This window comes from Balaenoptera physalus, assembly GCF_965194825.1.
Source record: "Balaenoptera physalus genome assembly, chromosome: 4".
Lineage (NCBI taxonomy): Eukaryota > Metazoa > Chordata > Mammalia > Artiodactyla > Balaenopteridae > Balaenoptera > Balaenoptera physalus.
Genome location: NC_138891.1, coordinates 72,390,971 through 72,462,676, shown reverse-complemented (window position 1 = coordinate 72,462,676; position 71,706 = coordinate 72,390,971). Strand labels below are relative to the sequence as shown.

General features: G+C 44.5%; 2 protein-coding genes across 2 annotated transcripts; one reads left to right on the top strand and one right to left on the bottom strand.

Moving 5' to 3' along the window:
• Window positions 1-22,451: 22,451 nt before the first annotated feature.
• Window positions 22,452-30,997, bottom strand: FAM43A (family with sequence similarity 43 member A). The gene has a single exon (XM_082461025.1). It carries the CDS (start codon window positions 26,224-26,226, stop codon window positions 24,949-24,951), a length of 1,278 nt encoding a protein of 425 aa, XP_082317151.1. The 5' UTR covers window positions 26,227-30,997; the 3' UTR covers window positions 22,452-24,948.
• Window positions 30,998-42,778: 11,781 nt separating this feature from the next.
• Window positions 42,779-67,908, top strand: LSG1 (large 60S subunit nuclear export GTPase 1). The gene is made up of 14 exons (XM_082460938.1): window positions 42,779-42,951; window positions 44,604-44,730; window positions 48,579-48,699; window positions 48,879-48,965; window positions 49,497-49,583; window positions 54,634-54,694; window positions 56,316-56,492; window positions 60,144-60,542; window positions 60,971-61,072; window positions 61,219-61,362; window positions 61,804-61,927; window positions 64,330-64,409; window positions 65,758-65,931; window positions 67,426-67,908. Exons 1-14 carry the CDS (start codon window positions 42,853-42,855, stop codon window positions 67,603-67,605), a joined length of 1,962 nt encoding a protein of 653 aa, XP_082317064.1. The 5' UTR covers window positions 42,779-42,852; the 3' UTR covers window positions 67,606-67,908.
• The last annotated feature ends 3,798 nt before the right edge of the window (window positions 67,909-71,706 follow it).

Below are 71,706 nucleotides of genomic sequence, written 5' to 3'. Positions count from 1 at the left end.
CTCCAGATTCCAAGACCAGATGAGGAGGCCCAGACTGGATTTTCTTGGAATGTTGGCACTGACCAGGACTCAACCCATTTTTATGAAGAATAAAGAAGATGAGGTAGACAGATTAATAAGTGCCTGAAACCAGGACATCGGAGACCCATGCACTATGTGAGCACCTGGGAAAGCCTGAGGGAGATAAAACAATCAGGATCTCCAAGCCTCCAAGATTCCCCTGTCCTGTGGCAGGAGGTGGGTGTGAACTTGTGCTCTTCTTACACAGCCCCAGGAGTACAAAGGCTGGAGCTACCCAAGGAGGCACACGCGGGCAGGCAGTTCACCAGTGCAAAAGTAGTCAGGGGCTTAACCTTGGTGCTGAGACGTGTGATTCCCAGCAGACAGCAGATCAGAGAGGAGCCACCAGATCAGACATGAAAACAGGAAGGGGAAAGAGGCACCGCAAGTGTTGGTGGGCAGAGCCGAGACTGCACCATGCATGGCGGCATCCGGGGCCCTCGAGCCTGGTGTTGCCACATCCAGACTTGCATCCCAAGTGCATGCCAGCCCATCTCTCCCCTGGTCATCTCCACCTGTCTCATGCTCAGAACATCCTGGTTGGTGCCCTACTTTCTTTTTGTTACTATATATTTTTGTATTATGAAATACTTCCAAAAGGAAAGAGTATAGAAAATGATATAATTTGTGCACATCACCAGGCTTTGTCAAATTCTAACATTCTTCTCCATATTTGTTTCAGATATATATTTTTAAAGACAAAACTTCACAGATACCTTTGAAGCCTCCGTAGGCTGATTTCTTTTTCTTTTTCTATTCCCAGAAGAAACCACTGTCTGGAATTTGATGTTTACTATTCCGATGCATGACTTTACTTTCGCTACGAGTGGACATCCATAAATAATGTTGTTTTCACATATTTTAACTTAATGGAATCATAAATGTAAACAATATAAATTAATATAGTATTAATAAATTATATTTTATATAATATAATAAATAATATATGAAATATGATAATAAATAAATATGATATTAATATAGTTGGAATCAAACTGCTACTTGCTCTGTTTTTTGCTGATATTCTTGATCAGGGATTCATCTATGTTATTGCTAACTCATTTAATTTGATGCTGAATAGTATCTCATTGTATGAAAATTTATGATTTATATATTCATTCTCCTTTTGATGGAAGGCGATGTGTCCACTTTTTTCCCAGTGTTCCAATTTTTTACTATTGCAAACAATGGCATAATGAGTTTTCGTGAATGTGCGTGGGTTTGTCCAGGCTGTGTACCCAGGAGTGGAGCTGCTGGGCTGGGGGAATGCATATCCTTCATCTATGCCTCAGTCTCTTTTAAGCCTCTTTGCCCATACCTTGCTATCATGGGTATTTCAGAGGCACTCCTGGCACCAAGGGTAAGATCAGGAAGTGTTAACCATGCAAACAGAAACCGCTGGACATATGCTCTCAGTACATGCATGAGTGCCCGCTCTAAGCTGGGCTGAGTGTGCTTGTCAGTGAATCGGGGCCTCTGGTCCAGATGTTCTCCAGGAGCTAAGAAAATCAACCTGAGCGACTGAGACCTGAAGCCTGCAATGACCTCACTAGCTATATTTTGGAGCCCAACCTCAAACACACAGCTGCCCTGTCTTTATCTTTTCTTTATAAATATTTAACTTTATTTCCCCTGACTATCAAAGTAATATGTACTCTTTTTTTTAATTTTATTGAAGTATAGTTGATTTACAATCCGTAATATGTATTCTTAACATGAATTTTAGACAAATATGTTTTATGTTAAACATTTAAAATATCACTCCTGGGACTTCCCTGGTGACACAATGGTTAGAATTCCGCTGCCAATGAAGCGGACACGCGTTTGAGCCCTGGTCCGGGAAGATCCCACATGCCACGGAGCAACTAAGCCCGTGCGCCACATCTACTGAGCCTGCGCTCCAGAGCCTGCGAGCCACAACTACTGAAGCCCGTGCACCTAGAGTCCGTGCTCCGCAACAAGAAAAGCCACCACAATGAGAAGCCTGCACACCGCAGTGAGGAGTAGCCGCCGCTCGCCACAACTAGAGAAAGCCCGCGCGCAGCAACGAAGACCCAACGCAGCCAAAAATAAATAAATAAATAAAAAATTTTAAAAACATAAGATAAAATATCACTCCTCAGAAACAGTCACTATTAGCATTTTAGCCTAAATATCTTGTCTTTTTTCTTAGCATTTTCCCCTTACATATATATTCTATTGTATTCTGATTTTTAACCTAACATTATATAATTTTCCATATTGTTAGAAACTCTGTAAACATAATTTTAATGGATTCAGATTATTCTTTTACTCATTTTCTATTACCTACTTAATTAGATACTCAGTTATCTACTTAATCCCCCTCAGTATCCATGAGGGATTGGTTCCAGGAGCCCCTTCATATACCAAAAATCCTGGGATGCTCAAGTCCCTTATATAAAATGGTGGAGTACAATGATTACAGCTGGCCCTCCATATCTGCAGATGCAAAGCCCATGAATAAGGAGATCCAACTGCATATTTATTGAAAAAAAATCCAATCCACAGGTTTGGACCCTGTGTTCAAACCTGTGTTGTTCAAGGGTCAACTGTATATTGGATATTTAGTTTATTCCTGATTTCTATTTTTACAATTAAAATGCAGTGGCCGTCTTTGGGGATAAATCTTTGATGATCTTTCAGATCCTTAAGAGAGGATCTTAGAAGTATAATTCTCAGAAGGGGAAAGAGCATTTTTAAAACTTTAGATATTATAAAACTGATATTATAAAAGACACCCATATTACGAGCCCGCCAACAAAGTGTTCAGAATGGCCAGCGGGCCTACCTTCACTGAAGCTAATTGGGAGAGCTTGTTACACTGGGGCTCAGATGTGGAAGGAAAGGGAACCTATAAATGCCATCGTGCTCAGCCACAGACTGTCTGGTTTGGTGGAGTAGAATGTTTGGCGTCCTCCCAAGCAGTATGTACTAACCTGCTTTCCCTCCATGAGAACTAACAAGACAGCAGAATGGATGAATCATGCTGTGGGAAAGTCAGACTCCAGAACCAGGTCTCTTATATATAGTAGACATTTGAAATAGGCCACTGGGACAGTAGAAGATGTATTATTTAAATTTCCTTAGGTTGAAAGTGACAACAGCAAAAAGACTCTGGCTAATTAAAGCAAAACAAAAAGGAATTTGTTGGAAGGATACTGGGATCAAAGCACTGTGTCAGCTGTTGGGCCAGTTGTACACTGTACAACTCAGGCAGGGTGGAGTCATTCACGTTGCCACCTATATGAACTGCACTTCCTAGAGTTGTGCAGTGCACTACCTATACAACCCTATATAGCAGCCCGGCTGGAATATCTCATAAGCCAGTGTTTCTCAAACTATCTGTGCTGAAGGCCCAGGGGTTTTTTTTTTGGTTTTTTTCTTTATTTTATTTATTTATTTTTGGCTGCGTTGGGTCTTCATTGCTGCACGTGGGCTTTCTCTAATTGCTGCAAGTGGGGGCTACTCTTCATTGCAGTGCACTGGCTTCTCATTGCAGCGGCTTCTCTTGTTGCAGAGCACAGGCTCTAGGCGCGTGGGTTTCAGTAGTTGTGGCACGCGGGCTCAGTAGTTGTGGCGCACGGGCTTAGTTGCTCCACAGCATGTGGAATCTTCCCGGACCAGGGCTCGAACCCACATCCCCTGCATTGGCAGGCAGGTTCCTAACCACTGCGCCACCAGGGAGGCCCCAAGGCCCAGGTTTTATTATTATTATTATCCATTGTAGATCAATACTTTGGTAAATTACATCAATATGAATTACTAGAAAAATAAAATGCCTCTTAATTTACTAAACACTCACTTTCTGAATTTACCTCACTACAGACAAATAATGCACAGTTTGGGAAACAGCACTGGTCCACAAACACACCTGAGTACACTTTGAATAGTACCAACATAGATTATCCAAACTGCACAAAAGTGGGAATGGAATGAGAAGTCCAGAGCCAGAACCAAGGAGTCAAATACATCTTGTCTCTCCGTCTCCCATGTTTTCCCCTCTGCCTGTTAGTACTATTAAACACCATCACAGAACAGCTTTCTCTGGATACGAGAAAACATAACAACTAACAGTTCTTCACATTTTATGTCTTACAGGCTCAGCCACCAGGGAAAGAATCATTGGTCCCAAATCCAAAGATTTCAGAAAAGGGACTGAGTGGCCCAGCCCAGGTCTGGTGCTCACTCCTATGGCTTCGAGGTGTGTTGCTTGTGGTCAAGAAAATGCCAGCTCCCTTGGGGACTACATGAATGGGGCTGGGAGCAGTTCTCAAGAGAGGGGTATGGTGTTACCAGAAATAATCGAATGTGGATGTGGCACACAGATGAAACGGTAGGTTTGCAATTATTAGGTCTATGTTTTCCTATATCTATTTTCCGCTGAATACTTTTTCTGAAATACACCCCCCCTCCCAAAACGGTTTATGATCAAATAAATGTGGGAAAAACTTTAGATTGTATCACCCTCATAGAGATTCATAAGGAATATTAGTATATTAAATGCTCTGAGAAGTCCTGTAAAAAGGAAGCTTGTTTAACTATGTTTAATCCAGTGTTTCCTGACCTCATTTGATCACTGAAACTTTTTTAATGTAACGTCCAGTAACACCCCATGGGACTAGTGTTCCAAGAACACGTTTTGGGAAAACCTAGGTGATAGATGTTCTCCAGAAAGATGTGCCTCAAATCCTTTAAAAAAGAAAATAAAAAATGTTTAAACAAACCAGAGAGCTGGGTATTTACAGAAACTGGTAAATTATTTGCAAAGAGTCGTTTTATAGCATAAGTTATAACATCATCAAAACTACCAGTTTCTAGGCTCAGAGTTTTGTATGTTCGATATTATTAACATGAGGTACATCTCTGCAACTCCAAACCTTCCTGCTCTGGAACATTCCTTTCCTAGGGCAATTTTACAGGTTGTTCGGAACCCTTTTCATGTGATGTCTGGTACCCTGCCCCCTTCGAGGTGAAGTGTATCTTTATGCCATTAGGTAGTTGGCCACCGCGGTTTGCAAAACCAACTTAATAGCACGGGGCATCTTCTCTGCCCTGTGTGCTCATGTAATAAAGAGGCCCACTGGGGTGAGCAACACCCTGGAGAGCAGTGCTAGTAGCACCCACATCTGGGGAAGCTTGGAGGTGGGGTCAACGTTAATAAGTATAATGAGGGCCTTCTCCTCTCTAATGAGAGATTAGGATCTTATACCAGATCAGCCAACTGGATCACAGGCACAACTAAAGGACAGAGTAAACTGCCTGGGCAATCAGGATCAGAGGGCATAGTAGAGGTTGGCCACCAAGTCTGGCAACACAGGCCAATATATAATAAATGGTTTATGGATATCACATTATAACACGTGATAAAATAACATCTCTGTTTCCAGACTTTGTGGCCACTCTGGAGCCAAAGCTAGGATTTATATCAAGCAGTCACTAAATGTCAGGAGGCACTGTTCTTAATGTTTCACCTGAATTAGCTAACTTAATTTTCATAACATCCCTATGAAGCAGGTAGTGTCATCATTTCCACGGAAATAGGTGCGGAGACTGTGGCACAAAGGAATTGAGTATCTGGCCCCGGGTCACACCGTTGGTGAGTGGTGGAGCTGAGTTGTGAGCCCAGGAAGCCTCACTCTAGAGCCCATCCTTGTACCCACCGTACTGCAGCTGCCTCCCCTGGAGGCCTGAATCCCCATGCTTTGCTGAATAGCCATCAATAAGCAAGGATGTAGGGTTCTCTCTCTTGCATTTTTTTTTAAACAAAGGTGGCTTAGGAATAATCACCGGAACTAACATCTGTACTGTTCTGTGCAGTTTGGTCCTCATCACAACTCATTATGGCAAACCAGGCAGGACCAATTGTCCCACTTTAGAGGTAAAGGAAGTTGAGTCTTTAACGGGATCCCTGCCTACCAAATGGCAGGATCATGTCCTCTGACTTCAAGAGTCTCCCGGTTTTAACTCACTTCCTGTATTGGGTTCTGTGGTAACCAACACCCAAGCCGGTCCCCAGTGATCCCTGACTCTTGTATTATCCCTTCCCACACTGAATAAGACTCACTCGTGTGACCACTAGGATATCGTGGAAATGATGATGATGACTTCTGAAGCTAAGTCATAAAAGATTTTGGAGCTTCTGCCTTGATCTCTCTGGATTTCTCACTCAGGAGGAACCAGCTGCCCTGCTGTGAGGATGCCAGCAGCCCTACAGAGGCCCCCGGTGAGGACCTGCAGCCTCCTGCCCACACCAGCACGAATATGCCAGCCACGTGAGCGAGCCCCCGTGAAAGCTGATCCTCTAACCCATCAGATGATGGCAGCCCCCGCCGACGTCTCTACTGCAATTTCACGAGACACCCCATGATGGTTAATTTCCTGTGTCCATTTGACTGGCCATGGGGTGTCCAGATTAAACATGATTTCTGGGTGTGTCTGTGTGGGTGTTTCTGGATGAGAAACAGTAAGGTTGATGGCCCTCCGCAGTGTGAATGGGCATCATACAATCCGAGGGGCCTGAATAGGACAAATGGTGGAGGAGGGAGGAATTCATCCCTCTTCTTCCTGCTTCACTGCGTCAGCTGGGACGTCTCATCTCACATTCTCCTGCCCTCAGACTTGGATTTACACCATTGGCTCCCCCGATTCTCAGGCCTTCAGACTCAGACTGAATTCCAACGCCAGTTTTCCTGGGCATCAGGTTGTAGACAACACATAATGGGGCTTCGTAACATCCACATTGTGTGAGCCAATTTCTCATAATAAATTATATATACATATATATATAGGTTATATATAGCTATAGTTATATCGTTTATATATAACATATAAATTTTATATAATATACAATAGTTTATATATTTTATATATATATATGTAAAACTATTGGTTCTCTTTCTCTGGAACACCCTGGCTAATACAGACCTCAAGCCAAATCCACCCAACTACGTCACTCTTGAATTCCTGACTCACAAAAACTCTGAGATAATAAATGTTTTTTGTTGTTTTAAGCCAGTTTTTTAACTGTTTTTTGAAAGTTGGGAGGAATTGTGCTTTGCAGTTATAGATAACTATTACAACTTCCACCTCCAAAGTGTTGATCCTGGGGAAGGTCACTAACTAGCTGTGATCCTGAGAAAGTCTTTGGAACACTCTCTGGCGCTCCCCTGCTAAAAATAACCTAGGAAAATTTGAGTCATTCTTAAGGTAATTAATTAACCATTTCAGCTGGATTCAGGGAATGTTCTGTGTAAAGATGAACTCCTGGCACAAATAGACTAGTTCCTGGTAAACGTGCATCACGTACCTGTAAGTATTTAAAGAACATTTCATTGGTGCATCTGATCTATCAATTCATAAAGATCTACTTGAAGATTCTGCTAGCAGTAGCCAACAAACGGTCACCAAGCATCTCTTAAGTTCCATTCTCTGTGCCGAGATACCCCAGAGGAAGGTAGGCCTTTGCTCACACTGAGCGTTCACTAAAAATGTCTTCCCTTACCCCCTACCGACCACAAACTTATCGCTTGCCCAAGGCTCACCTCAAATGCCTCTGAAATCTCCAGAGGCCACTGCCTCTGATGCCGCCCTCTGCACCACCCACAGCAGGAGAAGCTCAGCAAAGGTGTGTTGGTAAATGTTTAACAACCGGCTCTCTGAGGAGAAAAAGTCCTGATTTGTAGACTATTTTTAATTTCTGTGGTGTTAATACTACTCCCATGGCTGCTTTAAAGCTGCCAACATGATGTTCCTGAGTGCAGAGTTAGGAAAAGATGTACACAGTCCGTCTCCTGAGCCAGTGCCAGCCGGCTCCAGCACACCCCTGCATTTTGGACACCTCACTCTCCCTTACTCTTGTCCTCCTGATGATTTTGAAATGTCCCTGGGACCTGTCCCCCTTCCCCATGCCCAGCATCTCTCCCTCAGCCCAGGTCTTCATCATCTCCTGCCTGGACTATTGCAAGAGCCTCTTCCCTGTTCTCCCTGCCTCCGGGCCCTCCCTCCTCACCCCCACCCCTCCTCCCTCCTCACCCCCACCCCTCCTCCCTCCTCACCCCCACCCCTCCTCCCCACCATCAGGAGTGAGCGCTCCTACACCGGTCGTCTCACGGCACCATGCTGCCCATGCTTCAGATCCTTCAAACCCACGGTTTTCAACGGAAAGGTCAGAGCTGTCGGGTGTGCAAGCTCCTTATGATCTGACCCCCATCCACCAATCCATCTTCACACACACACGCACACTGAGCGCCAAGGCATTTCTCTGAGGAACCGTGATACTCTTCATGTCCCCCCTTGACGTTCCTACAGCCTAAAATGCTCTGTCTCCGGTCACTGCCCCACTCCTCCCTCTGGGCTTACCAGCGTTGTCCTCTTCCTCCAGCCCCTCTTGCCCCACATTCCCACGCGTTTTATGGAGAACTCAGTGGGGGAACTTGCTACGGGGAACCACGGCTGCTTCTGTGTGCCTCCGCCTTTCTCTCCCCCCACCAAAGCCACAAGGTCCTTGAGGGCAGGAGCCTCGAGTGAGTCTCCTACTCTTCCGTGCCCGGCACCGTGTCCTGCGTGATGGGAGAGGCTGTCTGGCTCTGGAGAGGGAGGGTGGTGCTACGAGGTCAATGGGGTGAGGCGGTGGGAATGTGCCCAGCCAAGCACCTCTCCCACCCCAAAGCCTCGGAGCTCCTGCCAGACAGGGGTACAGGTTGCTGAGGGAGGTGGGAGAGTGTGAGGGAGGGGAGTGAGGACCAGGAGCCCTTCCAGAATGCTCTATGGTGGCTGAGGCTCCCAGGATTCCTCCCCCATCTGTTTCCTTCTTCTGGGACTGAACGCCCCACTCTGCAGAGTTAAAACCCGTCTCTTAGGTTCTATGTCTGTTACGTTGCTTTAAATTGGTGATTACGGGCTCAAAACAACCACTGGGCCACATGTTAAAGGCTCTGGTCCAGGCTCTGATCCCGAGGCTGGAGGACAGCCACTCCCCTTTCCCCAAACACATTCAAACTTAAGTCCCAGGTCAAATGGACAATGTCTTGGATTTCAGGTACTTTCCTTAAAATAATTGTGAGAAAACAGCCTTGGCAAGTTATCTCTGCTCCAGTTACTAAGAGACTCGGCAAGTCTCTTCCCTCCAGCTGGTTTTTCCATCTGAAAAAGAAAGTCAGCGACCAGCTGATCACTAATATCTCTGGTGCTACGATTCTAAGCCAGTTCCCCCTCGCCGTGCCTTAATCTCCTCATCTATAAAATGGTCATAATATCTACCCATCTCAGAGGGCTAGTGAAGATCAAAAGCGATAATGGACATAAAAATACTCTTGTAAGCTATAATTATATTAGTATTATTATTTGTGAAATTTAATGAGGGCACTAAAAGTCTTTTATAAACATTCCTGAGTGATTTAAATAGATTTTAACATGATGGTAGTCATCATGGTGACTGTGAATTTAGGAGAAAAGCGAGAGTACATTAAAGGCGAGACTTCCTAAATGGGGACTCTTCACATAATTGGGCAGACTCATAGGTCAGACATCTCCTAGGTGAACGATGGACAGTTACAGGCCAGGCCTGTATCAGCAGTTTTCATTATGGCTTTTTTTATTCCACAAGATCTACACAAAGGACTGGCCATTACAGTCTGTGCATGCCGGTTTATTCTAAGGCTTGTCCTGAATGTTCAGTCAGCCTTGTAACAGATGTGCTGAAGAGAATCAAAGTAACTCATGCCTGTTCGCCTTTCCCAGGTGGAGTGTAGCTAGGTCACTATAGTATTGCAAGACGTCTTCATTCCATCTTTTTTATTATCATTATTATTATTCAGCCCTTCAAAACTAAGGTCAAGATTCAGAAGTAAGCCATGTCTTACTTTGATCTTCAGGATCATGGGCACACTCTGCTCAGCAGCCTACATACCCGTGTCTCCAAGCACAGTAAAAGTCTAATTAGGAAATCTTTATAGTGTCCTTGAGAATTGGGACTCCGGGGGTAACTGAGGCCAGGGACAGCAAGAGGAGTCCATGTCACTCCACAGCTTTTGCTTGAAAATGATGGCTGACCACTCTTCCAAGCCCCCAACCAAAGAATGACCCTCTTCTTTTGCTCGGTAGATTAGTAGAGAAGTACTTGTTGGTAAACACCTGTGAGTGAATAGCCATTGACCCAGGCCTCCCTGCAGTCCTCCTGCTTGTGTCACCCTGGCCACCCTGGCCACCCAGGCTCTCCCTCTGTACCTCGCACCACACACGTGATATTGGGAGTGTAGTTTCTGTTCAGTGGTTCCAACTGATGCTTAGAATAAAAGGTTGACTCCTAAGCAACCCACTTTTTCATCAATATACAGTTACCTGATCTACAAAGGTGGACAGACACAGGTGGCCTACCCACAGGTGACCATCTATCTTGCAACAATGTAAACGTATCTTACTGATGGAAGACACTGAGGAAGAAAGAAAAACTTACCCTCCCCACCACCCCAAAAGCAAGAGTTAACCAAGGCTCCCAGTCCACTGACCAGCCAATCAGAAACATCCTCTTGGGACTTCCCTTGTGGCGCAGTGGATAAGAATCTGCCTGCCAATGCAGGGGACACGGGTTCGAGCCCTGGTCCGGGAAGATCCCACGTGCCGCGGAGCAACTAAGCCCATGCGCCACAACTACTGAGCCTGAGCTCTAGAGCTCGTGAGCCACAAATACTGAGTCGACATGCCACAACTACTGAAGCCCGTGTGCCTAGAGCCCATGCTCTGCCACAAGTGAAGCCACCGCAATGAGAAACCCACGCACCACAACGAAGAATAGCCCCCGCTTATCACAACTAGAGAAAGCCTGCATGCAGCAACGAAGACCCAACACAGCCAAAAATAAATTAATTAATTTTTAAAAAAAAGAAAGTGAAATTCAAACATAATTATTGTTCTTTACAAAAAAAAAAAAAGAAAAGAAAAGAAACGACTTCTTGGTATCTGAAAGGCAGCGCATTAGAAAATAGGCATGAAAGCAAAGTCCAATAGTGCTGTTATGAAGGGACTAAATGTCATCATTTTATTATTAATAAAATATTATTATTATGAAATATTTGATACTCATAAATTACTTTACAGATAAAAAAGTACTTTTCTCATGATTGATATTGTGCTAGTACAGTCATATTGATTGGTGAAACACTGAATTATTTCCATATCTATTGGTAAATAGCCACTGACCCAAGCCTCCCTGCAGTAGTGCTTCTTGGGTCACTCTGACCACCGGGCCCTTCCTCTGGACCCCCTCCCCCCTCCCACACACACACACACACACACACACACACACACGCACACACACACCTGTCCAAGATCCAGCAATCAAACAGTTAGCACCTGGCCAAACAGAGGTCCCTAAGACCCGTGCTAGGCCAGTGCTACAGCCAGTGTCCATTCAGATGGGTAGGTGAACATGCCGCGCTGGTTGTTGACTATTTTAATACCTCCCTGCCTAGCTGCACTGAGGACTTTAGGATGGAACAGCCTACAGGGTTCCTGTACTCTGCACCCCACACTCTGCTCTCTGGCTCTGTGGCAGCCCCATTGTGGGAACATAAGTCAGGTGGCTTCAGAAAGCCACAGGGCAAACGCTGAGTGCCTAGGCGGGCCCTTCCTTAACCGTGAGGGAGGAGTGGGAAATGTCCTCAGTGACTAGCACTTAAATGTGGCCTCCTTCCCTTCGGCTGTACCCCAGAGCCCCAGGTTAGGTGCCTCTTAAAAACCAGAAATAATAACACGTAACAGCCACATGGGCACGTCCCCAACCTGCTATCTGCATCAATTTCTCTCTGTTCAATCCAATGGAGAGAGATAATAACCTATCTTAGGCTTAATTAACATCTGGGCTCTGCTGCTGGGAGAGTCCCAAACCCATGTCTCCCTGTAATTGCAAACCTTTATTTATTTGGGCACTTTGATGACAGCCACGTAATGGGAACTATGGCCCAGACCCCATCCATAGCCTCATACTTGCCAGCAGCTGTCCACCTCCCCTCCGCACCCCGACCTGCCCCTCCCTATTCCTCTCCTGCCTGTCTACCCAGCCATCTCCCAGTATCCTCTGCTCATAATCCCCGTGCCTCATGCCATTCTGTGCTTGTGGAGCACTTGGAATCTGAAGGCCTGGACCGCAGTCCCAGATCTGCCCGTTACTTACTCCACCACCATGAGATGCATGCACTTGAAGTGCCCAGCACTTTGCCTTGCATACAGTAGGTGCTAAACACTTGCGGTGGCCTTCCTTTCTACTCCATTCCATTCTTTAACCCCTAGGCCTCTCACCTGAAAATTGAGTTATTTATGCTGCCCAGCCTGCCTCCCTTGAGTGGTTATGAGCATCAGAAGAGAAAATGGCTAAGAGCATCCTTTGTAAGGTATGCTACACAGAAGGGTGGCCTCCTCAGAAGGAGGGAGGGTTGGAGTGCTGGAGGGATCACTGACCAGAAGAGCCTCCCAGGGGGGAGAGTCCCTTGGACAGACCCCAATCTAGGGTCTAGCCTTTAGTAATGCAGGTCTCTAGGAAATAGGTCTCCATCCTCAAGAAGTTTTGGGGGAAGCGGAACTCCCAGGAAGCAACTAGAGAAGGATAGAGCAGGCTTGGCCACCACATGGCCAGAATCTCTCCGGGGCATGCTTCCCGATCCTCCTGAGACCCAACTGTCAGCAAGGAAAATTCCTCACATTTGTGTCATGCTTTTCCATAAGAAGTGGCTTATATACGTGATTTCCTTTGAATTGCACAATGCCATAAGGAAGCGTAATTACCTTGTTTACAAATTTATCAGACCTAGGAGAAATGCACCTCTTTGTGCAATGTCACACAGGGAGCCTTTTAGAATGGGGTGCAAACCCAGGTCTCTGAGTTGGAATCCTGTGCTTCTCTCCGTGTGGTGGTTATCTCTGGAAGAGACACAGCTTGTTGCCTTTGTTTTCTTTTTTTTCCCTCCCTTCCTTCCTTTCTTCTTTCTTTTTTCTTGATAATGCTGCATTTATTTAAACTATTTGCTAGTTTATCTCTAAACTTATCAAAGAATAATAATGAATAAAGTAATGCCATATTCCATTAACACCCACACCAGTAAATTTCCCAGTTAATCCTGTTAGGTACCCTAAGCCTTTTTAAAAATACTATTTTGAATTAAAATATTTCTAAAATGCACTATACAGTGCTTTTTTAAAATTAGATTAGTTTATTATAAATGTAGCGTGCTAATAAAATAAAAACTCAGCCAGTCTAGTATCATATAAAGTCCCCCTCTCCTGCCCTCCCTTGGGTCAGTATGCAGACTGAGCTGTTTACTAGAGGCATTTCTTTTTATATATATATAAATTTATTTATTTTATTTATTTATATTTGGCTGCGTTGGGTCTTTGTTGCTGTGCACGGGCTTTCTCTAGTTGCAGCGAGCGGGGGCTACTCTTCATTGTGGTACGCTGGCTTCTCATTGCGGTGGCTTCTTTTGTTGCAGAGCACAGGCTCTAGGCGCGCAGGATTCAGTAGTTGTGGCATGAGGGCTCAGTAGTTGTGGCTCATGGGCTTAGTTACTCCATGGCATGTGGGATCTTCCTGGACCAGCGCTCAAGCCCGTGTCCGCTGCATTGGCAGGCAGATTCTTAACCACTGTGCCACCAGGGAAGCCCAGTAGAGGCATTTCTGACGTGGGACAGTGAGACCTCTCTCAGACCTCTGGGGGACAGTGCAATTCACTTAGGGCCTTCCCAGAACTTGCAGTGACCACTCACGCATCTATCCAGGTCTCCCTCTCACTGGAAAAGCAGAGCCGTCCTCTGTTCAGGTGTCTGGGTCCCTGGTGGGAGGAGCTGAGGCCTTTGTAGGAGAGAAGGACCCAGGCATCTCCCTGCAGGCGGCTGGGTCTGACCAAGGAAGAATTCGCTGACTTGTTCTCTGCAGCCTCACAGGGCAGTGTGACAAATCTTAGAAGAACTTTTCAAGAATCAGAGCTGTCATCCAGGGAATGGGTTGTCTCAGGAGAAAGAGAGATCTGCTCCCAAAGGCCGTAGGAGTTCACAGAGCCCCCAGAGAGGGGACAGTTTCCCTCAAAAATCCTTCTAGTGTTGGGCTAATGTTTACAGCAACTGCTTCTGGAAAGTTACTTGAACTCTGGGTCCTGAGCTCTTCAAAGCAGCCCTTAGGACCAAGTGCAGACTGAATGATGACTGTCTTCACAAACTTTTATAAATAACAGTTTTCCTCTGATCCTCCTAAAGTCTCAGCTCATCTAAACCTGGGCCTGTGGTCATAAGATGAAGAGTCTCTGTTGCAGAGACTGTATATCTCTTCCTCAAGTCCATTTCCCTTTCCTTATGAGCACACTGCTGGACTACATTTCCCAGCTGGCCTTGCAGTTACATGTAACCACGAACTGAATTCTGGCCAATGGAACATGGTGAGAAGTTGTGTGTGTCACTTCTAGGCCTGCCCATTAAAACCTCCAAATGATCATGCACACTTTTTCTCTGTCCCCTGGAAGACATTCTCTAGCTGGAAGCAGGTGACCCAGGGAGAATTTTGAGGTACTATGATAGAGGTCAGCGAATTTTTTCTCTAAAGGACCAGATGGCAAATATTTTAGGCTTGTGGGCTATACAGACTGTTGCAACTACTCAAGTCTGCTGCCATAGTGCAAAGCAGTCATAGACAATGTGTGAATGGATGAGCATGACTGTGTTCCAATTAAACTTCATATACAAAAACAGCCAGCCAGTCCAACTTGGCCCACGTCTTCTGCTCTAGAAGATGGTGGAGCCACAATGTAGAAGGAACCTGGGTCCCTAAATGACTGCGTGACAACCACAAGTATTCACACTGAATATTGCATAGGTGAGAAATAAACTCTCCTTATGTTAAGCCAGTAAGATTATGGGATTTGTTAAAGCAGTTAACATTCTTTACCTTATTTAATTATACCCAACATATTCTATTCCTTCTGGTTGCCAAGTTCTTGGATCAGGAAATGGACCAATGAGGAAGAAAACCCAAATATTCTTCTAAAATGGCCTTTAGAATTACAGGGCTGGAGAGAGGTTGCAGGTAGGAAATTTTCAAAAGCATCCTCCAATCTCACCCTTTTAAAAAAAAAAGTTCTGGAGGATTTTACTTCCCCCAGAACCTAGATGAGGCAAAGTTTTAACTCAGAGCGTTTGAGAAGACCATCTTGATGGTTGAAAAGGATAACTATCTCTTTTGTGAAGCCCTCTATGACCATCCTTCCCTCACTTGGCTGGGTAGCGGTGGGTTGGCTGCTTGTCCTGTGTTCCCTCAATACTTTACACACTGACTGACAATACTTCTTTTTAGCTTGTACAGGTATTACATGCTTTGGTCTCTTCCACTGGATTACAAGCTCCATTAGAGCAGGGATGCCTTCTTGTTTCCCTGGGTGCACCCCATCCCCCACCTCAGACTCACCCACCTCACCCCACAGCCAGCACAGTGCTTGGCACACAGTAGGTGCATTATAAATGTTTCTCCAGTGAAGGAGAGAACTGGAATGCATGGATAAAGACATGCACAGATGGACATATATACACTACCAAACGTAAAATAGATAGCTGGTGGGAAGCAACCGCATAGCACAGGGAGATCAGCTCTGTGCTTTGTGACCACCTAGAGGTGTGGGATAGGGAGGGCGGGAGGGAGGGAGATGCAAGAGGGAAGAGATATGTGTATGTGTAGCTGATTTACTTTGTTATAAAGAAGAAACTGGCACACCATTGTAGAGCAATTATACTCCAATAAAGATGTTAAAAAAAAAAAAAGACATGCACAGGTTAAGGTCAAAATTATCTAGGTAATAGGTAGAGAAACATAATTTATCATCCAAACTAGGACACTTTTGAGAGTGAAATGTGGCTCTACTATAATTATGTGAGGACATCAGGCATAAATGGGGACTGTCCTGGGCAAACGAGAATCTGTGGTCATCCTAGCAGAGGCCCCTGTGGATCGTGGTCTCCCACGATACAGAGCATTCCTCAAGGAAATTGGTGATTTCTATTAGTTTAAGGATCCTTTAAGATTAAAAACAAGCCAAAAAGGAGACTCAGAGTACAATGGAAAGGAAAGGGTGACGTGATTTGAAGTTTTTCTTGGCCGAAATCTGGGAGGATCAGCATAGCTCTCTCATTGCGCTGTGAGCTTTCACTGATCATTTCACACTAATGCCAAGCACAACATCTTGAGTTTACAGTACAGCTCAGCTGCGTCCTAGAGCACAGTCCCAGGCATACCCACAGGAACTTGTACATGCGTGCGCACACACACACACACACACACACACACACACACACACACACACACCAGTTCCATCAGAACAGGAGGATCCTAATTATTCCTGTGTGTACTCTATCTACATAGCATGTCTCCAAGGAACACCTCAGAACTCCCACATTTCTAGAAAATAGTCTAAAGAATCACTCTAAGAGAATCGTGTCCATTTCAGGGACATCCATTTGAGAAGTAAATGAAATCATGATTGTGAATATTTGTGAAAAGTTTCAGGAAGTAGTGCGTGTGTGTGTGTGTGTGTGTGTCTGTCAGTCTGAGTGTAGAACAGTAATCACACTAGAAATACTGATCTGGCTGATCATCACATGCTGACAAAATGAATCTAATTACAGAGAACAAATAAAAATCTAGCCAGAGAACACAGGCAGTTGCCACGCTCTCCCGCCACAGCCGATGGAAGAGATTGGGCTGGAGGTGGAGCCACATAGTTCAGGTGGCTATCTAGAGCTTCAGACGGAAAATTGGCCCATAATCTTTCCACATAAAGCATGCCATTTAAACGCCCACCTACTGTTTCCTATTCTTAATAGATTACTTCCTTGTGTTTGCCTGTTTTCCCTCCTTGGGTCCCTGGAACATGTTTCATGGAAAATGTCCCTGCCCAGCTATACATTCCCTCCGTGGAGGAGCCCCACTGAGGCTCAGTCATCCCGACTGTGTTATTTCAATCTGAATATTCCAGCAGCCACCACTCCTTTCCTGGACTGCTCTTTACCGAGAGCACTGACTATCCAACATTTAGATTTTGAGCCTCAAAGCAATCTGAGAGATCGTTTGGTTAGCTATTACTACCTCCATTTCACAAAAAGAAACTGGCCCAAGGTCAAAGAGCTGATATACGGGAAAACCAAGGCTAGAACCAGGTCTCAAGTCCAATTCTCTTTTGGCTCTACCCACAGACTCATCCACAAGAATACTACCCCCCACCCCACCCTAGCCCCCAAGTTATTTCATTTGTCAGTTAATATTGGACATTTGCTAAGACCTGGGTCAAAGAAATGAAGTGGCAGAGATATTACGTAACTAAAACCTCTTTGGACTTCATCAACGTGAACGCCTCCAAAAGGGTCTGACCAGCCATGGGCTCCGTGAGCTTCCTTCATCAGCAACAACTGCTACAGATATGAGAGGAAGGGTCCCACACACCTTGGTATGGCTCCACATCTCCTTCGGGCGAGTAGTGTGGTTTGGTGCGGGCACAAACAGGATCACCTGATCTCATGGTGCTCCTTTAAAGAGATGAGCTCCTCTACTGGAAATCAGGTAGTGTGAGCGTTTTCCCTGGGAATCGAGGACGTGGAGGATGAGTTGGCCTGCAAAGGCTAAGACAGGTTTACCTGCAGAGGAAGCCTTGGTGGAGGACAGACAGCAGCTGTGGACAAGGAACTGCTGATGGTTTTGTAGATCTTTAGATGGTGCCTGGGAATCATTTGCAAGCCCTGATCTGGCACACAGAACTGATAGTAGGACCCAGTGGCCCTACCCACCCTCCCTCCTTGAACCCATGAGACTTTGGAAACATCACTTTCTCTGTGTATGAGTTCAGCTGCAAGAGTGTGACCTTTAGGAACGTGGCTTATGATGCTAGAATATCTGTAATGTTAGGAGAGGTATTCCCTGCACTAAAACATTTTTTCCTGCCTACTGTGGCCTCCTACATCACGGTGCCTGAAATTCTCTTATTATGGGGTTTTATATCTCAAAGGCTTTTAATATCCAAGAATACCCTATTAAAATGTCAGTTCCCTGAAAAGGCCACTTAGGTAAGAGTTTGGGACACACTGTAGGCTTTAGGAACAATTGCTTGAGGATGCAAAACTGCGAACATTACCACTTAGGGAAGGGAGGGAGGCAGGCCCTGTGCTTCACACACACACACTTGGCGCATGTCACCAAGGCAGTGGGGGGAGAAATTAGAAGCCTGAGTTCTAATCGTGGCTCCACTATAAGCTCCCTGCAACACCTGAATGAGTCCTTTCCCTTCTCTGAGCTCGGTGTCCTCATCTAGAAAAGGAAGGGACTGGTCTGGAAGTGCGCTGAGGTTCTGTCTGGCTCTCAGGCTCTCACGGAGAGTAGATGATCTTGGAGTGAGCTGGTGACCTCTTGAGCCATTCATTGTTGGCTAATCCTGGAACAGAGGAGAGGGAGAATCCCCGACAGGCAGCAAAGAATAAATTCCCCTAGGAGAGGGATCCAGGATTGGGATGGGTCCTGGAGTAGGGAGGAGCGAGAGGGTGGGGAAGATGCCCCAGGATGCCTACTCCCTCCTACTCCCAGACTTGTTGCCGGTGGGTCCTGATCACCCTTGTTAGGAAAACAAAACACCGTGCTACCAGGTGCCCTTATGGTCTTTGATCAGATGCCTGGGCTCTGCCAAATTTCCTTGAAGAGTGGCTGGGTTGCTTTCAAACTAACTTATCCCAACCAAAAAAATACAGAGAAAAAGAGGGTAGGACTTGGAGTTAGGAGACCTGACTTCTGGCCCCAACTTGCTGAGTGATCTTAGGGCAAGTTATTTTATGTTTCCTAACCTGGCCCTTAGATACAGTATCAGTCTGCATTTTAGGACACAGCATGGCCTCCAAGTTTTGAGGTAGTGAAAGGGATGTCTAGCAGGCAACTCCTGCTCTGGCTTGGCCAAGAGAACATCACCTCCAAATTAGACTCTGGTGAGGGTCCAGGCCACAATGAGTCCTAAAGATGTCCCCAGAGCCCCAGACAGTTTCTAGCCCACAGTCAGATGTTTCTTCTATTCTCACCCACTAGGGGATGGAGGAAGGCAGAAACATGCTTGACTTTAACCTTTGCTCCTTCTTTAATTCAGAACATTAGTTTTGCTATTATCTAATGCAATCCATCCATTTTACCTATGAGGATCCCAAGGCTAGAGAGGGGAAGTGACTTGACTGGGTCAGTGCAGACAGAGTCTCGATCACTTCAAGGCCTGGATTCAAGGCTCTTCCTTCAGGCTTCTGCCATACCACATTTTACGAGCCTTCATTTGGCTCAAATTACAGGGAGGTATATGGGCAATAACTTTGGTGACTACAATTCCATTAAAGCTAATTCCAAGTAAACCATCCTTCTCCAAACCAGAACCATCCCTTCCCTAAGAAGGTCGGGGAAGTTCCAAGGAAAATCTTGAGAACTGAATCTACCTGATATGGAGTGGAGGAGTCAATTGAATCCCAATCTTCCCTCCCTTCCAAACATAATATCCTTAAAACCTTGGCTCCTCCATCTGGGTGATGACCTTGAACTTTATCAGCCCTATTCTCATAGCATGAAGTGGAATCACCCCCTTTACTCCCTCCTTAGCATTTCCTGAGCACCTACTCGGTGTTGGGCTCTATGCTAAGTTTGGTGAATCAGAGATGCCTAAAGTCACATGCCTGTCCTGGGAGAACTCAGCCAACCAGGAGGGATACAGATGATTAATAAATATGGTGCAAGGGAAAGAGCTCCTCCACCCTCAAACTACACCTGCTCTTCTAGGGCAAGGCCTTGCCAGACCAGACCTCAGGGGTGGAAACAAGAGGAGACCAAGCTCCTCTGGGGGTGGCCACCCCACCCACCAGCAGCATCCTTGCCAGGAAGACAGACACCTGGCCCCTCTACCTTCAGCATCGTGCAGCTAGTAGACACTCATGCGCACTTGTTGGTGAGAGTGGTATGTTAAAGAATGGCACACAAGTTTATCATCCAGCACCTACCATGTGTAAAATGTAGGGGTAGCTAAGAAAGGGGGAAACAAAGAACAATTCAACTGCCAGTTTCTGCCATCCCAAAGCTAAAAATCTAGTCATAAGCCATAAAAACTGGAGGAATGTGAAAAGAGCATGGGTTTAGGAGTTTGAAACCCTGGGTCTTGGTGTCTCCTTGTATAACTTTGGGCAGGACATCACCCCTCTGTACCTCACTTGTTCATTTCTAAGTGGGGGGTGGGCAGGGCCAAAGCATGCCCTGGAGTTGCAGGATTGGTGTTGATGGATGACTGTGTGCTTGGTTTGTTTTTCCTTTAAAGTTTGGGCTTTCTTTTATTCCATGTGATTAAAGTCTGAACTAGGTTTGTGGGAAGAAGGAAAAATGAAGCCAGGATCAGGTGGGAAGCTGGGTAATAGGAGAAGCCCAAGGGGAATGATGTGTCACAGGAGGAAGTGGGGTGGGAGGTAGATGAAGAAGAGAAACAGGAAAGGAGGTGGTCAGAAGGGCTGCTCTCCCTGGGGGTTAGAAACAAGGGCCTTTGCTGGTGTCACTGAACAGCCCTAGAGCGGTCAAGGAATTAGTGCCAAGCTCCAGGGCCACCTAGCCATTCAAACCACCAAAATGATGGTTAGTCAAGGCTGTTCAGATTGGGTCACTCCAGAGCTGGGGGTTGGCGGGGGGGGGAGGGCTGGAAGTGGGGTTGGTCCCAGGCACATTGTGAACATGGATGAGCCAGCAGGAGCAGGAAAGGCCCCAGCTAACCATAAAGCCAGATCCAGATGGGGCCGAGCACATGGAACATTCTCCAGGGTAGATCACATGCTGGGTCACAAAGCAAGCCTCGGTAGATTTCAGGAAACTGAAATCATAACAAGCATCTTTTGCAACCACAACACTATGAGGCTAGAAATCAACTATAAGAAAAAAACTGAAAGAAACACAAACATGTGGAGGCTAAACAATATGCTACTAAACAACCAATGGATCACCGAAGAAATCAAAGAGGGAATCAAAAAATACCTAGAGACAGATGTGGCCAAGTACAGAAAAACCTGGTGCCAAGAGTATAGAGCGCCCTGGCCCTAGGGCCCTCCTGCCCGCCTGGAGCCCTGAGTAGTTTCCCACGTGTCAGGCAAGACTCCTAGCACCAACAAGCCCTGCACATTGCTAGCTCTGTCACGCATCACTTACCAGCAGATGCTAAGGCTACGGTTGCATACCACACAGAGGAAAGAGCTCTTCTTATTACATTACTAAACCCTTTAGAAATGAGGGCAACGAGCTCCTAATAGAATTGTTACGTTTCTCATGGTTCTTGGTGACTCCCATGAGGTTTTCTAATCTCCAGTGTGGTGCCAGGGGTAGATTCTACCAGCCAGTTCCTTCTCCTTTCACAAGCAGAACCCTTAAAAGCAACTCTGTCCCTGGGAGGGCATTGTGCTTTCTCAGTATAACAGAGCCTTTCTAATTTGTTTAAAATCTACTCTTCTGCTGACTGAGGGGCAGTGAGAGGGAAGGTTTTCTTTAGGGGGGGGGCGCATGCGTGTGTGTAGAGTGGGTGTTGTCTGACACTGTAATAGTTGAGAAGCTATGTAATACCACTGTCTATTTTACTGTCCTACTCCTCTCTCCTTCTGCCTCAACACACACAAAAATTGTACAAATGGGATGTTTGTGCCGAGAGAGGTGGAGAAACACCTCCTCTGTGGACGCACGCGGCCACCCCTGCAACCATCTTTCTTTCAGCCGGAAGTCACTCCATGTTTCGTGCAGTCAAGGCTGCATTGTTGGACACCGAGGATTACTTAGGCTGGGGAAGACTGTGGCAAGAGTCTCACTGCATTTAAAGTACCATCAGGTAGTAAAGGAGAAACGTGAGCCTCACCTTGCAAGACGGAAAAGCTAAATTTGATGAATAAACCAGAGCTCAGGTGCTTTCTGGAACGTGTATTTCCTCTGCTTCACTGTGCTTTTGTCACACCACTCTTTTCCCCCTGAGTGTCAAGAGTAAATTGGTTTTCCGGTTTTGTTTTGTTTTGTTTTTTCATTTAAAACATCTCTCCTTACGCTAGTGATGTCATCCCTGGAAGACTGAGATGTAAGAAGAGGTGAATCATGTATCACCTTCGCATCTCTTCTAGAATTACATCAGCCAGAGCCCTGGGGTGCAGTGGGGATAAAAGCCAAAAAGTAGAGGGGAGGAAAGAGGGAAAGGGAGGGCGCCAGTGGGGGAGGGAAAAAGAGAGCTGGTTCTTTTGCAGTCTGCTTATTTTCTTCTTTCTCCTTCCTCACCCCCTAAACACCCCTTCCCTATTTATAAATCAGATAACAGGAAAAATCAGACTTTAAAGAGACAGTTGCCTTATATTTATTGATGGTGTTGGTGAAAATGTCATTTGTTTGAACTTTCTGACCAATCACCATACCCCCATCAGTCACAGACGAATGCCACCTTGGCATTTTCTCTGGACACATCAATTGGATTAAGAAGGAAGACATGAAGACCCTGCCCCACCCCCCAAGTATTCATCAAATGATCTTCACCGTGATTAACGTTCTCATCAGTTTCAAACAGCAAAGGAACTGGCAGTGCGTGGAAATAATTTGAAATATGAAATTACTGAAATGTGAAATCTAATCATGCAAACTAGCGATGACCCGCAGCTGACTTTCCTGCCCTCTCTCTACCTGGGGGTTTGAAAACATCATTCAATAATGTGTAGCTGAGGTATTCAGGGAAAGGGATAGGGACTCTCAACCAAACCAAAATATAATAGAAGAGAAATATAAGATAGGCCTTGTTCTAATGCCCTCAGAAAGTGACTCTGAATATTTTTCAATTTCCCACACACCCACCCTTTGGTTTCTAAAGATCATCTTATGCCTGAACCACTCCTGTTAATTAGGAAGAAAGTCTACCACCCCCCTTCCTCTATGGCTCCAGTGAATTCCAGACTCCTTAGGATCACTGGGTCTAGCTGCTCAGAACGTACTTATGATGAAAACAAAACCAAGGGCCTCAGGACACTACACTAGGGAAGGCCAGGAGAGCGCTCAATTTCTGCAACACAGGAAAAGGGGCCCATAGGGGCAAAGGGAAAAAATAGTTTGCAGAAGGCACAGTTTTGGCAGAATCCTATTACAGCTTCCAGCTGATCGGGTGTAGCCAAACTAGAGACATCTGTTTGGAGTTTACAACAGAAACAAACACACGGAAAGCATGAAAACGTTAAGACACACACACAGACCAAGCTCTAGCAGTCCTTCTCCGCCTTGACCTCCAAACCATCCTCCCACTGGGTCATGCTGGGTTGTAGAAGGGAAGGAAATAGGCTCTTCCACCTGCCCCTGCCCCGACCCCACCCCACGTGCACCATGACTCATTCAAGCCATGACTGGAACCTCTCCACTTTCCTCTCTCCTTGACTTTCCTCCCAGGAAAAACAGAGATGTTCCCACTCCTCAGAGAGCATCATGGGGACATTCCTTAGCTCTCTAATTCACATCTAAAGCTCCTTGAGCTGTTTGGAAAGGAAAAGGTGAACCACAGAAGGAGGTGGTAAAACCTCAGAAGACCTTGAAAGTCACCCCTCCCTAAATAACATCATAGGTCTGGCAATGAGGAACAGAACTCACCTGGCATCTCCAAGAATTGCCTCAAAGAAGCCAGAAAAAGCCCACACTCACATTAACTAATAATAAGTAAAGAATATGGTCCCAGCTGCAGCATCCAGAGTTGCAGAGGACCAGAAAGGCCCCAGGCTACGCATAAAGTGGGTTCCCCTTCCCTAATTACCTCCAAGCCCCGCAAAGGACAAAGACTGTTCTCCCACCCCATCCCAGCCATGGTCACACCTTCTGCCGCCCAGCCCCACGGCCAAGCATTTTCTGAAGCAGGTCTAGACGCTCACCTGTTCTGTTAAATTTTCCTCTTTATTCTCTCCCCACTGGCGGGCAAACAGAACCAGAGCAGTGCTACTCTTTAAAAATAACAAAATGTTTTATACACATTTCTGTATATACAGCTGAACAACATTTTACATGTCCCTTTTGCACAGCAAAAGATATAAACATTGGACTCTGAGAACACAGTTATGTACAAAAAAAAAAAACCAAAAAGATGTCAAAAATACTTCACAACAGTGCAAAAATATTTTACACAGTATCATGGAGTGAGATCTTTTGAGCGGGAGCAAGGTGTGTGTGTTTCTAAAGGAAAACTCCTTTTTTAGATATTAGATGTCTTTAACTGTAAACAAAATGCAACTTTCTTTCTCCCCCCCTCCCTTCCCCACCAGTTATTTGAGGAATTTGGCAGAATTTCAAGGGTCTGAGTCTGAGGTAAACAACCCAAGCTCTCGCACCAAAAAGACTGGGGGCAAGGAGGTGGCACTAAAGCCTCAAACATTGTGAGAGCAAATTCTTTTTTTTTTTTTTTAATGACATGTCAATGACAGCGCCAGGCCGCTCCCAGTTGGGGGCTGGTGGAGGAAGTTAACCCCTCCTCCTCAGGCCCCAGCTGCCCCACAAACAGGAAACTGGCCGGCAGACACCTCACGCCTGTGGGGCTTTGCTAACACCAGCTGCCCTTCCCCTCCCCAGACCCCAGAGGCTGCCTCTCTCCCCTTCCTTGTAGAGTTTCCCTCCCCCATATCTCCACGTGCAATCTGAGCCCTGCTTCAAACAGAGCCAAACGTATGGGGGTGGGGGAGGGTCTGGGCCTCAAGTGTCCCCTTTCCCCTTTCTTTGGGGGGGGGGGTCAGGAAGGTAAGGAAGTGGTGGAGAGACGGGGGGGGGTCACGATGGGGCAACAGGGGAGCGCACAGGACATTGCTGGGAGCTCAGCCCGAGTGGGGCTCGTCTGAGCTGGCGCAGTCGGCGGGGTCGGACTGGTCCCCGGCGGTGGTAGTGGTGGGTTCCGGGCCCCCTCCTTCGATGGAGCTCTCGCTACCCGTGCTCTCACCCGACAGTAGGCGCGTCACCCGCAAGTCGGCCTGCAGGCTGCGTACGTCGTTGCCGAAGCTGAGCTCTCCCAGATCATTAATAAGCTGGGACAGCTCGGCCTTCATGTCGGAGGTGCTGCCCAGCAGCAGAGACGGCGACACAGCCTCAGGACCCGGCGAGACCCCACCGCCCCCCAGCGCCTCTTCGCGGCCACTCTCCAGCGTGTCCAGCAAGTCCCCGCATTCGAAGTGCATGGCCACCACCAGCGCCCGCTGCGCCTCGGCCTCTTGCTCTGCCGGGTCTCCCTCCCCGGCTCGGTCCTCCTCCTCCTCCTCCTCCGGGCAGCCCTCCGTGTGCAACCCTCTCTCTTCCTCCTGCAGCTCCTGCTCCTGCTGTTCGCCGAGCAGATCCTCGGTGATGGAGCCGAGCTTGGGCGCGCTGCGGCTGCGCTCCACCGGCGGCTTGTAGCAGCAGGGTCCGTGCAGGAGCAGCTTGCGCAGAGGCACTAGCGGGATGGTGTGCGCGCCCACCAGCTCCTGCTGTTGGTGACGCGCATCGTCCCGCCGCTTGAGCCGTTTAAATTCCGCCAGAGCGTTGGCTGACGTCTGGTAAAGCAGCAGGGCCATGGCCTGCGCCTTCTCGGGCTTGGACACCAGCACCGCGTGGCAGCGCAGCATTACCGCCTTGTGCTTGAGCTCGTGCCGGTACACCCAGGCGAAGACCTTGGGCAGTCGCGCGTCCGCCACGCAGTAGGTAACGCGGTGCAGCAGGTAGAGGTGGCCCGGGCGGCGCAGCGCACGCTCCTCGGCGTGCACCATGCGGATACCCTGCGCACTCACAGTCAGCTTCATCTTGGTGCCCTGACGGCCCGCCTCGCTCTTGCTCCAGATCTTGCCCACCGCTAGGTCGGTGCAGCCGTCGCCGCGCGCCTGGATGGTGGTGGCATTGCCCAGGTAGAGCACGGTGTAAGTTGGGTCCTCGCTGGTGATGTGCAGCTTCTTGCGCTTGGAGCGGAACATGCTGCCCACCCGGCTGAGCGCGCCTTCGGGGCACGCCCGCGCCAGAGAGCTGAGCGCCGAGTAGTGCAGGCTCACCGCGTAGCCCTTGGGTTTGGACGCCTGCCGTGGCGGCGCCTCGGCCAGCAGCTCGAACTTGTGCTTCTTCCACGGCAGCATCTCCGGAGGGCGCCCCAGCGCAGCTGGGCGGCGGCGGCGGCGGAGCGCCGATTGAGAGCCCGGCTGAGCCACCCGCCCCGGCCGGGCCCGGCCGGGGCAAGACCGAAAAATAAAACTCTGCTGGGAGTGGCCCAGTCGGAGGGAGTGGGGGCGGGGGAGATGTTCGAGAACCCCGCCGAAAGAGGTAGGGGTAGAATTTTTTTTAAAGAGGATTTAACTGCAACGAGTGGGGGGGGGAGGGAGGAGCACACAGATTTACCCCAGCCTGGGCAGGACCAGGGCAAAGAGTCTTGGGCAAGCAAAATGAGAGAAAGCACGAGAGTGGAGCAGAAAATGTCTTTAGAAAAAAGGGATGCGCGCGTGCAGCAAAAGCAGCCGGGATGGTGCGAGAATACGCAGGAACTCCTCGGCGAAGGTGAAAAGGGCCCCCTCTCACACTCACACACACAATCCCCAGGGCTAGGGCCAGAAACCGCGGAAACTCAACCGCTAGTGTGCCCAGGGGTCGGTGCTCCCCACCCGCAAGGGGTGCTGGAGGCAGAGGCCCTCGGCTGAGCGGGTCCCAGAATCAGCTGCTTGCCCCAAGTGCGCTCAGATGGTGGGTCCGGCTGGCCGCGGCGGGCCCAGCGCAGCAGTCCCGCCGTGGCTCACTGCATCTTCTCTCCCGCAGGACGCCGGGGACTCGGGCTTCTCCGGCTCACTGTCCGGGCTGGCTCCGCCAGGGCAGCGCCAGGCTCCGAGGGCGGGGCGTGCGCATGGTCGGCTCCGGGGATGGTTGCTACCTCATTTCTTCCCTCCGGAGGGTGTCCGACTGCGCTCCCGGGATCCCCTGGCTCGGCTGCCCGCCTTTGCTGCGCGCCCCCTCCGGTGTCGCGAGCGGTAGCTGCCTCGCCAGCCTCACATCCTTGCCGTCTGGGAGGAAGATCTCGGGTAAATATAGGCCGGCGCGAACCATTCGCCGCGCGGGGACAGGGGAGGAGCAGAGAAGAGGATCTGTTTCGGGCTTGGAAGCCCGGCGGGTTCCTGGTCTCTTAAAGGAACCTGGTTGCAGCCATTGGTTGAGGGAAAGGGGAGAACGGTCCAACCTGGCAATTAAATCCCAAGTTTACCAGCAGAAATTCTGTAGAATTTATCTACAAAAATCGCCAAGACCTTTGGTTACCCCGCAAGAAAAGCAACTTGAATTCTGACACTCCACCCCCAGCCTGAGTTGCAACTCACTGATGTGTGTCTCCATCGGAACTTCTGGGGGAGGTGGTGGAAGGTGGGATTTGCACTATAAAATACAAAAAGGTTGGGGAAATAGTGATTCTTTCCGTGTGTAATAGCTTTCTGAAATTGACTGGGTGCTGTTTAATTTTTTTTTCCAGAATTTTATTCTATTAAAGAAAATAAATAGGGGCAAAGAAAACGCTGAGACTTATCTTTCACTATCTTGGAGCCCTTTCTCCACAGGCAAAGAGCAGATAGTGAAAAGAGAGATGAGTGGTAATAGGATGATTAGAGTGAACACTATAGTATGTGTTTGGTAAATAAGGTGCTTCCAGCTCCTAACCCCCAGCAGTGCCCCCTCCTTCTGTCAGGCCTCAGAGTAGAGCAGTTTTCTGAGATATATTCAATTTCTAAGTAATGCTTGTGTGTGGTTAGAACTCAGTTTATAATTTGGCAGGCCAGTCATTCAGTTTTATTACATCATGATCACATTATGGATGAGAATTCCTAGTAAAAATTCAAATGACGTTTTTTATTTGTGTCAAATAATGCCCGGCCACCCTCCACAGAGAATGGTTAGCATTAATCATTCTTTTCTCTTGTGCCAGCTGGATAATGTCGCTTTAATCATCTGGCCGGCTTGACCCTTGGCTAGTAACTCATTTCTGGGCCCTCGAAACAACCGGCTTGCCTCTATGGTCTGCTCAATCAAAGCAAAACCACTTCTAGCTGGAATGTGTGATAAATGTCCAGATGACCCTGCATCAAACTCCCAAACTCATCCCAGAGGAGGAGAGTAGGCCCTCCCACTCCCCAGGCCCAGTCTACTGGGAATCTGGATGTCTCTGGCTGCCATGCCAGATTCTGATTTCAGAACAACTGTAGCTCCTCATGGAAATTCTCTGGCCCTCTACCTTTGCTAACTTTTAACCTTTCTTTGAACTCTAACCCAATTTCCTAGAGTCATTGGTGCTGCGTTTCAATTTAACTAACTTTCCTGAGTACCTTTTGGTACCAGGCCCTGAGCTGGGAACACACCTAATTCCTGTCTCCAAGAAGCTCCCAGTCCAATGAAGGATGTAAACTTCACCCACCTCTGGGCTTCTTCTGGAATGTAAGTCCTGTGAGAGCACTCTATCTCCCCCCAGTGCCTGACACTACTTAACTGTTGAATGAATGACTGAAACATGCATGTGAACAAGAAGACAGAGTGAACTAAATGCCCTGAGGAAGACCCAAAGTACTCTGAGAAGCTGGAAGAAAAGGTTCTGTGTGACTAGGAAAATCAGAAAAGGTTCCATGGAGGTGGTGAAGTTTGAAATATGGACAGGATTTTGCCACGGAGGGAAGAATTAAAGGGCTTTCCGGATATAGAGAACGGCAAAATTATAGAACCTAAAAATGCGTGCACATGTGTAGTTGAGGATGGCATTTGACAATTGTGACAATGAAAGAAGAAAATTTCCTGATCAAACAAGGAAGTCTTCTGATCATGCCCTCCTAGTCTCTGAGGGAAGGAATGGCCTCTTCATGGCTGGCTGGTCCCAGAATGTCATTAGACCAAAGCTCTAATGCCTTACTCCTCAGCTGCACTGATGGGTTAATGGAGGTATGGTGTTGGAATGAGCTGGTTAGGACTATAATAGCCCATTTAAACCAAGGTTAATTCCTCTTCTGCTCACATTTCTGGAATATCTTGCAGTGGCAATGAAGCAGGTGGTATGTGCTCCAAACAAAAAATTCCGATAAAAAACCCACCAAATTAACCTGTGCTAAGTGACCTTTAGCTGGTCCATAATCTCAAAGTCTAGACTCTACAAAAGCAGGCATCATGTTCAAGCAGTTAACATTTCCAAATTACTCAGAGGTCCAGGGACCAGAAGTGTTTGAGCAGGAAGAGGAGGGACCAGTGGTGGGAGCTAAGGCTGCTCTCAGCCTCCGCGAGAGGCACCTCTTTGGGCTTCATGCGGTGGCAGGGAAACCAGTGGACCACAGCAGCAGGGAGGACTCCACGGGCGGGCCAGGCTTTCCAGTGGAGCCAGAGTGTCAGACCCAGATGCACAGGCCCACAGAGCCTGCTCCTGACTGTCTTCTTAATAAGCCTGTTTTCAACCTGGGGAGGACAGAGAGATTCTAGACAAATGTCAACACTCTGACATGTGAGTCCTGCTCTGTGCAGATTTGAGACACAGAAGAGACCTCAGCAAAGTCAGCCGGAAACGGCTTAGATACTGCATGGGACCGCAGACTGCACCTGTTTTTTATGACACTGCCCCATCTACTGGTGCCAGGCAGAAGTGACACTTGATGAGATGGTTTCTCATAGAACTGGATAAGCCAGTGGTTGAATCAATACACAGCCAAGTCACAGCTGGAAAGAAACCCAGCCTCTAACGTAACATGTAAGAGTCAGCCTTTTAGCGTGCAGGAAGCTTTCAGGCTGGTTTTCTTCCACCTTATTTCTTGTATAACGCTCCTGCCTCTTGGTCCCCCTCCCCCTACACCCCACTGAATGAATATGGGCTTCAGAGATGACAAATGACGTGTCTGGGATCTTCAGAGTCATTCAACAAATATTTGTGGATGTGATTTGTGGATATACTGTGGATGTGATGTTCTTGCTGGGGATACTGCCCCAAAGCAGACAGACGGGTCTCTGCCCTCATGGGATTTATATCCTATGGGGAGGCAGATAATCAGCAAACAAATAATTAATAAAATATCATTTAGTGATAAGTCTCTGAGGAAAAGAAAACAGTGTTTGTTAGGAGTAGAAAGTAGCTGGCTTAGACAGCAGAGCCAGGGAAGGTATCTCTGGGCAGAGACCTGGATGAGATGGAGCCAGCCAGGCAAAGATATGGAGGGAGAACATTCCAACCCGTGTTGGCCAAAGTGGTAGTCACTGGCCATGTGCAGCTAATGAGCACTTGACACGTACTTGGTCCAAATTGAGATGTGATGCAAACATGAAATACACTCTGGCTTTTAAAGACTTAGTAAGATAAGAAGGATGTAAAATATCTCAATAATTTTATAGTAATTATATATTGAATGATAATATTTTGCTATTTTGAGTTAATAGGATATACTATTAAAATTGATTTTGCCTGTTTCCTTTTACTTCTTTAATGTGGCTGCTAGAACATTTAAAACTATACATATGGACAGCTTTGTGCTAGGCAAAGGACACACCCAATATGAAGTCCCCAAGGTGGGAATGATTCCAGTGGGTTCAAGGACTCTCTGGCTTCAAAATCCCACTGTGTGATCACAGCCTCTTACCCTTCCAGCCCTCTTCATTCCTTACTCTATCACATCAGTTATTTAACCTTCTCAAGACCTCCAGGATCTACATCAGCATTCCTCACAAGTAGACTCACCCACTGGCTGCATCAGAATTCCCTGGGACAAGTCCTGGATCCCACCCTTAAATGGGAATTTCTGGAGTTAGGGGCTGGGAGTATACATGCTTAAACTCCTCCATGATAGAACAGTTACTAAAGTTTAGTGAGCCCTGCCCTAGCCCACTTCATTTGTCCCACTATCAACTCCTTCCTAGCCTCTTATCCTTGCCTTCCTCCCCATCCAGGACCTTCTGGATGAGCATCGGGTCCACAATTTCTGTGCACTGCCTCCACCCCAGCCCTGGACCACTACCACAATCTCTATGCTCTGCTTCTGGAGCTATAATGCTGAGTAGAATCCCTCAGCTGTTCAGGCAGTGCCTCAACCCATTCTGACCCCTCCTATGGTAGGCAGAATAATGACCCCCCCCCAAAGATGTCTATGTCCTAATCTCCAGAACTTGTGCATATGTTACAGTACATGGCAAAGGGGAAGGAAGATTCTACGATAGATGGAATTAAGGTTGCTAACCAGCTGACCTTAAAAAGGGAGAATAATCTGAATTATCCAGATGGGCTCAATGTAATCACCAGGGTCCTTAAAAGTGAAAGTGGAGACCTCAAAAACATTATGCTAAAGTGAAAGAAGACACAAAAGGTCACATACTGTATGAGTGCATTTATATGAGCCATCCAGAATGGGTGAATCCATAATGACAGAATGCAGATTGGTGGTTGCCAAGGGCTGGAGGGATGGAGGAAGGGGGAGCAAGTGCTTAATGGATACAGGGTTTCCTTTTGGGGTGATGAAAATATTTTGGAACTAGATGGAAATGGTAGTTGCACAACATGGTGAACATGCTAAATACCACTTAATTCTTCCCTTTTACAGGGTAATTTTATGTTATATGAATCTCACCTCAATTTTTTTTTTAAATAAAGAAGGAGGGGGCTTCCCTGGTGGCACAGTAGTTGGGAGTCTGCCTGCCAATGCAGGGGACACAGGTTCGAGCCCTGGTCTGGAAAGATCCCACATGCTGCAAAGCAACTAGGCCCGTGAGCCACAACTACTGAGCCTGCGCGTCTGGAGCCTGTGCCCCGCAACAAAAGAGGCCGCGATAGTGAAAGGCCTGCGCACCGCGATGAAGAGTGGCCCCCGCTTGCCGCCACTAGAGAAAGCCCTCGCACGAAACGAAGACCCAACACAGCCAAAAATAAATAAATAAATAAATAATCCTTAAAAAAAAAAAGAAGGACGCAGAAGAGAGGGTCAGAGTAGTGTGATATGAGAAGGACCCAACTCTCCCTTGCTGGTTTTGAAGATGGAGAAAGGGGCCACAGGCCAAAGGATGCAGGCAGCCTCCAGAAGCTGGAAAAGGCAAGGACGAATTCTCCCCTAGAGTTTCCAGAAAAGAGGCCCTACCGACACCTTGACTTTAGCTCTGTGAGACCTGTATTGGACTTGTAACCTGCAGCATTGTAAATTTATGTTGATTTAAGCCAAGCTTGTGGTAACTTGTTACAGCAGCAGTACACCTCCCATCTAGCCGTCCATTCCTCTGTCACTCCCTTCAATGTGTACCCTGAATCCTCGCACTTTCTAGAAACCACCCATTCCCCATCAGAGCCAAGCAGAGGACCTGGTGCTTCCTTTAAAAAACTAAGGCAGGGCTTCCCTGGTGGCGCAGTGGTTGAGAATCTGCCTGCCAATGCAGGGGACATGGGTTCGAGCCCTGGTCTGGAAAGATCCCACATGCCACGGAGCAACTAGGCCCATGAGCCACAACTACTGAGACTGCGCGTCTGGAGCCTGCGCTCCACAACAAGAGAGGCCGCGATAGTGAGAGGCCCGTGCACTGCGATGAAGAGTGGCCCCCACTTGCCGCAACTAGAGAAAGCCCTCGCACAGAAACTAAGATCTAACACAGCCATAAATAAATAAATAAAAAATAAAAAAATAAAAATAAAGGAATTCCTTTAAAAAAAAAAGTAAAATAAATATCCTTCTTTAAAAAAAAAAAAACTAAGGCGGTTAGAGCAAAATTAACTGTGTGCCAACATCTATACCCATTCCCATCTCTCTGCCTGCCCCCCTCAAATCCACCCTTCACGCTCTCACCAAACCACAAATCTGACCTTGTACTTCCTCTCATTATAACCCTGCAGTGGCTTCCCACCAGCCACAGGTTACAGCCCCAGCTCCTCAGTATAACACGTGAGAATGTTCAGGTCTGGCACCTGCCCACCTCTGCAGCCTCATTCGTCGCCTCTCCTGGCCTCGTAATTTATGCTGCAGCGATGGAGAAGAGCCTATGCTTCTCCAGGGCTCGTGAGACTGTTTCTTGTCTTCCTGCCATTGCTTATGTGGTTCTAACTGGAACGGCCTCCTCCTACCATGTCCCCTGGCTGACCCGGACTGGGGTCCCACCCTCTCCAGGAAAATGTCCCGAGATCCCTAACTCCTTCTCCACGCCCCCTTGTGTGTATCTCGACCTCTGTGATCACCTGCTTGTCATCCTAGCGCCTTTAATTCTCTGCCTCCTTCACTAGGCTGTGAGCGCCTCAACAGGAGTGACTGTATTTAATTCATCTTTCTGTCCCCAGTTCCTAGCACAAGGCCTGCCACCAAGTCAGTATACGATAAACCTTTGTGGACTGGACGTCAACCATGTGCTTATTTTCATAGCAATCGAATTGTCATAAGCACAGACTGGCAGGACTGGAAGGGCCGCTCAGGATAATCTAGCCTGGGGGCTTCCCTGGTGGCGCAGTGGTTGAGAATCCGCCTGCCAATGCAGGGGACACGGGTTCGAGCCCTGGTCTGGAAAGATCCCACATGCCGCGGAGCAACTAGGCCCGTGAGCCACAGCTACTGAGCCTGCACGTCTGGAGCCTGTGCCCCACAATAAGAGAGGCCGCGATAGTGAGAGGCCCGCACACCGCGATGAAGAGTGGCCCCCGCTCGCCGCAACTAGAGAAAGCCCTCGCACAGAAACGAAGACCCAACACAGCCAAATAAATAAATAAATAAATAAATAAATAAATAAAGGAGTTCCTTTAAAAAAAAAAAAAAGATAATCTAGCCTGCCCCTCGGTTTTATAGACAGGAAAATCAGGTCCTGAGAGTACACGCACTGGTTATACAGTTATTTTCTGACCAGGCCAAGATTAGGAAGCATGTGGCCTGAATCTCAATCCAGGTAATCTGTTCAGCTAAACATAAAGCCAGAGGCTTTTAAACACATAAATGTGTGTCACACATGTTCTGCACTCTCTCCCTTCTATGAAGGGCTATGTCTGGGGACTCACGGGTGGACTGGGCAGAAGCCGCCCTCATCAATCAAACGTACATCTCCCTGTGACACGATTGAGCTGCCACTCACTGGGCCCCTTGAAAAGTCCCCTTGTCACTGGCCTTCATGGCACCAAAGAGGTTCAAGGCAAACATGACTGCCATGGGATCTACATGGTCGGACTTTGGTCTCCTTAGTGGTCGAGATCTCACCCAGGTCCACGACAGTCTGGTGGCCCACTGGGCTCCTCTGCTCTGCCCAGTAACCCTCAACCTCGCTGGGGTTTTTACCTCCAAAACAATGAGCGTTGTAGCAGTTCTTACTTCTCAGGAAATAGTAAAAGACGTACAGTAAAATGAAATGAGTGTGGTAAATACTTGGAGATTTTCAAACTGAGGGTAGAGAGGATATTATGCAATCTGTGTTTTAGTTTGTCTCTCAGTTTTGAACTTCTTTCTGGGCATGTGGGCCTGACGGATCTTTAACTAGGCCACACAAATGAGCTGGCAAAGTCACAGCTCTTCAATCGCAAATATTAACTGCACTGGCCTCTCCACACTGGGTGCTGGGGAGACGCACAGGGTCTCACCCTTACGGAGGTTATAATCCAGTGTTCACTGATTCAGAGAGGACTTGAGGAGGTACTTTGGGTATGTGGTAGGACACGGGTCCCCAACCCCCGGGCCACGGACCACTAACGGTCCATGGCCTGTTAGGAACCGGGCCGCACAGCAGGAGGTGAGTGGTGGGCAAGTGAGTGAAGCTTCCTCTGCCGCTCCCCATTGCTCCCCATTGCTCCCCATCGCTCCCCATCGCTCCCCATCGCTCACATTACCGCCTGAACCATCCCCCCACCCCACCCCGGTCCGTGGAAAAATTGTCTTCCACGAAACCGGTCCCTGGTGCCAAAAAGTTTGGGGACCTCTGTCGTAGGGGATGAAACATAGGTGCAATAGGTTTAGTCTGAGATAGTGGAGGCTGAGCTAAAGCGCTCTGAGGGCTCAAAGGGAAAAAGAAGTTCTAGCCAATCAGTGAGAGACCAGGGCCCTCTTCATGGAGGGGGTGGGTTACAGGCTTCACTGAAGGATGGGCAGGTTGGTGTGGACAGAGATGGGAGAGAGAAGTCTAGAGGGAGGAAAGGGCTTGTGCGATGGCGTTAGTGTTGAACCCTAAATGACGGGCAAAAGCAGGAAACTCAAGCGTATTGAGCACCTACTACACGTAGTCACTGCGCTGATGCTTCACATCCATCTGAACGTTTCATCCTCTTAAGACTGTTGTGAGGGGCTTCCCTGGTGGCGCAGTGGTTGAGAATCTGCCTGCCAATGCAGGGGACACGGGTTTGAGCCCTGGTCTGGGAAGATCCCACATGCCGCGGAGCAACAAAGCCTGTGAGCCACAACTACTGAGCCTGCGCGTCTGGACCCTGTGCTCTGCAACAAGAGAGGCCGCAATAGTGAAGAGGCCCGCGCACCCCGATGAAGAGTGGCCCCCGCTTGCCGCAACTAGAGAAAGCCCTCGCACAGAAACAAAGACCCAACACAGCCAAAAATAAATAAATAAATAAATAAAATTAAAAAAAAAAAAAAGACTGTTGTGAGGTTCATGATATTCCCTTCATTTTACACAAGGAAAGGACTGAGGCTAAGAGAAGTTAAGACACCTGCATTATATCATGTATATGTGGAATCTAAAACAATACAATTGAATGAATATGCAAACAGAAACAGACTCACAGACATAGAAGACAAACAAGAGGTTACCAAAGGGGAAAGGTTGGGGTTGGGGGGAAGGGACAAATTAGGGGTATGGGATTAACATACAAGCTACTGTGTAAAAAATAGATAAGCAACAAGGACATACTGTTTAGCACAGGGAATTACAACCATTATTTTGTAATAACCTAAAATGGAGTATAATCTACAAAAACACTGAATCACTAGGCTGTACACCTGAAACTAATATAATATTGTAAATCAACTATACTTCAATTAAAAAAAAGAAAGAAAATAAACCTGCCAAAGATTTCCAAAGCCTATGCTCTTTTTATTTTAAAATTTATTTTATTCTAGTAGAGTTGATTTACAATGTTGTGTTAGTTTCTGCTGTACAGCAAAGTGATTCAGTTATACATATATATATATACATTCTTTTTCATATTTTTTCCATTATGGTTTATCACAGGATATTGAATATAGTTCCCTGTGCCATATAGTAGGACCTTGTTGTTTATCCATTCTATATATACTAGTTTGCATCTGCTAATCCCAAACTCCCAAGCCATCCCTCCCGCATCCCTCTTCCCCCTTGGCAACCACGTCTGTTCTCTATGTCTTTGAGTCTGTTTCTGTTTTGTAGATAAGTTCATTTGTGTCATATTTTAGATTCCACATATAAGGGATGTCATATGATATTTGTCTTTCTCTTTCTGACTTACTTCACTTAGTATGATAATCTCTAGGTCCATCCATGTTGCTGCAAATGGCATTATTTCATTCTTTTCATGGCTGAGTAGTATTCTATTGTATATATGTACCACATCTTCTTTATCCATTCATCTGTTGATTGTTTCCGTGTCTTGGCTATTGTGAATAGTGCTGCTATGAACGTAAGAGTACATGTATCTTTCTGAATTATAGTTTTGTCTGGATATACGCACAGGAGTAGGATTGCTGGATCATATGGTAATTCTATTTTTAGTTTTTTGAGGCTCCTCCATACTGTTTTCCAGAGTGGTTGCACCAATTTACATTCCCACCAACAGTGTAGGAGGGTTCCCTTTTCTCCACACCCTCTCCAGCATTTGTTATTTGTAGACTTTTTAAGGATGGACATTCTGACCAGTGTGAGGTGATACCTCATTATAGTTTTGATTTGCATTTCTCTAATAATTAGCGATGTTGAGCATCTTCTCATGTGCCTCTTGGCCATCTGTATGTCTTCTTTGGCGAAATGTCTATTTAGGTCTTCTGTCCATTTTGCAATTGGGTTATTTGGTTTTTTGTTATTGAGTTTTATGAGCTGCTTGTATATTTTGGAAATTAAGCCCTTGTCAGTTACATCATTTGCAAGTCTTTTCTCCCAGTCCATACAAAGTCTATGCTCTTTGTGTTGAGTCAGGTCAGGCCTGACTCTGGAGGACCTTGAATAGCAGGTGGAGGCATCTCACAGACTGGGTGAGTCACTGGAGGCATTTGAGTAGGGACGTGCCTTGATCAGAGCCGGAGCTCAGACACCCACATCCCAGCTCTCACTCAATGAGGGTCCCAGAGCAAGATGTTGCCCCTTTCTGGCCCTCACCTTCCTGCTTGTGAGCTGAGCAAATTCCCCTCTGGTTCTAAGATCATAGGAGGCTGTGTTGGTTTTCTAGGGCTGCCATAACAAATTACCATAAACAGGGTGGCTTAAAACAATAGACATTTTTTCTCTCACAGATCCTGAGGCTGGAAGAAGGAAACATCCTTCCTTGCCTCTTCCTAGTTTCCACAATCCTTGGCGTTCCTTGGCTTGTAGACATATCGTTCCAATCTCTATCTCCATCCTCTGATGGTGTTCACCCCCTGTGTCTTCTCTGTGTGTGCCCAAATTTGTGTCTTCTTATAAGGACATCTGTCATTACAGTAGGGCCCACTCTAATCACATATGACCTCGTCTTCACTTGATTACATCTACAAAGATCTTATTTCCAAATAAAGTCACATCCAGGTTAAGACTGGAAGCTCTATTTTTTTTTTTTTTTGGAACCTCTGTTTTTGAGAGACACCATTCAACTCAAAGCAGAGGCCATGATAGGAAACTACAGGGGTAAGAGAAGAAAATAGACAAGTTAGATGTCTGTAAACTCCGAAGGTCACCCTGTGTCTGAAGCCCCCAGAGATGTTGTCACCATGACCTTGTTTGCCCTGAAGCCCCTCCTTTCATGCACTGCTTGCTTGGAATATTTACCACCTGGACGAGGGCCAGGCAGAAATGCAAAGGCATAAGAAGGCAGTCAAGAGAAGTGAAACGATGAGCCTTGCAAGTGAACCTTTCTCGTCAGTGCCACCAGAGGCAAGGAATGGCAAGTTTGTCCCCTCCAAAAGCAGAGGGCAGAGAAATTGCTATGCCTGCATGGTTCCCTTTAAAACTGAAACCTTGTATCTTCACTTTTCCGTTTGTTCTAAGAGTACTGTAACTAATGATGACCACATTTGCTAGATGGTTGGTTCATGGTGCCCTCAACCCTCACATGACAAAGAGGGCGCAATGTTGTCTTCTCCCTGGGTTATATGGTGAAGGAACCGCCCTGCTATTGACAGCCTGGGCACCTTTTCTGAGACCGTCATTGTGCCCCTGTTATTTCAGAGACTGGGGTGAAACAAAGGGTAGCATGAAGCAGAAGGGAACCCATTGAGGTAAGGAGTCTGTTAAGCACCTTAGTGATTATGTATTCCAACACCCACTTTGAAGTATGAACCTACTTGAGAACATCCTGATGCCTGGTTATTTAGCCTTTGCTTAAACACCTCCAGTGGCAGAGAGCTCACTACCTTTCAAAGCTAGCCATTCCATCTTTGAACCACTCCAATTGTAAGTAGGTTCAGACAGATGGCAGTGGCAACTCTGTAGCTTCTCCCTATTTGTTCTAGTTCTGCTTGCCTCACGTCTACTCAGAACTCTCTTCTCTCCTGTCCTAGGGTAGTCCTTCACATAAATAGAAATGGCCCATCATACCTTCTCCTGAGACTAGCCATACTTCCTCCACCTTTTCCTCATTCCCTCACCATGCAAGTGTACCTGCTAACATTATCAATGTATCTATTAAAGTGACTTAGGGGAGGGCCCACAGTTAGACACAAAAAGTAAAATCCCAGTGGTCAGAAGACTTTCCCAGTGGATTAGGGTCTACCTGGTGGTATAGTTCGTGGCTCCATCAGCGACTTGAGCTATTTAACCTCGGATGAGTCCCTCTGTCAGGCTGATCACCACTAAAATACAAGCTCATAGGGGCAAGGAGTTTGTCCAATGCTGAATCCCCAGAGCCTAGAGATGAATGAATGAATTAATGAATGAATGAACAAGAGAAACCTGGCACTTTCCATCTGCAGATTTTAGAGTTGGTGATTATTCATTCTACTTGGAGTCTTCTTTACTTTGTATTACTTCACTGAACTTTATTGGGTCTCAATTTCTACAACTAAAAGTTCAGAAAAACAACAGTGCCCTTTCTCACTTGACTGTTGTGAGGGAAAAAAGAATGGCAAAGTCATCTGTGAATAAAAGACCCCAGAAATTCGACATATAACTACAAGAGTTGGGAAAAAAATCCACAGGTTCAAATACAGTACACGTAGGATCTTGTAGCCTACACACCAAAACAAGAGGTCATTTACACGTTTCGTTGCACACACAATGACTTGCACAAGCACGAAATCAATGTTTGAAGTGACTCAAATTAATCATTTATAATAACCACAAAGGGCTGCTGAACTACTGAAACTTGATTATGTGTAAGAATCCATTCATTTTCAACAGGGATAAATTGAGAATCGCAGATAACCGAAGGGAGTTTCCCTACTGATTCAGTGACTCTGCAGAGACTGCCAGACTTCTATTTTCACAACTCTCAGCATTATGCAAACTGCTTTAATGTCCTTGTGGAAGTAGTTGGTGTAGAGAATGGGAGAGAGGGAGGGGCAGGGTTGCAAGCTTGCCTGGGAACAATTTTTCTACCAGTGACACATTGTTGGCCAAGGGGTGAAAAGAAAACCAAAACAGAAACCCACCTACTCACCCCTCTCCAGTCCCAGAGAGAGGTGGAGCCCAGAGGCAGAACAGTGTGGAGTTGGAGAGCAGAAAGCTACTCCAAGGTTTGTTCCTGAGTGTGGGTTTGCAGGGCTTGGAACTACATTTGTTGAATCACAGTAAATCAAGTAGTATGCAACATCATGAATGAATAACACTCCGTATTGCTATCTGGAAACTGGATATGAGGCTTCCAATCTCAAAATCAATGCAACTTTCTCCAAGGGTCAGCTATTCAGAAAATCTTGGCTTCAAGAGAAGGTCTAAGCTATATGGGCATTCAGGAGGATCTGACCAGTCTTCCAGACAGAAACATTTCCACTATCGTGACGAAGTGATGAGAGGAGTTTGAGTGGGTTGTGTTGTTCCCTGAAGTGTGTGGGTGGAATGGCTTTTGTAGTTAGAGGGCAGGGACTGGGCTGATTCATCTCTGCAACCCCCTCACTCGGGAGCAGCAGCCAACACCTTTCCCATCCTTCACCACCACCATCATCACTCCCTCCTCATCTCACTTGGTTCCTCTGAATCTGGATACCATGATCGTGTCTCATCAGCATCCTCAAGTCCCCTTCCTCCTTGCCCTTCTCACTGAACTAGCCTCATAATCCCTCAACATGGACCAATTATACATCTGGATTCTCACCTGCATTGTCCACTTCTGGGGAAAAAATTGTTCAGTTGTGAAAATGGGTACCCCACAAAATACCAGGCAATGAACTTGCAGCATTATCTCATTTGCTACCTCTGCCGGACAGGAATTATTATTATCCCCATGAACCAGAAAAGAAAACTGAGGCTCGGTCGGTTAGTTCTTTTTCAATGGTAGATTTGAGGAGCATCTTGGGGGGATAGAATTATTTATGCCTTACTTATTTGTCAGCTAAGAATAGTTGCTGCTATTTTAATTTTATAATGTCAGTGTCTTTTTGACGCCCCACCCATCTTGATTAAACTATCACTTTATTTGGTCAAGATTTTTTGGAGCCCATAAGAGGAATGACAATAGAAACCAAAAGTGTTTGTCTTCCTTAAATCTCTGAAGGTGACAAAATCTGGAAGAGGAAATGAGGGTGAAGTCCCAAGTTTCTGATTGAGCTCTAGGAATGAGGTGGCAGGTTTCTTTATATCATCTATTATTATTATTTATTTTTAACATTCTTTATTAGAGTATAATTGCTTTACAATGATGTGTCAGTTTCTGCTTTATAACAAAGTGAATCAGCTATACATATACATATACCCCCATATCTCCTCCCTCTTGAGTCTCCCTCCCACCCTCCCTAACCCACCCCTCTAGGTGGTCACAAAGCACCGAGCTGATCTCCCTGTGCTATGCGGCTGCTTCCCACTAGCTATCTATTTTACGTTCGGTAGTGTATATATGTCATCTATTATTATTATTGTCACTAGAATATAAAGTTCATGGAATCTTACTGTATGAGTTAGTTTTATCTTTAACCACTCAGCTCCAAGAGAATGCCAGAAACTGTCTGCTAATTCTCTTCCATGGGTCTTCTCCATATCTTACTTCTGGAGATGATGTTCAGGGTTTTTAAAGATACACTGTTTCTAAGTTGAGAAATGGGAGAAACCATGTTCTAATGTATTCCTTCACTGATCTGTGAGCACTGCCTTCCCAAAGCCTTGCCAGCTACTACATGGCTTGTCAGCAGCCCTTTGGGTGTTTCCCAAAGTTCACTCCAATTCAGTAAGAGTCAGCAGTGAGGTGTAGCACACAACGGTCAGGGTCCCAGCTCTTCCTGACCCAGACTTGCTGTGACTGACTTTTAGCCAGTCCACTTCAGTGTCTTCACTAGCAGGCAGTGGACTTCTCTTGCTACTCAGAGTGGCCTGTGGCCCAGACCAGCATCATCAGCATCTCCTGGAAGTACAGAGGGCCGGCCCCACCCTAGACCTTATCAATCAGAATCTGCACATTAACAAGATTCCCAGGGGGTTCACATGCACATCAAAGTTTGAGAACTGGATTCTGAAATACACACTAACAACCGTCATTCTCCCCTTGCCCCAGGAACGAATAAAATAGTGAGGAGACCTGGGTTTGATGCCTGACTCCGAATATATTTCATCTCTGACTCGGGCAAGCTGCTTCCTCTCCGGAGCATCACAACATTGAGGTGCTTCTCCTGATCAAGGAGAATGGAGCTTAAACGCCCAACACCCACACAACTCTAACCCGACTTTTCTAACGATAAAGTGAGAAACAAAATCCAGGCCGCAAAGAGTGGAGCGGGGTCACTGTTTTTCACTTTATTTTAATTTACAGGAAAATTTAAATACAATTCTAGGTGGAACTTTTAAACGCTTTTTAAAAAATTATTTGAAAAAAAAAGCATTTAAGTCAGATCCATTTGGCTTTCCTTGCAACCTTGCCAAGCTCTTTCCATTCCGAACTGCCATCCAGGCTGGGACTCTTCTCACCAATTCACAGCTCCCGAAGACCAAATATACAAAAAGCTGTTTAGTTGCCGGACGTGACAGCGGCGAGGACACACCTTAGAACACCGGCCGAAAACTAGCGCCAGGAAGCAACGCCACCTAGCGCTGCAGGAACACCCTTCACCCGGGCCTCCGCCTCCTTCTGACGAAAGTAGCAGGGAGGCGGGGCTAGTATCCCGAATATGAACGGCCATGTTTTCCAAGTCTCCTAGTTCTACACCGGACGCTAAAGACGGATGCACAAGTTTGGAAGGTACCATTCTTTTAATTTAATCAACTTATCAAAATTTGAGATATTCCTAGGAATAAACATTGAAAATTAAGTCCTCAGACCACTTTACATTTATTTTCCATCATAGTGGAAAATATTAGATATATAAGTGACGATTTGAAACAATTATTGTGTTTCCCTTCAACTTCGGGCCTTAACTACTTGGGCTAGCTCATACGTCACTTCCGGAGATCTATCGTCTAACTGTCCAAAAAACAGGAGCGGGTCCGGCAAGGAAGGTTCGTGCGCCGACGGGGCAGCTATGGGTCGGAGGAGAGCGCCGGAGGCTGGGACCCTTGGCCGGGCTCTTATCCGCCAGCAAGTTCAGCGGAGCCGTAGCCATCGTCCCACCGACTCCTGGGTAAGACGTTGTCATCTTTCCCAGTCTGTCTAGTTATGAGAGTCTGAAAGCTGTGAAGCTTGGGGTCAGAGGTCACAGGGAAATTTTCCAGAGCAAATGATGCCAAAATAGGGTTTCTAAGGATGAATACAGTTGTCCCCCGTTAACCGCGGGGGTCGGTTTGGGACCACCCCCCCCAACTCCCCGCGGATACCACAGTGCGCAAATGTTCAAGTCCCTTAGAGCCTCCCAGGCAGATAAACAGGCCCTCCTTCTAGCAAGGCACAGGGCCCAGAGGTGGAGGTGGTGGTGATGAGGTTGCAGTGAGATCTGGAATGCCAGGATGAAAGTTTGGTCTTTGCCCTGTAAGCCATGGAAGCGTTTGGAAGTTTCTGCACAGGAAAGACATAAAAACTACTTTTTGTATTCATTTGTTCAAAGAATTGACCCTCCCATAGCCGCTGGTTGGTACCAGAAGTACAAAATAACTCAGATTCCTGCTTCACCCTTTTTATTCCCTAGTGGTTTCACTCAAAGCTGAACAACTTATCTCCAAAGTTCGGCGGGCCTAATAGTTCCCTGGGCCTGGGAACGATCATCATTTTTAGGATCCTTGAAAAGCGGATGAAGTAGTTTGACTTGTGTTTGTCATTTTGACATTCATTCCCTCATGTATTTGAGAACTCACGAAGTTCTCTGTAAGAATCTGTGCAAAGTCAAAGGTGTCTCTAATTATCCATGTGCACTTCACACCATCTAACTTCCATCTGTGTAACCTGCAGAGTAAACAGCATACAGAGCTCATCAATATTCATCAGGTCAGAGTTACTCTGGACATTAGATTACGAGTAATTTTAATTGATTTTGAAGCAACTTGTTGTTAATGTACCCGTTAGGAAGCAGTGGGAAGATTCGATTATGAATTCTAAAGAACTGGATTCTAATCCTTATGCTGATTTTTGCTGATTCTGTGGCCTTGGGCAAACCACCTAGCCTTTTAACCTTCAATTTTTTCACTTACTTGCACCTGTACAGAGTGTAGAGCTTAGGATGGTGTTTATCTTATCAAACTATGGGTTGTGTCTGGAAATCAGTTCAGTAGCTCGCAACTAGCCAGGTTTTTCACCTTACAGAATAGAATTCAGGAAAATACCAGTCTGTGTGGCATGTAATAAAGTAACTTTGTTTCAGGATTCCTTTGTTTCCATTTTACTATACTGAATGGTACACGGTTGTATCACTAAGTTTCTCACAGCATTTGGGTCACTATGTGAAATGTATTTCTTACTGTGGGTCTCCATCAAAAAAATGTGACTAACAGTGGCTGCCAGGACCAGAGTATATGGTATATGGGTTCAGGTTCTTACCTCTACCACGTATTAGCTTGCCACTATAGGCAAGTTATTTTATCTAATTTAATCCTGTTTCCTCATCAGTAAAATAGAGATACAATAAAATTTATCTTAAAAGATTTTGAAAATAAAATGAGAAAATAAATAGAGAGTAACTATCATGAGGTAAGAAAGTGCTCATTTAAATGTTAACTGTTATTAGTATTGACTCTAAAGGGGCTGATACCACCCTCAAGACCATAGAATAGTTACTTGGGAGTTAGTTTGGATGTTAAGAGCAGAGGAGAGCAGCTGTATTACCACCTTGTGTTTTATTCATAGTTGCACACAAGTGAACTCAATGATGGCTATGATTGGGGTCGTCTTAATCTTCAGTCCGTGACTGAACAGAGCTCCCTGGATGACTTCCTTGCCACTGCGGAACTTGCAGGAACAGAGTTTGTAGCTGGTAAGTTGTTGCTGAGTGCCTACAGCACATTTGTGTCTTTGCTGACTATATACAAATAGGTCTACTTGGAAGTGTTTTGCCGATCCTACCAAACTCATAAAGGAGCTGTCTTTAATCCAAAGGCAGATATCCCAGAAGCAGTGTGGGAAGGTCCAGATGAACTCAACTGGGAGGTACAGAATGTGCCACAGTTTTCAAATTCAGCTCTAAAAGACACTTCAGGTTATCCATCATCATATCAAATTCAAGAACCTCAGTCTCTCATAAGGAAAGAGACCAGTCAACATTACAGTGACAATACCAACATTTTTCAGAAAATGTTTTCTGATACCATTGTTAGAAGCAAAATCCTGGGCCTGCTGCTGTAACTTAGGCAATTTGAATTGTATTTTAAAGCACTTGTTAACACATAATAGTGAATTTTTCCATGCATGTAATTTGTTTTAATCACTGCTTTCCCTTTTTTTGTTTTTGTTTTTGTTTTTGTTTTTTCTAAGCACTTAGAAAACTACCTGGCACAGAGACAGCATTATAAACTACCATCTCTATTGCTCTTCTCTTATTATAAGTGTTATTATGTTGTTTAGCAAATTCATTCATTTGTTCAAAATGCTTTTATTGAGCCCCAGCTACTCTCAGGTATTGTACTGGCTCCTGAAAGTATGGTGTTGACTAAGACAAATTTTGTTTCTGCAGAATTTTGTCTAAGGTGCTATAAAAGAAGTCTGTATCAGGGAATGGGGTCATAAAAGATGGAGTTGGTGTTCATTTCTGTCTGAAGGAAAACTAGGGCCAGTCAGGGCAAGCTTTACCCTGGGGCTGAGTCTTAAAAGATGAGTAGATGTTAGCAGGACAGGTGAGATGACACAGGACATTATACACAGGCAGGCAGAGCACTTGAAACTAAGATCTGAGCAGCAGTCTACTTTGTTCAGAAAACGGTTAGGAGCTTCGCCCTGTTGGTGCTTAAAGTACATGGGGACAGGATGTGATGCACAAACACTAGGGAGGAGGGCCAGGGCCAGGAGAGAATAAGGGCTTTAAAGGAGTCTTTAGAGGGATGTAAGCAAGTAGGAAACATTTTTTGAAAGATCACTGATGGATTTTGAGGAAGAAAGACTAGTTAGGAAACTATTGCTTTAGTCCAGCAAGAGAATCAGGCCAGAACTGAAATAGTAGTAGTAGAAGAATGGAGAAAAGAATAGGAACAAGATTTTTAGTGGGCTAGAATAAACCAGACTTTATGGAGGGGGTGGAGTAAGTGAAGAGTGAGGAGTGTCTTTTTGCATGTTAATGAGGACCCCTAAATAGCTTCAGGATGGGGGTTGGTCCTGTGAGCAATGTAAGTATAATTAGAAGGTTGGAATTTTTAGCCCCACTGGGGAGAGGAGAGGAGCTGGAGATTAAGTTAATCACTAATGACCAATGACTTGAACCTACATACCTACATAATGAAATTTCCATAAGCCTTTCAAAAATCGGTAAGAATTCCTCATTGAAATTAATTTCATGCCTTTTTCCCTTTTTCCTTAATAATGTAGAAGTGATAGAATTTTGTCTCAACTCTCTGTGGCCTTCAGACAGCACTTGTCTCCTGGACACACAGGGCCAGGGACTTAACCTGGAGGCTACAAGTTTCAGCTGTCTGTGAACCCCTCAGATTGCAGGCAAAATTGTACGTGTGTGTGTGTGTACAGAGTGCGTTTTGAATCAGGTTAGGTCCATGGTTTTTAAGCCGGTTCTCACATGGATGGATCCCTGACCTTGCAAAGGAGAGCAAAACAATGAGAAATGCTAAGTGTTCACTGGGAACTCTTTACTTTTAAAAGATGGCACAGGCCGTACTCACTTCTTATGTTCAGCAAGTAAGGGGAAGGTGTGATATTGTGGTATAATAAGAAATACATTTATATTTGGTCTTCATCTCTGGATCCTTGATACAAGAGCTTCTAAAACCCTTGTAATTTCTTGAGTGGTAAGGGTGAGAGGAGTGTCTTTTGTTGTTCATAATAAGCCCCGTGCAGCCTTACTAGAGTTTATGCTAATGAGGTGACCGGTGGGCCCCTAGGTAACTTCTTTGTGGGGGCTGATTGCCACAGGAAGCAACCCTGGGATTTGAGGGTTGGGACTTTCAGAAACTCCTCCCTCAACCACTGGGGGGCGGAAATGTCCTGGAGATTGAGTTAATCACCAGTGGCCAATGATTTAATCTATGGGGCCTCCATAAAAATACATTCAGAGATTTGGCATCTGAAGTGGGGAAGTCACTTGATAGTTAGTGTCAGAATAGAATTGAATTGTAGGACACCCAGTTGGTGTCTGGAGAGTTGGAGAACTGGTTGTTGGTGTGGGAAAACCCACACATTTGGTGTCAGAAGTGTTGGTAGTAAAAACAGTCCAGACAGGTGGCTGCATTATTGTGTGATTACCTCCAGCAGAACTCAGCATCATTGCTGAATGAGAACGAGAATGGATAGTTGGCTCGGTGCAGTGGGCTAAGGAATTTGATGTTTGGTCAGAGAGTGGTGGAATGGATGGACCATGTGGTTTTAGCCAAATAGGGAAAGAAGTGAAGCTGCAAGCTGGGTGGTACACTGGGAGAAGAGGAAAGAATCAAGGGGCTGGAGACGTTTACAGAGGTTGGCCCAAGCAAAGTGGGAACACTGGGTGGGAGATCACCATTGGAAGGAGGAAATAATGTGAAAGAATTATCCAGTATGGGGCTAAAGGGATGGGTATTCTGACTGTTGGTTGAGGATGACATGAATGAGAATGGTGACTGAATTGGCTGTACTCTAGGTCAGGGGTCCCCAACCTGGGTACCAGTCCGCGACCTGTTAGGAACTGGGCCGCACAGCAGGAGGTGAGCGGTGGGCGAGCGAGCTAAGCTTCATCTGCGGCTCCCCATGGCTCGCATTAGCGCCTGAACCACCGTTCGCATTACCTCCTGAACCATCCCACCCCACCCCACCCCCCGCCAGTCCATGGAAAAATTGTCTTCCATGAAACTGGTTCCTGGTGCCAGAAAGGCTGGGGACTGCTGCGCTAGGTGACTGGACCGTGCAGTATTGGTGGTCCAATGAGGGTAGCAGATTGCAGTCTTTGCTTAAAGGTTGAGAGGAACATTGCTGAAGATGTCCTGTTATCCTTGGATAGGACCTCCCCTTGGCATTTCGGTAAGAAGCTTAGCTGGCTTCTCAGGTGCTTATCTCAGTGGAGTCACCTGCCCAGGAGACTAGGTGGCCATGTGTGGTACAGTAGAGGGGCCTGGAGCAACTTGAGGGGGATAGAGCCCTAGAGCAGAGGTCTCTGGTTCATACATAGACTGGACGTTTTTTTATTCCTTTGAATTCTTATATAGCTTAATTGTGGATGTTCATAAATATTTCATATGAATTATAGCTGTGTAGTACTTTACCAGTTCTAACTGGAGTGAGTCTCCTTGCTGAATCTTTGCTTCCCCCTCACTCCCATTGGCTTACAATTATTCTCCACATGTAAAATGAGGAGGTTGGTTGTAATGAATGTTTACAATCCCTTCCCACTCTTATTGCTTCTGTTTCCATGAAATGCATTTAGCATGTGGAGTTTTATAAAATCAGTACTTGAAAAAGTGGTTGATCTTTTGAAAGTTTTAGTAAAGATCTGTTCTTGTATTCTTTCTTGGGGGGTGGCTAGAAAACTTCCTTTAGAAATTATAATTAATTCAAGGCTAGGGGAATCTATCTAAATCAAGAAAGCTTAAATTCTGTTTTAGGTGCTCATATTTTTAGTTTTCTAAGTAATGACCAACATTCACTCTCTATACTTCCTCTTAAATAACAGTACTTTTTTTTTCCTACGAACAGAGAAGCTTAATATTAAATTTGTGCCTCCTGAGGCTAGAACTGGACTACTGTCTTTTGAGGAGAACCAGAGAATTAAGAAACTCCATGAAGAAAACAAACAGTTCTTGTGTATCCCAAGGAGGTGAGTTGAATAAAAATATAGGACATTAAAAGGCATAACAAGGCCACTAAATATAAAATTTTTTATTTGGTGTTCACGTTTTTCTGCTTTCTTTTCTCAGCTGCTATTATTAAATCCCAATCTCCTATATTATTTTGGTAACTCATGTGGAATTTTTTTTTCCTTTATGATTGTTGCAGACCAAAGTGGGACCAAAAAACTAGCCCAGAAGAACTCAAACAGGCAGAGAAAGATAACTTTCTAGAATGGAGACGTCAACTTGTCCGGTGAGTGTTAGCCTACAGGAAGATTTGCCTTGAAATTCTGAGTTAGGCATTTTAGTGTGCTTGCCTTGCTATTTGCATTTTGAAGGCTTTGTTCTTTTAAAAGGGAAATGGTAGATTTCATCTTATAAGTGCAAATTGGTGTGTGTGCAAACCACATTGCTTTGTGCACATGCATCCTTGCACAAAGATGGTGAGTTGATTGCTCCATTCCTGGCCTTTTCTCCTTTTCATACCCTTCTCTAGCCATTAGTCACCCTGGAGTTGATCACTGCTCTCTGGAGCATTCTTCCAGGAAGAGGTGTCTGGGAGAAATGTCACTTCGTGTGTTAAATAAACTTTCAGGGCTTAAAAAGCTTAAGTATAAAATTTGCATTTGATTTGCATGTTGATTCAGCAGAAAGTATATAAAAATCACTTGACAGTTAATACTTGTGTACTTATTTTTTTAATGCAGTGAATTTGGGTGTTTATACTACTTGAACCCTACTATTATAATCTGGCAGAGGTATAAACTTCTCGTTCTAAAACCAGGTTGGAAGAGGAACAAGACCTGATATTGACTCCATTTGAAAGAAATTTGGATTTTTGGCGCCAGCTCTGGAGGGTTATTGAAAGAAGGTAGGTTACCGTTTTCGTTTTGTGTAAGGAGTATGTGGTGGTGGCGGTATATTAGATTGGGAAGTTATATATGTTTGTGAGCCCAGGGGGGCACTGAGGGGACAGGATCAAGTTATGCACGGGGCTACTGAGAATTATTATAAAACCTGAAAGTATGATACTATATTTCTTTTTAAATATAAGGGGTTTTTGTTATTAGATAAACACATTGATAAACTTGCAAGAGTGGTGACTATCTTCTGTAAGATGAGTTCTGAAGCACCTGTAGTTTTTCAGCAAATGTGTATGAGTTCCTACCGGTAATACGGAAAATATGGCTGGGAAAGGGGTAGGTGTCTGCTTGCAAAGAGCAAATATGTTATGGGGGAGGCCAAGAAAAGGGCCAAGCTCCAGGGACATACAGTTGGATGAAATGGAATCATTGCACTAAGGTATTAGTAAAATACAAACTGGAGTGTGGTTCCTATTGTATTAGAGAGAGGGTAGTGGGCTGAGTCAGAGCAGAGGAAGGAGCAGTTAGTAGTATTGGGGGAAATTAAGGAGTGATTTGTTTTAATTGGGCTTTGAAAAGAAGAGAATGCCTTTGATTAGTTGAGACTGTGAGATTTTTTAAGTCTTTTCCATATCCTGATAGCTAAAAGGTTTTTATTTTTGTCAAAGAGTGTATGAATTATTTATAAGGATTCCATAAATGAACCTTTTTTTTTTAACATCTTTATTGGAGTATAATTGCTTTACAGTGGTGTGTTAGTTTCTGCTTTATAACAAAGTGAATCAGTTATACATACACATATATCCCCAAATCTCTTCCCTCTTGCGTCTCCCTCTCTCCCACACTCCCTATCCCACCCCTCTAGATGGTCAAAAGGCTCCAAGCTGATCTCCCTGTGCTATGCGGCTGCTTCCTACTAGCTATCTGTTTTATATTTGGTAGTGTATATATGTCCATGCCACTCTCTCACTTTGTCCCAGCTTACCCTTCCCCCTCCCCGTATCCTCAAGTCCGTTCTCTAGTAGGTCTGCGTCTTTATTCCCGTGTCCCTAGGTTCTTCATGACACTTTTTTTTTTTTTTTTTTGGATTCCATATATATGTGTTAGCATACGGTATTTGTTTTTCCCTTTCTGACTTACTTCACTCTGTATGACAGACTCTAGGTCATCCACCTCACTACAAATAACTCAATTTCGTTTCTTTTTATGGCTGAGTAATATTCCATTGTATATATGTGCCACATCTTCTTTATCCATTCGTCTGTTGATGGACACTTAGGTGTCTTCCATGTCCTGGCTATTGTAAATAGAGCTGCAGTGAACATTGTGGTACATGACTCTTTTTGAATTATGGCTTTCTCAGGGTATATGCCCAGTAGTGGGATTGCTGGGTCGTATGGTAGTTCTATTTTTAGTTTTTTAAGGACCCTCCATACTGTTCTCCATAGTGGCTGTATCAATTTACATTCCCACCAACAGTGCAAGAGAGTTCCCTTTTCTCCACACCCTCTCCAGCATTTATTGTTTGTAGATTTTTTGATGATGGCCATTCTGACTGGTGTGAAATGATATCTCATTGTAGTTTTATTTGCATTTCTCTAATGATTAGTGATGTTGAGCATTCTTTCATGTGTTTGTCGGCAATCTGTATATCTTCTTTGGAGAAATGTCTATTTAGGTCTTCTGCCCATTTTTGGATTGGGTTGTTTGTTTTTTTGATATTGAGCTGCATGAGCTGCTTGTAAATTTTGGAGATCATAAATGAACCTTATATTTGAAATGATGCTTTTAACAAGGAGCCCTTAGGATGTGGGTTTGTTTGTTTGTTTGTTTGTTTAGTCCATAAAATATACCCAATAAGAACATTAGGAAACAGGGCGCTTTAACTGGGATTCTCTGGGAAAGAATATTAGCACATTTAGCACCGTTACTAAGAAAAAGGACTTGGATTAAATTTGTAGAAGTTATTTACATTTCCTTTTAGAGTGATGAAAATGATCTGGAATTAGATAGTGGTGATGGTTGCACCACTTTGTGAATATACTAAAAACCACTGAACTGTACACTTTTAAAAGATGGATCTTATGATATGTGAATTATATCTCTCTCTCTTTTTTTTTAAGTCACTTATATACCTCCCCCCATCATCTTGCTCCCTCAGGGGCAGAAAGGGCTGTTGGCCTGGGATGTGAGGAGGTCAGAGTAGCAAGGCAAATCTCTAAGCCTGAAGAAAGGGGAAGCTTGCTCCTGATCGCGGGCTCCATGCAGGCTTGAATGGGGCTTGGGAAGACCCAGTATGGTTCTCCCAGGGAGCAGAGTGAGCTAATCTCTCCTTCAAGGCCTCATTAGCATTTGGGGTATGTACTGCTGAAAGTGTCTGTTTTCTTATTTCCAAAGATAAATGGTGACAATGTGAAATATTGAAACCTCACCCTTGAGGGAATGCCCCCATTTGCACGCTTATAGTTTACTATTTAATTGTAGATTTTCTCCTACTTCCTTTATTGTCTGTCTTCCCTCTGCATTCCTTTTTTTTTTCCTACTTATTCTGGTTTCTGACTTTTACATAAGAGGCCTTCATCTGATGTCAAGTGATGTTTGTTGTCTGTTCATATTTAAGAACAAAGCATTACAAAGCTGATTGACAGGACTTTTGTTTGGGTGGAGTTTGCCCACTGGTGAACTTCACTGTACAGTAACTGAGCAGTGATCAATTTTATTTTTTTGGAATATGCCAAGATGTCGGTATCTATGGGTGTTTTCCCTAGGATCAGTCAGTTTCTTAAAGAGGAGGACTGTCTCCTGCCAGGAACAGGGCTGAAGGTGGTGGTGTAATACAAGGGAGCTGGGCATGTCCATCATTTGGGGTGTAGACTTACGTTTAATCCTCCTCTCTTCAGTACAGCACCTCTTTCCCACCTTCTCCTGTGCTTGAGGTCCCAGTTCAGGAGCCTGTCAGGTTCATTTTCTGCATGGGTTCATTTTCTCCACAGGGGCTGTGGGGTGGCGTGCGGCTGCCTGGCTGAATGGAACAGGGGCGTGGACCTAATTGCTCCCTGCTGAGAGTGATTTCAGGCCTATACCTCACTCTCGCCATGCAAGCTAGACGTGTTGCTTCTATTCCTGAGCTTTCTCGGAGCTCTGGGGCGTGAACAGGCTCACTTCTCGCTGGGCTGACATTTCTTAGTTGCTGTTCTTTCTTTCTCTTTGTCCTGATGAGTTCCAGTCTTTGCTTTCATGTTTTGCAGGCTTTGAGAGGGAACAGAGGTAGCCATATGTGTTCTTCCAAGGTTAACAGCAAGGCCCTTCCCTTGCTTTTCATGCCCCTAAATAAGCAATTTGTTTCCCCAGAGTGAGCCTGTACTATTGAAACTTCTAGCTTCTAGTGGATTACAGCATTACTTGCTCTTTTACTTTTTTGTGATATTTCTCTGTGTTTTTATAAGAGAGAACATGTTTCTGACTCAGGGAATATAGTTTATATCACACAGAAGTGGATCTGAGTCCCATAGAAACATCAATAAAGTGACTACTGCTGTGTCTTTTAATGGGAAATATTTATTGATATGTTCTGTACAGCAGATGTCTCCTGTTTGGTAACAGGCTAGCTACGCCATCTGCCTCTTTAATTTCAAGAGTAGTTATCAGAAAAGATTTGATGTATAATATGTCATTGAAATGGCGGAAACTGCCGAGGCACCGAGGGCAGAACGCTGTATTCCAGTAAGACAAGGCACTTCCATTGTGTTGCATCAGCCCTTCCCGGTACATAGCAGGCACTTTGCTAGGCATCCTAATTCAGCACACGAAGCAAGCTGCCTTAAACTTTTCTTCTTTTCTTACTGGCGTGTCTAAGCTGGTTATTCTTTCTACCTGTTTGGTAGGTAGACATAATGTGTGTGGACCTTGTAATTTTAGTTCATTAGGCTTTGTCCATTTTTTGCAGTCATTTTTGCATTTACTGTTAAATCCTCACAGTTGGAAAGTGGTAGATATTACCTTAAAGAAGGAAATACTAGGACCCACTTAACTAGAGAACTTAAAAGCAATTTGTCATAAATTAGCAGGTCTGTGAGTTTCTTTGACTCACAAGATCATGCTGGAAATTTAACTATTCTGAAGGAGAATGCACTTTGTCAAAAGCTCTGTCCTAAATGGTAACCTTGATTTAATACATTTCCTTCAGTCGCATAGGAGTTACCTCAGGAAAAGCTGACCAGATACGGATTTGGAGGAGACTGGTGGAAGGTGGTAGCACATCCACAGCTTGTTTCCTTCCAGTGGCGGTCACAGCTGGCCCTTAAAGCAGCTTTCCTAGCCACAGGGTCTGAAGGGAGGGAGGATTCTGCCGGAGAAGTGCAGTATTTATTCTTACAGTGCTCAGCTGCTGTCGTCCCCACTACATTTGTGAGGGATTCGAGGGGCTTGCTGTCAGCCGCAGAAAGTTTTCATATTGCTACATCATCTTACATGTGATGGAAGGCGTTGGACTCATCATTCCTGCTTCATTATGGCAACTTAAGTTGATATTTTGCTGTTTTGTATTTTTGCCATTTAAACACATTCTTGGAACTGGTGGATGATGATTTGCTACATGTACACTTATCAGCCCTAGGTTTAAATAAGATATAGGCTTTGATGGTGGCAGCTGTGAGCAGGTGATATATTAGGGGTTTTTGAGGCCTTACTTAACACAAGTGTAAACTAGGCACTGAGTGTACAGTAGATCTCACCTTGGATTGAAGTCTTTGGAATACTCTTTGATCTCTCCAGGAGAGTTTACTAGAAGATACAGGTAAAAGTTTTAACAATGAAGCATCATCAGAGACTACAAGCTCTGGTCCAGAGTGCTTGCGTTCTCGTTCCAGCTCCCTCACTTAGTAGCTGGTGACCTTGAACAAGCCACTTAGCTGTTCTAAACTTCAGTCTCTTCACATATAAACTGGGGATAATTGTACCTTAAAAAGGTAAATATATCAGTGCTTAATATGTGGAAAGTGTTTGCTACTATTTCCTTTCACTTCACAGTGATTGGTGTATCTCACGTTTGTTTTTCAGTGATATCGTGGTCCAGATAGTAGATGCTCGAAATCCACTCCTATTTAGGTGTGAGGATTTGGTAAGTAAAATGTGACATGATTCAAACTTTAAGTCCTTGGGCAGCAGTGGGAGGACAGCATCACCGCTAGCAGTGACCCTAGGCAGGCCTTTGCACCCTCCTCTAGCTTTGTTTAATCTGGCCTCCTGCTCCTCCCAAGGTCAGGAGCTTGCATTTTGGGACTGTTTAGACAGATGTTTTCTTCAAACAGTTGTTTCCATCTGCAGCAAGGCACAAACACTTGAACTTTCTACTTTAGAAGCCACTTTGTTAATAGGCATTTGCCAGTGTTTCTCATTTTTTAAGAGACTCTAGTTGAAATAGCATTTTGCTTACTTTAGCGTATGCCTAGTCCCTTCACTTACCCATCCCACTAAGCTTTCTCTTCTCATACCGTAGTTATTACCTCCTGTGGTATTTTACAAATGAAGTAAGTGTGTAAAACACCACAGGGGGTAATCATTAAGGTGTGAGGATCACAAGAAATAGTGATACAGGCTTTCAATTAATAAGACACTGAACACACATGAAGTATTCCTATTTTTGTTTGAGGACCAGAGTAGGAATAGTACTGATTATTTTAAAATCCACTGGTGAATAACAATCTTAATGGGGAAGCTCTTATTAATTCAGCTTTCATACTTCTGGTGTATTTCCTAATGGAGAGCTGTGCTTGGGAATTAATTTAATCACTGGGTCTTGTTTTCCTTTTAGACTTCAAAAATAGTTTTTTATATTAATAGGTAAGATTATTATTAGCTATCATCACTTGGCTTGAAGATAGTCCCTGCTGGCTTACAAATCTAGTTATACAGTTCTTTAACTTTGCTTAAAAGAAATAATTCAGGATTATTAAAGAGAGGAACTGTATAATTTAAAGAAATAAGAACGTGTTATACTTAAACTGGGCAGGAAAGCATTTCTTTTTACCCTTCCCAGTTTCTTATGTGAAGAGTATTTTTTCTAAGTATAGATGACCTAACTTCTTTTCAGAGCTTGCTGAAAGGATCCATAGAATGTATCATGATTAAAAATCTTTAAATTAGGAATGATTTAAAACTGGGAGCAGGGCTTCCCTGGTGACGCAGTGGTTGAGAGTCTGCCTGCCGATGCAGGGGACATGGGTTCGAGCCCTGGTCTGGGAAGATCCCACATGCCGCGGAGCAGCTGGGCCCATGAGCCACAATTACTGAGCCTGTGCGTCTGGAGCCTGTGCTCCGCAACAAGAGAGGCCGCGATAGTGAGAGGCCCGCGCACCGCGATGAAGAGCAGCCCCCGCTTGCCGCAGCTGGAGAAAGCTCTCGCACAGAAACGAAGACCCAACACAGCCATAAATGAAATAAATAAATAAATTTAAAAAAAAAAAAAAAAAAAGCTTCCTTACCTACAGTAACTCTGTTTCATCCCTTCACAGATCTGTGCTGGGAACAAGCCAGCACTTGATAAATGCAACCTGGAACTAATAGGATGCGGGACAGACTTGGGGTAAAGCAAGTTGTGTAAACATAGTCCTTGACCACCACTGTTAAAAAAAAAAAAAAACTGGGGGCAGTAAAAACTTTTCATAGCTGGGGATCTTCAGTATAATTAGCCTAATTTTTCCCCTTTTGGAGAAATATCTAAATATCTTTATCTTGCATAGGAATGTTATGTGAAAACAATTGATGACAACAAGGAGAATGTTATTCTGATAAATAAGGCTGACTTGCTGACTACCGAGCAGCGGAGTGCCTGGGCCGAGTTCTTCGAAAAGGAAAATGTGAAAGTCATTTTCTGGTCGGCTTTGTCTGAAGCCATTCAACTGATTGGTGACTCTAAGGTAACCTGGGGGACTTTTTCAGGTTGGGTTTCAAGGAGGAGGATTTTGGCTTCTGTTACGTGTGCTCTGGTTTTTTTTTTTGTTTTTTTTTTATTGTTGATGTGTGGGGTTTTGTTTCTTTTTTCCCTAAGTGCTGTGATAGTCGGGTGATCTATAGAAAAGTGAGTCACAAGGTTGCTTTCTCTGGTTTTTAAATAGTCTGCTATCCCAGGGGTCTATGATGCACACTGATAGTAGCTATAATTTTTAATTTTTTTTAGTTTGAGGCAGAAAATTGTATAGGAAGTTTCATACTGACCTTGTATGTAACTGCTTTTTTTTTTTTTTAAAGAATTGTTTGTTGTTTTTTTTTTTTTTAATTTTATTTATTTATTTATTTTTGACTGTGTTGGGTTTTCGTTTCTGTGCGTGGGCTTTCTCTAGTTTCGGCGAGCAGGGGCCACTCTTCATCGCAGTGCGCGGCCTCTCACTGTCGCGGCCTCTCTTGTTGCGGAGCACAAGCTCCAGACACACAAGCTCAGTAGTTGTGACTCACGGGCCTAGTTGCTCCGAGGCATGTGGGATCTTCCCAGACCAGGGCTCGAACCCGTGTTCCCTACATTGGCAGGCAGATTCTCAACCACTGTGCCACCAGGGAAGCCCTGTAATTGCTTTTAAGAGAAGTCAGAACAAAAAGTCAGATACAACTGAATGTAGTAACTTCTCTGGACTTGATTAGACTCTCTTTTGACTTTGTTTTGAAAACAAAGAAGTGAAGTAGTCCTAAATTAAGATATACCATGTTATTTTCTGTATCTTTTAATCCACTTTTTACAGAAACAGTTTAGGAGTTATTTTCTAGTAAAAATTAATGATAACCAACTATGAAAAGAAATTAGTAATAGAATCTTAGAGCTGGAAGAGACTTAAAGTCATATCTTTTCCTATCCACCTCCTTTCCTCTCACCTCTATTTATCAACTGTTTGCTGACTGGTTAGTGTGCTGAGCTGGGTGCTATGAATACAGCACCCTCCCTTGGTGAGCTCACAAGTTAGCGAGCTCTAACTCTGTGAAGGAGTTCTTCCCTCCACCTCCCTGGCAGTCGCCTGCTGTCTCTGTGACTGCTTTAAATGGCAGACACCAGGTGTCTCATTCCTTTTTATCTCCAAGGTTAGAAAGTTCTTCGGTCCAGTGAAGCTAAGTCAGCTTCCCTACCTTTGCTCTGAGGCCTCTTCCTCTCTGCCTCTGTTCTCTCTTCTGCAGAAGATACATTGTCTGCTTTCCTGCTCCTTATAGACATGACCTCCGGAGCACTCCTCACCCTGAGCGCCTGTCTGCCTGTGTCAGACACCTAAAATGGGTGGCAGCTGGTTGAGTACAGTATTCCAGGTGTGGTTTGCCCAGGACATGTACTCTTATTTCTTGTGATCAGGATACTCCCAGTAATTCAGAGTTTTTGTTGATTCACCCCCTTTCAAAGGAGCTTATGCTCTTGGCTCATTGAACCTGTGAACAACCACATCCCTCGAATATTTAAAAGACAAGACTTACTGAGCAGATCTCATCCTATCTTTACATGTGGCAAAAGGTATTCATTTTGGTTTTAGCTCAGCTTAGGATCATGCTGTTCCTCTTAAATATTAGTGATTTGGGAACAAGGTAGAATCATTTTGTGTGTGTCATTTGCTTTCCTCTTCTTCCAGCTTTGAATCATCTGCAGATTTTGTATTGGCCCTTCTATATATTCTTTCTGGTCATTGATAACGCTGTTGAGTAGACCGGAGCCAAAGATAGAGCTCTGTGACCTTTTGTGGACTTAAGAAGCGCTCAGTACCAAGCGTTTTAGTGTGATGCATACAGATATATTTGAAAGGCTATAACAATAGTTATTCTGTTATTACTGTTAACAAAAACTAACCCATAGAAAACTTATTCTTAGCCAGGCACTACTATTCTGAGTACTTTATGTGTTTTATTCATTTCATCTTTTACATCTGTGGTATTCCCTGACCTATCAACCAAGGAGTAGATTGCAAAGGGAAGTGGGATTTGTTTGCACCATCTGTTCTCAGGGAACCCTTGTTGCCTCCCGTTGCTGCCAGGGGAGGAACTGTTTGGAGGAATTTCCTAACTTGAGGAATTGTTTCCCTGTCAGACTCTGGATTAACAGTGCATGATTTATGGAAGATATTCTTTCTTCCTTTTTAAAAGTTGAACCCTATTTATTCCTCCCAGGTCTTCTGAAATCTGTTATTCATGATTTTCCAAGTCAAGTAACCAGCTACCATTGTGATAAAGCTAATCACATCTGTCATTTGAGTATCAAACATGAACTTATTAAAAATAGATACTTGCTGTTTTCTCACCTATCTGAAGTTTGGTTCTTTCTCTATGGTTGCTTAACCTTTCTTATTTTAAAAAAATAGGACATTTTTTTGAATTGAGTACTTTGGTTTTCTCTTGGCCATCTCTTAAATTGCACTGTGTTCCCCCAAAAGACTGACTTTTCCCTTCTTTCTTTCTATTTTTGATGTCACTACTGCAAAGTCCTTTTGTTGCCTTTATCATTTTTCCTGAACCAAAACTGCTTCTAGCCTTAGTTTTCCTGATACACATTCATGTTCAGTTTACATTCTTGTGTTCTGCAGAAGAGCACACAGTGACTTCTTTACATTTGTTGCTCATTTATCATAGAAATTGCTTCCAATTCCATATTTCTTTTTGAGTTGCCAGGAATGACAATGAAATCCTACCTTTTTTCCCTGACAGTTTCTTTAATATCTCCGTCCTAAAATGTGGGGTGCCTGTTTAACTGAGTCCATCATGCCCCCTCCTGTGGCGGCTACTCGTTGTAATGCTAGATTATTTGGAAATGATAGAAGGTTTCCATCACTTCTAAATCTGAATCAGTTCTCCCTTGTTGACACTGATCGGTAATACTATAAATTGCCATATTTCTGCTTTGTTATCCCTAGGAATTCAGAAGGATTAACATACCCATGAATCGTAAATGATTTTTACCTTTCTCTTTCCAAAGGAAATCATTGGTTGGTGAATAATTTCCATACGTAGAGTTGAGTTTTATTGCTCTCATACTTCACACACACAGACCTATGCTCCATGGTGCTATGATTTATTAAAGGCAGTTATAAAAGAATAGCAGTTTGCTTAACTATGCAAACCACTGTCTTTGAAAATGCAAATATACAATGAAGCTCAAATTACAAATTATACCCTTCTTGCTTTGTGCAGAGAAGAGAATGTTAAATGTTTTATCGTTCATGAGAAATGCTTTGTTTTATTCTACAGCCCATTGCAAAAAAAATGTACTGCCAAGGAGTTCAGCTTGATACAGGTTTTTCTAAACCCCTGCTTTCTTTTAATAGGTAAAAGAGTTATCTATTAGAAAAGTAATACATGTTATTTGTACAGAGTTCAAATAATACAAAAATGTGTAAAGTGAAGGTCCACCACTCCAGAGGACACCACTGTTGATAGTTTGGTTATATCCTCATGCTATCTTCTCCCTCTATTCACCTTTTTCTTTCTCCTTCATAACTTTCCTTGTTCTCTGCTCATCTTGGATAACCAACTCTGAATGTTTTTCACCAGAGTGAAGTGTGCAGTTGTTACACACTTCTGAACTTCTGTGGTTTCTGTTATTTCATCAGGAAGAAGTAAACGGAGACAGTGGAGAAGCCATCACAGCTGAGTTTGGAAACTCCAGTTGTGACAAAGCTGAAATTCTACACAAAGAGACTGAACATCTTTCACTTAATGAAGTTGCCAGGAGTGATGAAGATGACAGCGAGTATGAGGACTGTCGGGAGGAGGAGGAGGAGGATTGGCAGACGTGTTCAGAAGAGGGCAGCAGCCCTGACGAGGAGGCCTGTGGCCAGGATTGGCAGGAAAGCTGCACTGTGGATTCTGAGGCTCAAGGAAGGAAAACCCCACAGAAGAGGCAAATACGCAACTTCAGCCACCTGGTATCAAAGCAGGAATTACTGGAGATCTTTAAGCAGCTACACTCTGGAAAGAAGGTGAAGAATGGACAACTTACTGTTGGACTGGTAAGATGAAATATGTCATAAAATTGTTCCGTGAGGGTCTGTATTCCCCATCCTTTGATAGCTACACTGGAACCCCAGGGATCAGTCAGGCCCTGGCGTCATAGGGAACATTGATGCCCTCTTGTTGCCCACGGACATCCTGGGAGCAGGCTGGGTGACAGGCAAAGCCCAATTCAAAGAATGTACTTTCTCAAGGCTTATACTGGTTACACCACTGTTCATATTAATTATCTTCTACAGTCTCCCAGTTCATCCCTACCTGTCACGTCACTTACAAGAGATACTAGAATGAGAGCTTTCAGGGCTGTCTTCAGACTTCCAGTCCAACGTTCTTACCTTTAGATAGGCTTTTTAGATAGGGCAGGCTTTCGGCATCCTGTGATCCTTGCCAGCTTATACTGTAAACATTCCTTCTGACACCCTTCTAGGTGGGCTACCCAAACGTTGGGAAGAGTTCGACAATCAACACCATCATGGGCAATAAGAAGGTGTCTGTGTCTGCCACGCCCGGTCACACCAAGCATTTTCAGGTATTTCTGCAGCATCGGCCTCTGTATTTCCTTCTCCGCCAGTTCCTCCCTCTGGGTGTTTTCTGAAGTTCTTTGCCACTCATGTGCTGCTCTCCTTTCCCTTCCTGTGCTGTATGCCCAGCATAAACCTCTTACTTGTCTTTCAGACTCTCTATGTGGAACCTGGCCTCTGCTTATGTGACTGCCCAGGCCTGGTGATGCCATCCTTTGTCTCTACCAAAGCCGAGATGATTTGCAGTGGAATCCTCCCGATTGACCAGATGAGAGATCACCTCCCACCTATATCACTAATATCCTCTGTGCTGTGCCAAAATTTTCGTTGTTATGTGTATATGAGGGCTTAAGAAAAATCTGGGTAATAGACAGGGGAGGAAAAAATAATCACTCCTTACATAATTGTAAGGATTAGAAACGAAGACTCGGTGCTTTATGTCTGAATTAGGGTCATCTCACAAATCTATAGTGTATTTACATAAAATGTCATCTTTAAGGTCTGTTTTCAGAGATAATATTTTAATATTTTTAAAGGATACATTTGGAAGTGATCATTGTGCATAAGGCTTTGTTTAAAAGAGGGGAGAAAAGTCTTTTAAATTAACGAGTAATCGTACTACTTTGGAGAGGTGAAAAGTTTTTTTGTCACAGATGTGCTGAAATACCATGTTCTTAGAAGACACCATGGGGAGGAGGAGGGGGTCAGTTCAAAGAAACGGATTCCTTGACAATCTTACGTTTGCCAGAATATTCCAAGACGTGTTTTAGAAGCTACGTACGGCATTGACATCATAAAACCTAGAGAAGATGAAGATCCCCAGCGACCTCCAACATCAGAAGAACTGTTGACGGCTTATGGATGTGAGTTGTGATTTATTTTAAAACATGAACAAAAAATAACAGTATAGCTACTAAGAGAAATACTCTGCAAAGGTAGAAGTTCAGAATTTTTCCTTAGCATTTGTCATGTCATCTTTCAGGCTTGATATTTTTGTTGTCCTGTTGGTCTTGCCCACCAAGTGGCCTCCAGGTAGCTGACTTGGTCCAGCAGTAAAGGAGGGAGAGCCGGCCACTGCCTGAGTGGTATTTTACTTCAGTGTTAAGTGCTTTTTAGAGTTAGAGAAGGAGATGCTCTGTATCCTAGAGTTAGATAAGGAGATGCTCTGTATCCTTTGCCTCTTCCCCAGGTCTTCATCACAGAAATCAAGTGCCTGGGAGACACATCTTCCCAGGCTCTCTCAGGCCCTTTCCTATAGGAGGCCTAGGACCCAAGTGTAGACACAGGGCTTCTGATCTAAGGCTATGTTGGCTTTTTCTTTTTCTGCATGGGAATTATCTTTGTCATTTCTCCAGTTCATTGTGATTTATTTACCTTAAACACAAACTTTAAAGGTAATCTGGAAAGACGCGTATCTACCTAAAGAAAAAGCGGTGTTAAAAAAATTTCCATGCGTGTGTGGCTTGCCTTGTAAGGAATTGCCCCCAGCCGGGAAGGAGTTCAGGTTATTTGCGTATTTACTGGCAGAGAAAGGTGATTTGATATAAACCACAGTTATATGGTTAAAATCAGAGCTTGAATTTACTTTAGTTGAGCGACTTTAAAGAGGATGAATACTAAGCACTTGTTGCAAGACTGCTATAGTCACAAAATCATAGGACAAGAAGGGGCCTTAAAGATTCCCCCACCTCTCATCCCCCTTTTCATAAGACAAATAATCTGAAATCAGAGCATGAAATGACTTGCCCAAGGTGGTGTCTGGTCAGAGGCATAGCCTCAGTGAGAACCCAGATTTCCTAATCTAGACCTCTCCAGTGTGCTAACCTGAAAGATGGGAAAGGTAGACTTTGTACTAAACTTTGTATCTGGTTTGATTTCCAGATAAAACTGAAAGGAATGTGAGTCTTTTAAGATTTTTCATCTGATTCTCTCTGATGAAATCAAAGAGAGTGAGGGCAAAACCAGTTTATAAAAACAGATGACTAAACATTCTTAATGTATTAGTGAAATTCAACATCTCTCCATATATTTGTTAGCCATTTTGTCTTCTGAGAATCACTTTTTTCTATGCATCATTTTGTTTTTGTCGTAATGATTTGTAGGAGTTCTTTGTTACCTGTGCTGCAGATGTTTTTCCCAGCTTTTATTTATGGTTTCTTTAGCCTTGTAGAAGTTAATGACTTTAATAAACAATGTTTTTTTTGTTTCTTAGGGGGATTTTTTTGGCTGCATTCGGTCTTTGCTGCTGCGTGTAGGCTTTTCTCTGGTTGAGGCGAGCGGGGGCTGCTCTTCGTTGTGGTGCGCGGGCTTCTCGTTGCAGTGGCTTCTCTTGTGGAGCACGGGCTCTAGGTGCACGGTCTTCAGTAGTTGCAGCGCACGGGCTCAGTAGTTGTGGCTCGTGGGCTCTAGAGCACAGTCTCAGTAGTTGTAGCGCACGGGCTTAGTTGCTCCGCGGCATGTGGGATCTTCTGGGACCAGGGCTCAAACCCATGTACCCTGCATTGGCAGGTGGATTCTTAACCACTGCGCCACCAGGGAAGCCCAGCAATGTTTTTCCTTCTTAGTTTTGTTGGGTTCAGTGTTTTACTTGGGAAAAACTGTTTTACTGTAATCCTTTTTTTTTTTTTTTTTTTTTTAATCTTAGGGGTTTTTTTCCCGTTTTCCTAAATGTATTTTTGTGTACGGTTCTAACTACTGATACTTTCTTCTAAACTGAAGGAGCCAACATACAGCTAGTATGGGAGGGAACTGAGTTTTGAACCTGTCAGCCAAAGCTTGTGTTTTTGCCCGCTGTGCTCTGCTACTCCCTTCTAATTGAGTTAATATTAAAGGAATCTTCGTTGTATGTTTGGGAAACTGAAAAAGGTGTAGACATATCATTAAATAAGAAAACTTGCTCTATTGCTTTGGGTTTTGCTAATAATATTGACGACATAGCATTGTACAAGTAGCTTCCTTGAATCAATAATTAAAATCAGAGAGATAGAAGAAATGACTGGAGTAGAGAGAGATTGAATGTGTCACAGCATGTTGCTAGGTGGTTGTCAGAAGATCAGATGTAACAATATAGTCTATTCTGGATTATCAGATGTTTTTGTAATGCTAACCAAAATATTTTCTACATTATTAATTGATTTGTTTTTTTTTTAAAGTTAAATAAGAATGCACAGTGTAATAACAGAAAAGGCTAGATTTCCATCACCTCAGTTGTCTTTGTTGTGATGTTTTCTAACTTAGGTTTTGCAAAATTCATTTCTCCTCACAGGTATGCGAGGATTCATGACAGCACATGGACAGCCAGACCAACCTCGATCTGCACGCTACATCCTGAAGGATTATGTCAATGTAAGTGAACCCTGCTTCTCGTTCCTCTGGAATAAGTAGGTCTTCTTTCTCCACAGCGTATGTTTAGGGTAATGGCAACCAGCTGGGTTATAAAGGAGATATCTTCTCATTGATATTGTGACATAACTGGAATTATATTCTTGATCCAGGAGAGCTAGCATCATATAAATCATAGAAGTGACTGACATAATATGAAAGAGATGAAGATCTCTGAATACCTCTTTGCAGTGAAGGTGATAAATTTATGTCTCCAGTTTTTCCATCTCCTCCAGCCCTTGGGTGTTTCTACTGCAGCTATATCACAATATTCCTTGTAGTGTAGCTGTTTATATACCTGTCTTCCAACACTTGTCCAGTAACAATAATAATCATAGCTAACATTTATTCAAAGCTAGGCCTGCTAGGAATAGTTCTAAATGTTTTACGTTTGTCATCTCATTAAAAATATGTAAGTCTGTGAAGTATTATTCTCCTATTACAAGTGAGGACATGCTAAGTTTTGGGTTTTCTTCATCAGTAAAATAGGAATTAATAGTACCTATCTCATGAGATTACTATGGGAAATAAATGAGAACAGTGTATGTGTGTGGAGACACACACACACACACACACACACACACACACACCACTAAGCTCAGTGCCTGGCACATAATTAGCCCCAGTAGTTTTTATTTATTAAGCTACTTCTTTCTACAAAAAAGCATTCCAGGGGCTTAATTGGTTGTGAGGATTTCACTTTATTCCCTCCTCTTCTCAATACATCATCAGCGGAGCTTGGAGCATAGAAATAAAAGAAGGCAGCCATATTCTCTTCTTTTAAAATTCGGGAGGAAAACAGTTAATAGAATATTTGTATAGATGAATTATTTATTCATTTACCATTTGTAAAACTATGGAGGGTGGGGGAGATGAGGTAAAAACAACCACAGTTTTTAGAGTGTTTATGGTGGAAAGAGGAAACTTGGCACCCAGTGGACAACAGCAGCAGGCCCAGTGTCCCCATTAGTACAGCCACACTGTCCCACTACGTCCTGGCTTTTGTTTTGGAAAATATTCTCCTAAGTATAATCATATACATGTACTGAAGAGTACGGTAAACAAGGTAAAAGGGGGCACAGGGAAGATTTCGTTCTTGTGCGGGAGCTGTGGGAAGAGGTAGCCTCTAGAACACTAAGGATCATCATCGGGGTGCAAGTTGGGACTCTCCAGTTGCAGTGACCAAAACTCAGCTCAGCTGTCAAAAGGCCAAAAGTTCCATCAGAGTGTGCACGGTGGAGAGGCCTCCCCTGTGGACTCTCACACAGATGGCCCTGAGGATGTGCAGTTACCATGCATGTTGTCTTTGCAGGGTAAACTCCTGTACTGTTATCCTCCTCCTGGAAGAGATCCTGTGACCTTTCAGTATCAACACCAGCGACTCCTAGAGAAAAAAGCGAATGGTGGGGAAATCAAAATGCAGCCGCGCAGAAATAAAAAAGCAAATCAGATTGAAAATGTAGTGGACAAAATTTTTTTCCATCAGGTAAGTTTTGAAGTTTTTCTTTAACTTCTGATCCAGTACATTTTGTATAACAGCTTAATTGAAATAACATTCGCATACCATAAAATGCACACTTTTAAAATATACGGTTCAGTAGGTTATAAGATATTTGCAGAGTTATGTAACCATCACCACTCACTCCAAAAAGAAACCCTGTACCCATTAGCATTCACTCTCCACTCCCCTCTGCCCCCAGCCCCTGTCAACCACTAATCTACTTTCTCTATATAAAGATTTGTCTATTCTGGATGTTTCATGTAAATGAAATCATACGCTCTGTGGTCCTTTGTGACTGGCTTCTTTAGCCTAACGGCTTCAAGGTTCACCTATGTATCAGTACTATATTCCTTTTTATTGCCAAATAATATTCCATTGAATGGATGGACTACATTTTGTTTATCCATTAATCAGTTGTTGGACATTTGGGTTGTTTCCACTTTTTGTCTGTTATGAATAATGCTGCTATGGACATTCATGTGCAAGTGTTTGTGTGGACATATATTTCATTTCTCTTGGGTATATACATTAGGAGTGGGATTCCTGGGTCATGTGGGAACTCTAAGTTTAACAGTTGAGGTACTGCCAAACTTTCCAAAGGTGGCTGCACCATTTTACATCCCCACCAGCAATGTGTGAGGGTTCTAATTTCTCCACATACTTGCTAAACTACAGAAAGGAAGTGATATTTAAGCTGGACTTTGAGGAACAAATAAAAATGTGTCAGTTGGACGAAGCGGTGAGGGCCAGATTTCCAGGCAGAAGGAGTAGCATGAACAAAGGCAAAAAGTTGTGAGAGTGTGGATTTTTTCAGTAAAGAGCCCATGTTGTAGGTGACCTTGTATGCCATGTGAGGGAATATGAACTTGATTCCCCAGGCCACAGGCGGCCATCAGAGATCTGTGAGGACAGGACTAGAGAGATACAGGATAGAGAACTCTGATAGAAATGTGCACACTGGATTTGAGGAGTCTTGCAGTGGTCCAGTGAAAGCTGATGAACACCTGGGTTAGAGCAGTGGGGATGGAGACGAGGGGGAAAGATGTACAAAGTTCTTGAGAGTGGGATCCACAGAACTTAGTGACTGGCTGTATGTGATAGATAAGGAAGACAGAGTGTGTGCCATCTTCAGGGCTGGGCAGATTCTTATACCACTAGCCGTAATAATGGAGAGTCAGCTTCTAACTAACTTTGGGTTGCAGCCGGTTGAAGTTTGATATCAGGATAGAGATTTCCAGAAAATAGCTGGTACTGAGTCTAGTTATAGATGTTGTTTGAAGCCATGGACTAAACAAAGTTGAGGACAAAGAGAATGAAGTGAAGACAGAACGCTGAGAAGCTTATTTAAGGAATGGGGAGAGAAAGAGGACCAGTGAGAGATGGAAGTGCACTCTCTTGGAGTTCTCCATAAGCAATCCTGTGTATATCCTGTAAAGGAGACTGCTGACATCGCCAATAATATTTTCTCTTATTTCCTAGGAAAATGTGAGAGCTTTGACCAAAGGAGTCCAGGCCGTGATGGGCTACAAGCCTGGGAGTGGCCTGGTGACGGCAGCTACTGTGAGCTCTGAGACGGGGGCTGGGAAGCCCTGGAAAAAACATGGCAACAGAAATAAAAAAGAGAAAAGTCGTAGACTCTATAAGCACCTGGATACTTGAACTTGGGCTGCAACAGAAGTAGCATCTGCACTGTGCATCTGTGGTGCTATAGGGTGGACCCTGCCCTTGTGATTCACACCCAGCAGCTGATATCAAGACCGAGGGGCTCCTCAGAGCACCAACTCCAATTAACAGGGTCGTCTTGGAGCCCCAGAAACCTGCTCCTGTAAGAGGCTGAATCTGAGATGAGGGAACGAATGATGTATGTTTATTTGTGTAAACATATATACAAATGCATAGTAATTTGTAAACTGGGAATATCTTGAAGAGATAGTAAAATTAAATTGCCACTTATGGATTTTTTATTTGTTCATGTAGCTACGCTGCAGTTTGGACATTTCACATTATTTAAACAATTTTAATCTGCTAAAAACATGCTGGGATTTTAGATGGATTTTTGAGCACATTATGAGATTTGTGATTCTCCACCTCACACACATACCCAGCACACACCCCTAATATGGCAGAAGGCATATCAGATCTTGGAATAGGGGCTAGCACAGGTGATTTTTAAAAGCCCTTGAAGAGCATAATCGTCTGTTGAAAGTCACCGTGAGTCTCTTCCCCAGAGGGGAGCGTGGGTTTTTCTATAGCCAAACCCACAGCGAGTGAGGAAAGAGGCAGCTAAGCAGCTGGTTCTTGTTTTAGGTGTAGGGATCCTTGATGTCCTTAGCACTTAGGACCACCAGGAGTAGCTGACCAACAAGGGCAGTTGACCTTTTACAATCACCTTTATAATACACTATGGCTGCTTCAGCCTCTCACTTCTTTACTTTTGTCTCTCTTTTTCTCTGAGCCTCATTATTCCCTTAATTCAGATCCTTACCTTGTTCTGTGTCATAGATATTTTTGGAAATCTATTGGAAGTTATGGATGCTTTCTCCAGAAAAATGCACAGTCCCACCTACACAGTTTTGGCAAAATGTATCAGAAGATTCACAGGTCCCCAAAGTTCATGAATTCACTGTTAAGAAGCCTTGCCTTGGGAATTCCCTGGTGGTCCGTTGATTAGGACTCTGCTTTCACTGCCAAGGGCCTGGGTTCTATCCCTGGTGGGGGAAGAACTAAGATCCCGCAAGCCATGAGGTGTGGCCAAAAAAAAAAAGTGTTATAATTTTTTTTTAATTTTTTTTAAAAAGAAGCCTTGCCTTTAACTGACCATAATGTATTTGGTATATTTGAAAATTGTTATATGTGGGAAATTAAAAATTTTTGTTCAGGGGCTTCCCTGGTGGCGCAGTGGTTGAGAGTCTGCCTGCCAATGCAGGGGACACGGGTTCGAGCCCTGGTCTGGGAGGATCCCACATGCCGCGGAGCAACTGGGCCCGTGAGCCACAATTACTGAGCCTGCGCGTCTGGAGCCTGTGCTCCGCAACGAGAGAGGCCGCGATAGTGAGAGGCCCGCGCACCGCGATGAAGAGTGGCCCCCGATTGCTACAACTAGAGAAAGCCCTCGCACAGAGACAAAGACCCAACACAGCCATAAATAAATTTTAAAAAAAAAAGAATAAAGGCAAAATGAAATCTTTAAAAAAAAAAAAAAAATTTGTTCATTAATAAGTATTCATTGACCAAATTTTAATTTTGATGAAATCCAAATTTATCTTTTTTTGCTTTGGTTGCTTGTGCTTTTGGTATTATAGTTAAGAAAGTATTGGCAAATAAAAGCTTACTAAGATTTACTCCTGTGTTTTTTCCCAAGAGTTTTAGGGTTTTAGCTCTTAAATTTAGGTCTTTGGGCCAGAGTTAATTTTTGTATATGATGTGAGGTAGGGGACAGACCAACTTCATTCTTTTGCATGTGGAGATCCAGTAGTCCCAACACCATTTGTTGAAAAGACTAGCCTTTCCCCATTGAATTATTTTGATAACTCTGTCAAAAGTGGAACGTAAATGTGAGGGCTTATTTCTCGATGTATGCCTTTGATATTTAACATTCATGGGTGTGTAACAATTGTGAAGAGTATCTGACTCAATTTCCTAGCACGTACTGCTGGTAAGAGATGATGTCTGTGCAGGTGCCCCACCCACTCCTCATCCCTTAGCCTAATTGGAGCTCGCCTGCAGCCCAATACACGGTTCCTGTATTGTAGCTTGTAGAAGCTTGTAAAGCTTGTAGCTTTCCACAAGCCCTGTGTTTTCTGCTTTCCCACCTGAGGACTTTTCCTGCACCCCAGGAGCTTGCTCAGCCTGCACACAGGGCAGTCTAGAAGGGCTGGGGGCTTAACACTCCCTGGGGTAACCCCCAACCAGTAAGGAATGGGGGCCAGTTGGTAAGCACCCCAGCTTCCCTTTCACCCAGTGTGTACATTCTACATGTTCTTCCTCAGTGGAACTGAGCCCCACTTGCCCACGGCTAAAACTGTCTCATTAACTCACCTTTCCTTTTCTCCCTTCCCGGTCTCACTTCCTCCTCTTCCTCATTTCTGCTTCACGGAAGTGCCCCCCAAATAAACTAACTGAACCTAAGTCTTTGTTAACAGTCTGAGGAACCCAAACTAGGACACCATGAAAAGGGAATTTCTATTTTCACCTTTGCTTCTGCCCAGAATATGTCTCGTTAAGCATCCTCGCAATTTTTATTTTTAAGTATCCTCACCCTTGTTTTACAGGTTAGTACTTAAACTTACGAAGTGCAGTCATTATCATTATCACATTATCAAACTTTTTGTTTCGAAATTTTTTTCCAATATTTAATTACAAGGACTATGCCACCCTTTTCAAGTAGAACCTGCTATATACATCTGTCATCTGTTTACTTTTCAGGAAATTAGAAGGAAGTGTGGTTTCTCTCAAGAAACCAATAGCAGCGTATGTTTTCTTGGTGGGGAACCAGGAAAAATTTGGCAGCAAGCCAGAAATCTACTTACTGCCACCTTGTTTTACCAGCTTTTTCCCATCTTCGGTCTTTGTGGAGAAGTGAGGAAAATCGTTTTAAATTTCCACCCTTAACAACCATTTGTTGTCTGTTGTGTTCAACATACTGTATACCAGGCAAGGGTGAGAGGCCCTACAGAAAGGAAAGATGGTGCTTTCAAAAGTTTCCAATATAGGGACTTCCCTGGTGGTCCAGTGGTTAAGAATCTGCCTTCCAATGCAGGGGAAGCAGGTTCGATCCCTGTTCGGGGAACGAAGATCCCTCATGCATGCCGCAGCTAAGCTTGCGTGCTCTAGAGCCCATGCACCGCAATGATGCGGCCAAATAAATATTCTTTTTAAAAAGTCTCCAGTATAAAGAGGAAACAACAACCATTTTGAGCAATTTAAAAACAAAAGGCATTATGTTAGCAAAAAGTAGACCCTCAATAAAATTTTTAAATGTTTTATTGAAGTGCAATATGTATACAGAAAGTGCATAATCATAAGTGTACAGATAGCTGAATTTTCACAAGCAACACATCGATGCAGCCAGCACCCTGATGCAGGCACAGAGCATGACCAGCACCCACCTAACCGCTATTCTAACTTTTTCGCCTCACTTTATATTACATAGAAACAGAATCAACGGCATGTACCCTTACGTATCTCACTTTTTTAATCAGGGTTTGTGAGATTCGTCCATATTCTCACGTGTAGTCATAAATTGTTCATTCTCATTGCCAAATAGTATTCTATGGTGTGCATATATCACAATTTATCTGTTTTATTATTGGTGGACTTGTAGAGGTTTCTCAGGTTTGGGGTTTTTTTAATTTTTCAATTAATAAACTTTATTATTTAGACCAGTTTTAGGCTCACAGCAAAATTATGCAGAAAGTACAGAGAGTTCCCATTTATCCCCAGTCCCCCCACACACACAGCCTCCCCTACTGTCAACATCCCATACCACAGTGGCTCGTTTGTTACAATGGATGAACCTACAGTAACACATCCGTATCACCCAATGGGATTTGGTTTTATAATAGTGCTGCCATGGATGTTGTAATACAGTGCTGTTCAACAGAACTTTCTGCTATAATGCAAATGTTCTGTAATCGGTGCTGTCCAGTACGTAACTACAGCCATATGTGACTATTAAGCACTTAAAATGTGGCTAGTGATATCTTCAGAAGTTAACTGCTAAAGGTAATGATTGTTAACTCCTGCCTGACCCAACAATCA

Excerpts from the sequence above, each read along its gene's own strand:
- FAM43A (XM_082461025.1), bottom strand. The coding sequence starts at position 26,226 with ATGCTGCCGTGGAAGAAGCACAAGTTCGAGCTGCTGGCCGAGGCGCCG.
- LSG1 (XM_082460938.1), top strand. The coding sequence starts at position 42,853 with ATGGGTCGGAGGAGAGCGCCGGAGGCTGGGACCCTTGGCCGGGCTCTT. Across the intron at positions 49,584-54,633 it reads TGGAGGGTTATTGAAAGAAG|TGATATCGTGGTCCAGATAG; the intron begins GTAGGTTACCGT and ends TTTGTTTTTCAG. Across the intron at positions 65,932-67,425 it reads ACAAAATTTTTTTCCATCAG|GAAAATGTGAGAGCTTTGAC; the intron begins GTAAGTTTTGAA and ends CTTATTTCCTAG.